This window comes from Dreissena polymorpha, chromosome 7 (assembly GCF_020536995.1).
Source record: "Dreissena polymorpha isolate Duluth1 chromosome 7, UMN_Dpol_1.0, whole genome shotgun sequence".
In the NCBI taxonomy this organism is placed as follows: domain Eukaryota; kingdom Metazoa; phylum Mollusca; class Bivalvia; order Myida; family Dreissenidae; genus Dreissena; species Dreissena polymorpha.
Window position 1 is genome coordinate 25,317,573 of NC_068361.1, and position 72,089 is coordinate 25,389,661.

The 72,089-nt window shown below is 34.2% G+C and overlaps 1 long non-coding RNA gene across 1 annotated transcript; it reads right to left on the reverse strand.

Moving 5' to 3' along the window:
• Positions 1-39,147: 39,147 nt before the first annotated feature.
• On the reverse strand, positions 39,148-47,164 carry LOC127838673 (uncharacterized). Its single transcript, XR_008029903.1, has 3 exons — positions 46,882-47,164; positions 45,241-45,415; positions 39,148-39,650 (listed from the first exon to the last, which is right to left on the reverse strand). It is a non-coding gene; the product is annotated as an uncharacterized LOC127838673 (long non-coding RNA).
• Between the last annotated feature and the right edge of the window lie 24,925 nt (positions 47,165-72,089).

Below are 72,089 nucleotides of genomic sequence, written 5' to 3' on the forward strand. Positions count from 1 at the left end.
AAACCGTGAAAAGATCCCTTTAAGAGTAAAATTTGATTTAGTCCTGATGTGTCGAAATTACCCTCCAAGTGCCCAAACTTAATGAAAAACACCGTTTTGACTTGTAGATTTGCTAACGAACGTTGTTATCGTTGCCGGCATAACTCAAAACTTCAAGCGATTTAACTAAACGCGGCGGAGTGTAATCTCGACAGTAAGGGCTTATTTCAACAGTTAGCGGCTTATTTCAACCCTTGTCTTTGTAAGCTCATCTATTTTTTGAAAAAAAAAAAGAGCTATTGTTATCACCTTGGCGTCGGCGTCCGGTTAAGTTTTGCGTTTAGGTCCACTTTTCTCAGAAAGTATCAATGCTATTGCATTCAAACTTGGTTCACTTACTTCCTATTATAAGGGGACTGGGCAGGCAAAGTTAGATAACTCTGGCGTGCATTTTGACAGAATTATGTGCCCTTTTTATACTTAGAAAATTGAAAATTTTGGTTAAGTTTTGTGTTTAGGTCCATTTTATTCCTGAAGTATCAAAGCTATTGCTTTCATACTTGCAACACTTACTAACTATCATAAGAGGACTGTGCAGGCAAAGTTATGTAACTCTGACTGGCATTTTGACAGAATTATGTGCCCTTTTTATACTTTGAAAATTGAAAATTTTGTTAAGTTATGTGTTTATGTCCACTTTATTCCTACAGTATCAAAGCTGTTGCTTTCATACTTGAAACACTTACTAACTATCATAAGGGGACTGTGCAGGCAAAGTGATGTAACTCTGACTGGCATTTGGATGGAATTATGGGCCCTTTATACTTTGAAAATTTAAAATTTGGTTAAGTTTTGTGTTTTGGTCCACTGTACCCCTAAAGTATAATAGATATTGCTTTCATACTTGGAACACTCGCAAACTATCATAAGGGGAAATTAAAAGGACAAGTTGCATAACTCTGGTTGTCATTTTTACAGAATTATGGCCCTTTTTTGACTTAGTAACTATGAATATATGGTTAAATTTTATGTTTCGATCCACTTTACTTCTAAAGAATCAAGGCTATTACTTTCAAACTTCAAATACTTTCATGCTATCATGAGGTTACTGTACCTGGCAAGTTGAATTTTACCTTGACCTTTGAATGACCTTGACTCTCAAGGTCAAATTATTAAATTTTGCTAAAATTGCCATAACTTCTTTATTTATGATTAGATTTGATTGAAACTTTGACAAAACAACTCTTACCTGACATACCACAATAGACTCCACCCAAACCATCCCCCACGCCCTCCCCCCCCCCCCCCCCCCGAATCCCCCCCATTTTATTTTTAAGATCATCTCACAAATGACCACCACACCCTCACACTATACCCCGTCCACCCCTCCATCACCCCTTTTTTTATCCACCGCCAGAGGCGGAGGGATATTGTTTTGGCGTTGTCCTTCCGTCCGTCCCGCAATTTTGTGTCCAGATCCATATCTTTGAATCGCTTTGGCGGATTTCATTGAAACTTCGTATGAGTATATATATGCATAAGAGGATGATGCACGCCAAATAGCATTGTACACCGTCTGTTAAAAAAAGAGTTATGGCCCTTTGTATCTTGAAAAAATGCTTTTTACTATAGGCACTTTTGTGTCCGGAGCCATATCTTGGAAGTGCTTTGGCGGATTTCATTGAAACTTGGTATGAGTATATATATGCATAAGAGGATGATGCAAGCCAAATTGCATTGTACACCATCTGTTAAAAACAGAGTTATGGCCCTTTGTATCTTGAAAAAATGCTTTTTACTATAGGCACTTTTGTGTCCGGAGCCATATCTTGGAAGTGCTTTGGCGGATTTCATTGAAACTTGGTATGAGTATATATATGCATAAGAGGATGATGCACGCCAAATGGCATTGTACACCATCTGTTAAAAACAGAGTTATGGCCCTTTGTATCTTGAAAAAATGCTTTTTACTATAGGCACTTTTGTGTCCGGAGCCATATCTTGGAAGTGCTTTGGCGGATTTCAATGAAACTTGGTATGAGTATATATATGCTTAAGAGGATGATGCACGCCAAATGGCATTGTATACCATTTGTTAAAAACAGAGTTATGGCCCTTTGTATCTTGAAAAAATGCTTTTTACTATAGGCACTTTTGTGTCCGGAGCCATATTTTGGAAGTGCTTTGGCGGATTTCGATGAAACTTGGTATGAGTATATATATGGATAAGAGGATGATGCACGCCAAATGGCATTGTACACCATCTGTTGATTACAGAGTTATGGCCCTTTGTATCTTGAAAAAATGCTTTTTTCAGTGTCAAATATAACCCTTTTGTGTCAAGAAGCATATGGGCGGGGGATATCAATTCAACGAATTTGCTTGTTTTTTTGAAACGGTTAAAAAACAATATTTATTTTTATTATTTTATTTTTGAAATACCATCCAACCACCGCACCCAAGAATCCCCTCCCCCCACTCCCCCACCCACCCCCGAATTTTTGTTTTTGGGGGGGGGGGCCTTTTTTCCGCATTTTTGGAAGATAATGTAATAAATGACCACACCCCCACACTATACACCCCTCTTCACTCCACCCCTCCCTCCTTTGAGATTGAAATTGAGAGTCCCTTCACCTTTAAAAAGAAAATAGATGAGCGGTCTGCACTCGCAAAGCGGTGCTCTTGTTTTAATTTTCAACAACTGTTCTTATCAGTAATTTACATTTATCTCTCAAAAAATAGAATGTCACGATCTATTTAATGTCTAGTGTTAATTAGGTTGCGGTGGTATAGTGGATGTGGTGTCCGCCTAGCGATCATGAGCGACTGTCTCAATAAGCCGTTGGCATTTCTTAAATAAATAGGATTATACTAAACTAGTGTTAAAGGGGCCTTTTTACATATTTTCGCATGTTTTGAAGTTTGTCATTAAATGCTTTATATTGATAAATGTAAACATTAAATTTTAAAAGCTCCAGTGAAAAATCAAAAATAAAATTTTAAAAAGGAAAAAAAAGTAGCCCGTAGCAGGGCTCGAACCAGTGACCCCCGGAATTCTGAAGTAAAAACGCATTAGATAACTGAGCTATCCTGCCAAACATACATAAATTGCGTATTTTATACCTTATATAAGCAATCTTCGTAGTTTCACAAATTTAAACGACAATAACAGAACTCTCCAAATAATTCAATCGTTTCGCGTTGCAACGCTTTATAATTTTTAGGTTTTTAAATGGTCAAAAGATGCGTATAATGGAGGTTTTGGGGATTCCGATAATGACGTCACGTTTGCGCATGCTCAAATTTTGGCCGTCAAAACTGCGGCCATTTTGCTATTGTTTGCATGTGATGAACCGCATCGTGATAAGGTTACAATCATATTCGCGACCCTTTTGAAGAATAAAAAATACTCAGAACTTGAAATTCTTTCAGATTAAAGTGAATCCAATGAACGAACACAAATAAGGACGAAAACAAACAACAAATTGATTGAATTTATGTAATCAACATATAGAAACTGTTTTGAACCTATTTGTCTGTAAAAACTTGCCTTGTTACAGATTAACTAAATCCTCTTGATAAATGTAAATGCTTTTATTTAATTGTTCACACCAGTTTTGACACTCTTTGTTTCAGCATTTTTAACCCAGTGTTTAACTGCCCCTTTATCACAAACCGATTATCTCGATATGATCGGATACTGTCCAGACAATTACTATGAAAACAGTGTGTAATAAACCCAGGGACCTATACTTGTATGACTCTGTATGGGGTCTCTGCATAAACCACACGTGTCTGGTCATTAAACACAATTTATGATACCTCAATGTCATCTCTTGGCATATTAAGTCAAAAATTTAACAGTTGCTTTAATAAAATATTTGAAAATAGACATTTGTCCGAAATGGATTAACAGCTAGGAACTATTAAGTATATATATATTAGCCAGTTTAAACATAACAATAAAGTGTTTAATAACTATACATTTAAAATATTTTACAAATTTACTGCTACACAATTAACGTATTTAACGGGTACCTGCTAATGTAAACTCTGCTATAATGTGTAAAGATCGTGCGTTACTGCAGTGTTCGAAACATCATCATAAAAACAAGCAATCGCGTTCGGTCATTATACGGATATAAACTACTTGCGTAAAATAAATAAAATGTGTAGATTTATGGTATCATAAAATGCTAGATTTGTATCGCTCATTATCACAAGAGAAGAGCTTTCAATATACATGTACATGCAAAGACAGTTCAATTTGCACCATATTCAGGTGGTTTTTTTTCAATTGGAATGCTTAAATTTATTAATATTTTCATTCAATGTAAACGAAACGAAAATTCATTCACTGTAAAAGAAAATTAAAACTACATTTAAAGATTGAAATGTATTGAGCTATTTTAGGGCTTTGTTTTATAACTGATTCAATACACCCCTTACACTAAATTTCAATCTCTGATGAAAAATAACACTTTCGCATCCACACCACTAATAATACTATTGAAATTATTGTACGTTTTATAATTTTTGAAATATCATTTATTCAAGTCTTACTTAAAAAAGAATACGAGTATTTATAGTTTTGTTTTGTGAAATTGTAAGTATTAAGTCTTCCGACGACCTTTACTCTGATACAATGTAATTGGCCGCGATCGAGAAGTTGACGGCCAATCTATTTTTAGTAACGGAAAACCCCTCTTGTGACGTCACACAAAAACCTCCTATAGACCAGTTGACGAGTGACGTCACGCGCACCTGCAATGTTTAGACTCCGCCCACTGGTTGGCAAAACGAGGTGGAATTCATATAAGCGCATATAGAGAAGGTTGACAAAATCATCGCTTTTAATGATAATCATGAACATATCAAATATAATTTTACTAATTATGTCTATATAAAACATTAGCATGCAAGGGAATGTGTCTTGGAACGGTTATATTGTTGTTATTATTCGTTTTACTCACAACGAACTCGAGAGTGGAACACAATCTAAGAGCTCGATATGTGGAATTACCACACAAATCTCTCTACTTGGCACTTCTTCGCGACCATTTTTAGTTAAAAAAATCTCAGCAATTGAAATTCTTTCAGAAGAAATTTAATTTAATGAACGAAAACAAATAAGGATGAAAACAAACAACCAATAGGTCTATTTTCTGTACGCAACATAGGGTAACTGATTTGAACCTTTATGTCTGAAAAAACTTACCTTGTTACACATTAAATAAATTCCCTTGTTTAATGTAATTGTTTTTATTTAATTGTTCACGCTAATTTTGACACTCTTAGCTTTAGCTTTTATATCCCGGTGTTTAATTGCACCTCTGTTCATCACATACCGATTATCTCGTTATGATCGGATACTGTCCAGACAATTACAAAGAAAACATGGTGTCATAAAGTAAAACCCACGGACCTTAACTTGGGTCCCTGGATAAACCACATGTGGCAGACGATATATACATATATATATTAGGCATTTTAATCATAATAATACATTGTTTAATAACTAAACATTTAAAATATTGTGCAATTTTACTGCTACGCGAGTAAGCTTAAGTATTTAACGGGTAACGGCAAAAGTAAACTTAGCTATTACGTGTAAAGATTGTACATTACTGCAGTGTAAGCAACACCATCATGAACAAAGCAATCACAATAGGGTAAAACATAATTGCGTTAAATAAATTAAATATATGCATTTATCATAAAATGCTATAGTTTTATCACTCCCTATTACTAGTAAAGAGATCTCAATATACATGCAAAGGCAGTTCAATTTGCATACTATGCAGGGTTTTTTCCGTTTGTATGCTAAATTGTATTAATATTGTCATTTAATGTAAAAGAAAATCACCACAATATTAAAAATTGTAATGTATTACGCTTTTTAGGGCTTTGTTTTATATTAAATGCACCTCTGACACTATCGATCGGTGATGAAATATAACACTACCCACACCACTTACAATTATAATGAAATTAATACATTTTTATTATTGTTGAAATATAATTTATTTAAGTCTTACTATCAGAAAGAATACGGCTAATTTATTGTTTTGTTTTGTGGAATTGTCAGTATTTAGTCTTCCGATCACGTTTACTCTATGCTTATAACTAATTCGTATTTTTATGACGAGGAAATTTGATTTGTGTATATACATCTATTTGGTACTAAATATGATATGTATTTGCACTATATTTTAAGAGTTTTAATGTTTATTTCGGTCTTATTACCAATTTATTGACTAAACAAGAGCCCTTTATACATGTTTTAAGTTACTGTCACCAGTGTTTTTGCCAACCAGTGAGTGCGCATGCGCAGAAAATCCCGAATGTAAACAATAACATTCAACTGGTCTATATTAGACCATGGCAAATGTTCAGTGGTACCGTTTCCTCACAAATATCATAACTAAACCGAAAATTTGCGAATCTGAAACAACTTTTTTCAATTTAGTCAATTTACCAAACCGTGAAAAGATCCCTTTAAGGTGTCGAAATTACCCGACTTTGCTCTATACTATTAATATAAGAATTAGATCTAAAACGGTGTATTCTTTATCTCATTATTTTTATTTGCAATTTTGTTGCTATCAATTTTAAATGAAAATATCATATGTTATGAATCAGTCAAATCTTTGTTCACTTCTACCATTACTTAATTTTCATATTTATTATCATCCATGTCACCACACTTGTGTATTCTTGCGAGTTTGGTTGGTGGTCACCACACCGGACATGTGGGGTTTCCTCCGGGAACTCCGACTCCATCCCTCCCCCCCCCCCCCACACACAACACAAGAACACACCCAAAAATGAAAAATACTTCAGTAACAACGAAATAGCTGGACATTGCAGCTTTAATTAAAACATCGCCCCAGTTTTCGTGCGTCTGGTAAGTTAATGAGGTAGGAATGCTAGGACACACTCTGGATACACACGTTATGTAGGCTCTGACTCGAAATGCACACTATACGAAGATCACGACCAGAGTACATTACGTTCTCATTTGTCACTGTGCAATGGTCTGTTTCCTATAAGTGTATCTTTAGCGAATATCCGGGCAGCCGGGGTAAATTGTGTGTGTTCAACATTTTAACCTAGAAGGTCACAATGGCAGGTCTGCCCATAGATCCAGTCGTAAAGTCGCAGCGGGACCTATACAATCAATAATACACACCATTAAGAATACCAAGTCCGCCCGGTAAGCGCATTGAATGGTTCAAAGCTTAGGTGACCGGGTTCAATTCGAAATCCTAGCAGCATGTGAGTTCGGTTGATGGTCACCATACCGGACAAGTGGTGTTTCCTCAAGATACTCTGGCTTTCCCTCACAACAAAAGTCCATATTAAAATTAAAAGATATATGTCCGTGCTGTTATAATTCACAATTCGTCTTAAATTTCGCGCGTCTAGTAAACAAAAGTAGGTAAGAGTGCTGTTACACACTCCGGGTTCTAGGATTATGCATGGACGGACAACTGCTCCCAACCTCGGCGATCGTGGTTCAATACCCCCTCCATATCAATTGTTATATGATAACCATGTCAAACACACAGATTGCATTTCCTCTGCGTTATTCTGTATACATAAACGGCACAATAGTATATTGAAATGGAATAACATGCAGTCAAAATAAAACGTTCGAAATAGGAGCTTTACTTTAAAGTCGTCCCACCGTTTGTGAGTCTAGTGAATTCAATAGACATGAACTTTGGGACACATTGCCAGTCCTCGCATAATGCAGCATCAGTCACCAAGTGACCTCGGGAGGCGGAAAACTACAACGGGCGAGGCATGGTCAGGGGTGATAACCCCAAAAAAGGGTTAGGGTTAGGGGTCGGGTTAGAGTTAGGGTTGGGTTTAGGCTAACCCAAACCCTAACCCGACCCCTAACACTAACCCAAACCCTAACCCTAACCCTCTAACCCCCCCTTGCGCAATACCATACCATGCCTCGCCCGTTGTAGTTTTCCGCCTCCCAGTGACCTCAGGAGGTTGCAATGTTCACAAAAGATCAAATGCTCATGGGAAACTTTGTTTCAACAAATACATAAATGTGTCGCTTCTTTCCTTACGTGTCAGTATTTCAATGACAACGTTTAAATTTGCTCGGTATGTATGTAAACCCTGCACATGTTCTTGTTATTACCCAAATGCAAGTTCCGCTTGTTAACTCTGCACATGTACTTATTATTACCCAAATGCACGTTCCACTCGTTATCTCATTGGGTGCTTATTGTTAACTTGGTTAAAATATCGAATCATTTTCTGTATTTCGCTAGTTTAGTCTTTAAAAAGTTGAGGAAACTCGGGAAAATGGCTTATTTTATTGAGATTATGATATGCTGAAGAAAATCTTATCATTAGGTGTTGCCACCTGCACGAAAAAAATCGTATGAAATGATTTGCTACATGACTCGAAACATCGGAGTAGATCTGTTTTACCTGTAACGTAAATTAAATTTCGACACCTCTTTAACTATCGTGTCCACTTTACTGAATAACATTTGAAATATTTGAAATTTAATACCTCACATTACCCAAACATGGCTGTATATAAAAAACACGACATTATTATTCGATTTAAAGTTACCTCTCCATCTAACAAGAGCTGTCAGAAGACAGCGCGCTCGACTTTTCGAGTGCTTGAAAGTATAACGTAAGCTATCATGGGGATATTGTTCATATTCAATAAGGTCAAGGTAATATAGTCATATTCTAACTGGAAGAGGACCATAATTGAAACCTAATGATCGCTAATGTTTTAAAGAAGTGGGGCATTATAGACGATTCTGAGTTCAGGTATATTTTCCACAATCTGTTGAACATTTGTACAGACATAAAACAACCTAATAAGATTATATTTCAAGTTTGATAGCAATAGCTTGGGTGGGATGGTTGGACGGTCTTTCAAAAATAAAATAATTAAAAGTTGGTGTTTTTTTACCATGTTTAAAAAATAAATTATTTGTGTGTGTGTGTGTGAGGGGGGGGGGGTGGATGCCCCCTACTGCGCCGCTTTGAAGCCTTTGATGACCTTGACCTTTCACAACTGAAAATGTGCAGCTCCATGAGATACGGATGCATGACAAATATGGAGTTGCTATCTTCAAGATTGCAAAATTTGACTATTGACCTTGAAAGATGACATTGACCTTTCAATACTGAAAGTACGCATGCATGCCAAATATCGAGTTGCTATCTTCAATATTTCAAAATTTTACCTTTGACCTTGACCTTGAAGGATGACCTTGACCTTTCACCACTCAAAATGTGAAGCACCATGAGATACACATGCATGCCAAATATCAAGTTGCTATCTTCAATATTGCAAAATTTTACCTTTGACCTTGACCTTGAAGTATTACCTTGACTCTGACCTTTTACCATTCAAATTGTGCAGCTCCATGTGATTCCCATGCATGCCAAATATCGAGTTGATATTTGCAATATTGCAAAATTTGACCCTTGACCGTGAAGGATGACATTGACCTTTCACCACTCAAAATGTGCAGCTCCATGAGATACATATGCATGCCAAATATCAAGTTGATATCTTCAATATTGCAACAGTTATGACTAATGTTAAAGTTTTCGGACGGACGGACAGACGCCATATATATGACCTTTGACTTTGAAGGACGACCTTGACCTTTCATCACTCAAAATGTGCATCTCCATGAGATTCTCATGCACGCCAAATATCAAGTTGTTATCTTTAAAAAACTTGCAAAAGTTATGACCAATTTTAAAGTTTTCGGACGGACGCACAGACTAACGGACAGTTCTTGGGTGGGCGTGGTGGATGGTTTGGATGGAGTCCATTGTGGTATGTCAGGTAAGTGTTGTTTTGTCAAGGTATAAATTAAATCTGATTATAAATAAAGAAGTTAATACAATATAAGCAAAATTTACTTAACAAAATTGACCTTGAGATTCAAGGTCATTCAAAGGTCCAGTTCAAATTCAACTTGCCAGGCACAGTGCCCTCAGGATAGTAAAAAAGTATTTGAAGTTTGAAAGCAATAGCCTTGATACTTTAGAAGTAAAGTGCATCTTGACACAAAATTTTACAAATATTCAAAGTTACAAAAGTCCAAAAAGGGCCATAATTACGTCAAAATGCCAACCAGAGTAGTGTAACGTGTCCTGTACAGTCCCCATATGATAGAAAGAAAGTGTTCCAAGTCTGAAAGCAATAGCTATGATACTTTAGGAGTAAAATGGGCCAACACACAAAATTCAACCAAATTTTCAATTTTCTAAGTATAAAAGGGGCATCAATTCTGTCAAAATGCCAGTCAGCGTTACATAATTTTGCCTGCACAGTCCCCTTATGATAGTAAATGTTGCAAAATTATGAAAGCAATAGCTTTGATACTTTAGGAATAAAATGGACCTAAATACAAAATTTAACCAAATTTTTAATTTTTTAAGTATAAAAAAGGGATAAAATCTAAAATAATGCTGACAGAGTTATGCAACTTGACATACACAATTGTCTTGTTGACATAAAGAAGTATTCCAAGTTTGAGTTAATTATCTTTGCAAGTGTTTAATATATTTGACTTAATAAAAAAACTTTCACAAACGCCGACGCCGTGGCGAGTAGTATAGCTCTCTTTTTTTTTTCGAAAAGTCAAGCTAAAAATGACAAACTTACTTAGAATAGAACTAGAAAAACACAAACAACTTGAAAATGAACACAAATACGTTGACCTTTGATCGTGCGTGCGCATATCGAACAATTAATTGTTCACATATTTTTGTATTATTGAAAAATAACACAATACATACTTTTACTTATAAAACTGTATATTTTGAATATTGTTTTTAAATAATTTGTAATGATGTCATTTACACATAATTATTGTTCTGCACATTGACCAATGAAAGCTAATGCAGAATGTGAATTATGTTTTGTTTTATCCTTTAAGAATTACGTTCATTAACAGTTTGCTGAATGTAAATAATTTTCAATAAGCGTAAAAATATTTTGCAATAACAGATAAAAACATCATTCCGACCGGCGATCTGAATAATCCACCTTGACGATCCGTCTGATAAAATACTCTAAAATAAATAACATAAACGTAGTTGTTACCGATCCTGGACTTTCAGTCGGCTCAGGAAACATTTCTAAAGACCATTATGCCGACATCTTTAATGCAAGAGCATCAAAACCAGCTCCGGTAAGAAAAACTGTAATCTTTCGGAAACTACGAGAGATCAATATTAAAACATTTAAACAGGATATCACAGAGTCAGAAATACAATTTGAAAATATAGATGACCCTGAAACCCTTGTCCAAACTTATGATACTAAACTTTCAGTTTTGGTAGACAAACATGCTCCACTAAGAACAAAATCTATAACCCTGCGGCCGACTTGCCCGTGGTACACAGATGAGCTTCATGACGCTAAACATATCAAACGAAATTTGGAAAGAAAAAAGCTAAAATCGAGACTCTATATTGATCATGAAATTTATAGAAACCACTGCGCCAAAATGAACAAAATGTTGAAAAAAGCACGCGTAGATTATTATTCAGATAAAGTAGCATCCTGTGGCCGTGATCAAAAGAGCATGCACAAAATCACAAAACACTTACTAGATGGCCCATCTGAAATAGCTCTCCCGTCTGGCAAAACATCCGATGAGTTAGCACAAGATTTCAATAAGTTTTTCTTTAATCAAGTTGAAGGAATCATAAAAGATATCTCTGAACATGACCTATCTCAAGCAAATTCGAAACATAGTAATGATAATAACCCAACAGCAGAAACATGCAGTTTGACACATTTCCGTCCGACAACTGAGGAAGAAGTTGAAAAAATCATAATGCAATCCATAAATAAATCTTGCGAGCTTGACCCTATTCCAACCTGGCTCCTGAAAGAATGCAAAACTGAAATGCTACAAATACTGACAAAAATCATCAATCTTTCGATGGAAACAGCAAGTGTGCCATGATCCTTCAAAACTTCACGTATAAGACCTTTATTAAAAAAGCCCACCTCAGATACAGAAACACTACAAAACTATCGCCCGGTTTCGAATCTGCCATATGTTTCAAAATTATTGGAGAAAGATGTCAGCAAAAGAATAGATGAAAATTTGACAGAAAACCATTTAAATTCAGAAAATCAGTCTGCATACAGGACGTTTCACTCAACAGAAACAGCTTTATCAAAAGTTCAAAACGATGTCCTACAATCATTAGATAAGAAAAAGGTCACTGTCTTTGTAATGCTGGATCTCTCTGCCGCTTTCGACACTATCAACCACATAACCCTTTTAAGCCGCCTCGAACAACAGTTCGGCTTTGCTGAACAACCACTACAGTGGGTAGCTTCCTACCTATCTGACCGCTTCCAAACGGTGAGCATTAACGGCAAGGTATCAGAACCAGTGCTGCTGACCTTCAGCGTACCCCAGGGATCTGTGTTAGGCTCAACATTTTATACTATGTATATTAAACTTGTTGGGGAAATTTGCAAAAAAAAAAAAAATGGACTCGGGCATCACTTCTACGCCGATGTCTCGCAGCTCTACCTTTCCATTGAACCCACCGACGGAGCAGCCCAAGACGAAACACTAAATCGAGTTGAAAAGTGCCTCCACGATGTCATCTCGTAGACGAATACAAATATGCTCAAACTTAACACCGACAAAACCGAGGTCATAGTATTTTCAAGTCAAAACAACGCCAAGTACGTAGATGGGTAAACTATTAGAGTAGGGGACTCGACAATTAAACCATTGCAATACGTACGAAATCTCGGTGCTTGGTTTGATTCAAGAATTAACATGGAACACCATATTAATGCTATAAGTAGATCATGTTTCGGTCCCTTAATTATATAAAATCTCAATCATCATGAACTTATAATAACCCTTTTAAAGGAAGCATAATTATTTTTTGTTGTTTAACGTAGTACTTATTGTTTAAGTTTTAGATTTTATTGTTTCATTAATTGTTTTATAGCTATACAGGGTATAGGGTAATTTTATAGTGTCCTGTTGATCTTTCTAATCTATAGTATAGTATAATAGAGTAGATTTATAGTATAATTGAGTAGTTTTGATCGATTTCTTTTGAAACAGTGTTGCAAAATGTATTCGTTTCTGCGATACGTCAAATGTTCTCATGTAAAGCGCCTTTGAACGTGCACTCTTGCATGAAAAGGGCGCTATATAAATCCGGTATAATAAATAATAATAATAACGATAAGAGCATTTATTGCGTTCATTTTTTTTAAGTGTTACCGAATATTAATATTGTTACCGGTTAAAGGGGCCTTTTCACAGATTTTGGCATGTTTTGAAGTTTGGCATTAAATGCTTTATAATGACATTTGTAAACATTGGATCTAAAAAGTTCCAGTAAAAATCAAGAATAAAACTAAAAAAAGAAAAAAAAGTAACTCTCAGCAAGGCTCACACCACTGACCCATAGAGTCCTGGAGTAAAAGTCTACCACTAAGACCACTCGGCCATCCTTCCTGGTACAATGCAGAATGTATTTTATTATTTATAAAAGCAACCATCTCTCCAAATTATTCATTCGTTTCGCGTTACAACGTTTTATAATTTTCAGGTTATTAAATCGTCAAAAGGTGCATATAATGGCTATTTTAGAGCAAGGTTAGTGTTCAGTGTTACTGTTTCCACACAAATATCATAACTAAAACGAAAATTTGCGAATCTGAAATATTTTTTTTCAAGTTTGTCAATTTACTCAAACGGGGTTTTACTGGTAACTTTGGGAAATTGAGTCTGGTCTAATAGGGAATTTTTTATCGACAAAGTGGACAGACAAAGTGGACCGAATTGGGATTTTTTATCAACAAATATTGACTTATCAAACCTTCATTTTGAATAAACAGAATGTGTTTTAACTTGAATTAAGAGTCTGTTAACACATAAGCATTATTTTGTTTAACACATTATTTATATAGTATAATTAATAAATATAACTATTAAAGCCGGTCGAGTTGATATTTCTCACAACAATTTGGTTTTCTCAACTGACCAGAATTGATCAGTATTAGTCAGATACATTCTTAAGCTTAACTGTTCCATACTGATTTTCTCAAAAATTGTGCAAACCAGGGACCTATACAAACAAATAGGTCCCTGTGCAAACAAATGTTCTTCAGGCGAGTCCATGCCTCGAGCGATTCTCCCAAATCGATGGTTCTGGCCTTCTGTTAGTCGCACGATGACCTTTTGTCGTTTACGAGCTGATTGTGATAATTCTTGAGGCCTACTTAAACGCGGTTTCTCAATTGGAAATGGCGTTGTAAACAATGATGCAATGGTAACGTGGTTTAACACGTGACCCTCGCGTGTTTAAATTTAGATCATTTCTGTCCATGGATAGAAATTGAAAAGCCCTATCTTTGTATAGTTCTGGCTACCATAACTTTAAATGTCGCTTTTTATGATTTTTGACAGGCGCGACTTTATAGTAATGGACCAACCCCATTAGGAAAGTCAACCAGAAATTCCCGAAAAGTTGACAATTAACAAAAACGGGTCCAAAACAGCTTTTAAATGCAGTAATTGGCCCAAATCAACCACTTGATCGGAAAGATTGACATTTTTCGCATTTAACGGATATATTCTTTCAAAAATACTATCTTAAACATTAAAAATTTATCTATTCTGCTCTTACATATCGAGAAAACAGCGATGTGACATACTTTCTTGAAACGCGAATCTCCCGAGATTTCACGGTCATATGACGTTATTTCTATTTTTAGTAATATACCATGTGCTCAATTGTTTTCAAATTCAGAATGACATTTCCCGGTATTTAAGATTATTCTGGCTTGTTTTGTAAACAAATTGTAGTGTAAATACGAACTCAAGGTAAATATTATTTAAAACTACCTGATTCACACTGAAATCAGTCTTATAATCCGTCAGACGTAAGTTGGTAATCACAAAATATAGATTTCAGAAACGATAGTTATGTTTACAATTTCAGCAAAAAATATTCCCCGATGCAGTAATTTATATTCATTCACCAATAAACGCAGAAATGTATCCAAGAAAATGAGCATTCTTTGATTTATAGCGTGACATAAATATGTTACGACTCTGGTTGACTTTCGATACGGGGTTGGCTTCAGCGTACAGGTATGTCAATACTATATAAACTGTACGCTGAAGTTTCTTTAGCTAATCTTTGTACTGATTTTTGGCATTTCTTGACCGATTTTGCGCAATTTTTTTGCACATCTGACATAAATAACATCACATTTTGACTCATAATCACTTTTTTGCGACATGTAACAAAAATTGGAAAATATAACAACATCAACTCGACCGGCTTTAACTCGCCTGCTTATATATCCATTTACTTTAAAATTCTGCATTACAAGTTTTGCTAAATTGTCACATTATTTTATCTAAGTAAATTTGAATGGCATATAAAAATGTGAAGTCCACAACGCTTATTCGAATTTTAGTACATGCATAGCGTATAATTAGCTGGAAATCGGGACAAATCGTGGGAAATCGGGTCGTAGTGGAATACCCCTATAACTCGGGTACTAATGCCACAGTGAAAAGACGTTGCCATGGATGAATCATGCTTTTTTTATTTGATACCGTGTGCACCGAAAATGAGCCTGTCAGCTCTTTGATTTCCCGTGAGCACTCCGATTTCAAAATAGTCGGTAACACGAACTACGCGCTGTGCTTAACCGTGTCAAATTCTGTGCGCTCACGTACCCGTGTTGCCGTGGATAATGTCGGTATGAGGGACCACCCCTTTTTATTTTTGGTTAAATTACTAGACAATATAAGATGGGAATATTGTTTTCATAAAATTGTGCTTATGGATTCAAACGAGATACATGCGCAACCGGACATTATTTACGGACTATGATTCTTTGTTTACCTTGGATATGATATCAGTAACCATGGTTCTGATAAATTCAAACGATTTGAGTCATATCTGGTGTCTATATTCAAACGTAATTTGAGATGTCACTTATGCGAAGAAATGGAAATTTGTAAATACAAACTGTAGGTTGAACATGCGAATGTTGACTGATCAAAATCGCTTTGCAAAACCAAGACACTTCAGTTGAAAAACATAGAATGGCGGAGAATATATTATCGAGGTCAGTACTTGAAACCATTGAATTGTTGCTTATTTTTTTGCATGCACATTAATGTATGCTTTGTAATTATGAAATGATGCATTGTGAGGAAACAGAAGCCATATTTTTGTATAATGTCTGGCTGTCCTGTTAGCGCGATGGTTGGTACAAGCGCTTTTCACATAGGCGAACTGGGTTCAATCCCCGTTCACAGAGGCATGTGAGTTTGTTGGTGGTCACCATACCGGACAGGTTGGGGTTTCCTCCGGGTACACCGGCTTCCCATCACAAAACAAGCCCACACCCAAAACTGCTGTTTGTATTACCGTAATTACTCTATGTTTTCGGACACTCTAAGTTTTCGGACACCCCGTTTTTTAGCAAAAATAATTATTTTTCGTGACTCTTAATTTTCGGACACACGAGTTTTCGTCCATAATTAATGTCTCTAAGTTTTCGGACAGTCTATTTTACAGCGCTATTTTACCAAATTTCGGTCCTGTTTTCGATATCTAATGACACTTCGATCATGGGGTTTTACAACCAGATTAACATCATAAAACATGACAAACTAAATATTGACTGAAAACGAGATGTCTGAACAGAAACTTTTGACCAAGATCTTTCGACCAAGAATGTAATGTTTTTGAATAAACCCCAAGAGTAGAGAGCCAACAATAATATTAAGCTCTTTTACTTGTTCAGATGATGAATGTGGAGGTGGCTGATTGATTAATTTAATCGAGGTTGCTTCTCGATCAAATAAGGCATGAGTTCCTTTTTAAAGAAATTAGATCTGAATGCTACGTTTAACATCGTCGGCTTTCTAAAATATAAGACTCAGTCCACCAATTGTGATCTATTTACTACAACGTTTATATAATATTTCAAAAAAAGAAAGTAAAAAAAACACATTTTGAAAAGCGTAATTTTTCTCTGATATAATGACGTGTAGTTATTGTGGATTCATGGTTCATTGTTATTCAAAATCGCTGTAGGTAAATAATACAAAATTATTTTATTTTGATATTGTCACTCAAATAATTTTTGAACCAAACATCTCTGAAAAATCCCCAGGGCCGAGTTCCTCAAAACTGTAACGGCCACTTAGGCAAATGGTAAAAATATACTATCGAAAGGTGCTGGATTTATAAACACATGCACAGACTTTGGCATGCATATTAAATGACCACAAACCCATTATTTTAAGTTTAGGCATTACATTTTTTAGGAGAAAACTTTAGTCAAATGTTGACGGCCATTTATCTGTCTAATAATAAGCGGACAATAATTTTAATGTTCTAAATGTTTATCATAATGTCACAATGCATATTAAATTACCACAAACCCATTGGGCACAAACAAATACATTTGTAGACTAATTCCACGATTTTATCTTCATATTTGACAAGTGCAAATATTGTATCAATGACGTTTAAGGAAGTTAATGCATATGTTGACATGTGAATGGGAATACTAATGTGAATAAGTCCCTGTAAGGGTAAACTAATTAATGAGTTGTTCGACCTTTTTTTCCATTTTCCATCATAGTTTTTTTAGAATAGTGATAATATATGCCGGTTTATTTAGCATTTATAAGTATGTGTACGACTTCCTTGTCCTTATTAACATGACCCATTTAAGCCTAGAGGACTCTCCCATGCTTTTAATTTGGATCAATTTATTTCTCAAATCAGGGATTTCTAGTATACTTATTTCTATATTTAGAATATACTTACAGACATTCCTTTAAGCAAACAGCGCATAAAAACTGATGAGACGCCGCATCATGTGCCAAGGCCTTTTTTTCCAGACGCTAGACATAAATGGGTTAAAGAATTATCTTATTTTTCACATTTAATTTATAATCTGATCTTTCTGGTTGCTCTTTGTATGCATTCACAGTTACAATTGGCAAATTAACCTGACGTAAGGCGGGCGGTTATAATATTCTTTTCGTGCTTCATGAAATCTATTTCTGGATTTCGTTTTAAAGTATGGCGTTAATGAGCGCTCAGATTGGCATTCACATGTCTACTTGAAACTCGATTCGATCGCTGTAAGAAGAAACTCATTATAGATATCCCAACTACGTTTACGAGTTCATACCGGTTGAGCAAATGCTTTGTTTGAGCAAAATGCTTTGTTTGAGCAGGACTAAAGATTTCCAAAATGGTCGATTCGTTGAGTGTGGAAATAAAACAAAGGAACGCATCAGCTTCTCTGGTTACCAGGGACTGTTTTTTATGTTGAGTGGATAACTGATCAGCTATTCGCTGTATCTGAACCAGCCTGTGTCATGACCTTGTGTCCCAAAACGTGTCTTGATTCTTCACTTGACACCGTTTTGGAATTTCAGAAATACAATTACAGAAGAACCTATCATTGAATTTTTACATACTACTTATAATACTTAAATTCGTTATACCTAATACTTTAAGCAGTTATACTTAACTGCTACGCATACAACAACAACAACAACCACTATTACTACTACTACTACTACTACTACTACTACTACTACTACTACTACTACTACTACTACTACTACTACTACTACTACTACTACTACTACTACTACTACTACTACTACTTCTACTACTGCTCTACTACTACTACTACTACTACTTCTACTACTACTACTACTACTACTACTACTACTACTACTACTACTACTACTACTACTACTACTACTACTACTACTACTACTACTACTACTACTACTACTCATCTTATTGCCTCTTTATTTTATCATTAATAAATACATAATATCAAAAAATAACAACACATTTTTATTTTAAATGTCAAAAATACTCTTGTCGGGTAGATCTATATTTTATTTATATGTTTTCTGTATAATTTTGACACCAACGCTTTTATTTGTTCACATTTTGCAAAAATATTGTTTGATATATATTTAAAAGAGACTGTCTTTTATTCAAGTAAGCAAGCCTCCCCCCTGACTAAGAACCATTGTTCGACATTTATGTTTGTCTGTTGATAAACTGTATTATCAATCGAAATTTGCAAAGTATTTAAGCATATACATAACATATCATAACGTTTATTCGGCATTAAATAGCATAATGCAATGTATAGCCTATACACAGTATGTGTTTGAGATAGCAAAGACATGGTGCATGTATTTGAGAAGTACAACACAAAATGATGTATACAAATAGTGGGTAAAACAAAAACAAGGCATGTCAAAATCATTCAAAGAATAGAATCAATAAGTCATTTACATAATAAATATATAATTTCGGTGGTGAATTTCATTAAAAAAAAAGTTCTCATTGTTTGAATGATCGATTATATTTTCAATGCTGGATACAATTAAAATTTAAAAAAAAATTACACAGACTTAGTGATTAAGTAACATTATTACGTAATGCTTATGTTAAAATTACAAAAAAAATGAGTCGATTTATTTAATCATTTAGCATTACACATTTGTTTACTGTCTCTTTTATGTAAATTGAATATTCTAATTGATAATAAAAACAAAACAAATATCTTTAGAATATTCTAATTGATAATGATAACAATGCAATCACATTTTCAAAAATCATACAAAGAAGTGATCGTCTTCATTACAAATAGTCAACATAATATAAAATAATCGCACAAGTTGATCACTTTTACTCTATCCAATACAGTCATTCGATCTCCTTAATATTTTAAACAGTAGGCAAACGTAAATAATAATCATAGTTAATACGATTCACTTATTATTGTATCTGTTTTAATAGACATACACAAATGGAGGCGTTAACAGCATATATTTTATACTACGTTACAGTTGACCTAAGTTTGAGGGCACAATAAACATATTTTGATAGGTTATTTAGTTCCTTTGTTGATTTTGATGACATTATAATTTCGAATTTGTTCAATGTTGGCCAATGACGAAAGTATGGTTTTTGGTATTGTTGTCTAATTTCTTTATATAGGGGGCATACTAATAAAAAGTTAAATTCGCTTTCTATAGCATTCATATTGCAGTAATTACATTTCCTATTTTCTTTTGGTATGATTTCATGACGACCATTTTATTTGGCTAGATTATGTGCAGACATTCTGAATTGTGTAAGCGATATTCTATATTGTTGTTAATACATTTTAAATATTTTTCCGTTTCAAATTCATATTTGAAATATCGATATGCTGACAGTCTATTTGAGTTGTTTATATTTGAGAACCAAGTCTGTTTATATATATCCAAAATTCGATTTGTAATGTTTTTTAGGTCGTATTAGTTTGGGGTATTCGTATGTTGTTGCGTCCATATGGTAGCTCAGCCAATGTGTTCGAGTAGTTCTTTAATCTGATAAGCCCAGTTCTTGCCGGCATATGTATTATTACGTTCAGCATCGCTCTTAATCCGATTATAAAAAGATTTTGTCAGTATGTTAATGTTCGGATCAATGATCTTTACCCAGTATTTAACAAATGTCAATTTGCTTTTTACACACATTTGATATCTGTCTAGTTCCCCGTAAAGTCCGTCTAGGTTTGTGGATTTTCTGACTTTAAGTATCGTACGAATAAATTTACAGTGTATGCGTTCGATATCTTTTCCTTCATGAAAGCCCCATGTTTCGGCTGCGTAATATAATTTGGACCCAACTTGACTGTCAAACAGTTTACCATTAAGCGCTGGTAAACTTCATCGTCGATAATTAAGCAAACGCGTGAACACCATCCAAAATCAAAAGCTGAGTAAATATTCAAGGAAGCAATTCTTTAACTATAGAAATATTATCACGCCCTGAAATCTTTTTTCCGCGCGTTGACCTATTGTTGAAAGCAAGTGGCAAATACGTAACAGTACAATACACATCACAATACCATTTATTCCCTTTTGAGCATTCATCATTTACACCGCAGCATACACCGACGTCTATTGAAATATAAAAGTTATACACATAACCACTGAAGTTCGATTTAGCGCAAGGGACTCCATGGGTTATAAATTGTGTTTTTCAATCGACCATACCCGATTGTGTTTGAACTAAGCTATACTGTTTGCACAGATTCGATATAATGTCGCTCAATAGCTCGAAAATGTTTTCGTAACTAGCTTACGTTATTTGCTAAGTGTGATTTACGCATGCATATTTATAAAGGAACATGGCGTTCAGATTGGTGGCGTCTCTCCGATGTTGATTATCTTCTTAAAACTTAATATGAAAAATTATTTACGGGATTTGTTCATAGTTTGTTAACATTCTGATTGTCATAACAATTGTCATTTAATTATTAAACAATAAAAAAGTTCATTAGGCTAATAAAAGTAAAATGACACTACAGACTTATTCATGGATAATCATCATTCAAAATCGGTGACATAATAAAGCGTTTGAAATACTTACCCTCGATTATTTGTCAAATACGTGTTGTACACATGTATCACTTATACTTTGCTGACAAAGATATATGTGTAATATATGCGCAAAAGCTTTTATTTCCTGAGGTAACTTTTTCGAATCCCGGGCAATGTTTTCATTTAGTCAACTTTTGTTCATGCTATTGTTATTAGTTAAGACTGTTCAAAACGGTATAGATTTGTTAGTAATCATATTAAAGTAGTTTTTTTTTTAAATAATATGTGAACACGCTGCTTAAAGCACTTGTTATCCCCGCCGAATTTTTTTCGGAGGGGATACAGTAATAGTGTCCGTCCGTCCGTCTGTGCGTCTGTGCGTCTGTCTTTCCGTCCGAAACTTTGTCCAAAGCATAACTCCAAATCTATTCAATGGATATACTTTAAACTTAGAATATAAACAGATGGCAACAAGATGAAGCGCAGTGACCACGAACCATAACTCTATCTACCTTAGTTTTTGAATTATATCCCTTTATATAATTTCAAAGTACATTTTTGTCCGGAGCAAAACTCTAAATCTACTGAAAGGGTTTACTTGAAACTTGAAATATAAACAGATGGCAAGTAGGAGAAGTGCAGTGACTAAGAACCACAACTCTATCTACTTTAGTTTTTGAATTATTTACCTTTATTTAATTTCAAAGTAAATTTTTTGTCCGGAGCATAACTCTTTATTAATCATTTTAAATTATATTATATGTAATTTCATAGTAAATATTTCAGCTTTTCAATCTCCCTTTATCTAATTTTACAATGACATTTTTATTTGAACACGGAAGTATTCACTGTAAAATGAATATATGAGTTTAAGGAAAAAAACAGTGATCAAGAACAGTAACTGTCTCTTTTTTTAATTACTTCCCTTTCTTTCATTTCCATATATTTTATTCTCTACAGCATTACTCCAACACTATATAACTAATTGATCATTGAAATATAAATAGATGACACAGGTGGCATGTTTTACAAATATTATTCTACTCTCTAAAACAAATGTTGTTATACAAGCAAACACATTTCGGCGGTGATTTTGCACTACTGTGACAAGCTCTTGTTTTGTTAGAATTATAACATATTTATTTATTTATTATTGTTTTATCCACATGAACTTCATTACAAAACATAATATCTGCAACATTATAAAATAAGCACACATGGTCATTCATAATAGAATTATAGGAGACAGTACATCACATAGGCAATATAAATACAATGATAGTATCACCTTATCTATCAACATTAAAGACATTTACTAAATATTTGACGTGATGCAAGATCAATTACATATCTACAAGATAAAACATTTAAAAACAGATTCATTCCTTTAAAATACATGTTCATAACATGCATCAGATATCTACAATAAAACACTAGATAAGTTAGAAAAGGTAAAATCAGTTAGTTTCGCAATATATATGTTCTTTGCGTTTTTCTAATATCAGAAAGCAGGTTTTGGCAGCTAATTTAACTATATTATTGTCTGTCAAGATAATTCTTAAATTATCATCAATATCAAAATTTTCAAAGCCTTGAAACTGAGATAGTAGTTCAGTCATGAGGTCTCGTCTAACCCCGTTATACAATAGACAATCAAGCAGTACATGTTTTTCATTTTCCACAACACTTATACCTATACTCTTACAATAGTTACATTTTCTTAATTCCTGGGGTGTATTTGTATATCTTCCAATTTTTATATTTATTGGAGCTGTACCACTTCTAAACTTTGCCAAAGCCCCTCTATGCCTTTTATTATACATAGGTAAAAAATATGTTAATACGCGACGTTTTTTAGCTCGACTATTACATATGAAATATATTGAGTGGAGCTATCCTGTTCACCCCGGCGTCGGCGTTTTCGTTTTCGTTTCCGTTTCCATAAGCGTTAGCGTGCAAATGTTAAAGTTTTCGTATTACCCCAATTATTTTCATTGTCCCTTTACATATTGTTTTCATATTTTGCATACTTGTTTACCAACATGACCCCAACCTATCAACAAGAGCAGACAACTCTATCAAGCATTTTTTATGTAATTATGGCCCCTTTCCACTTAGAATATGCAGCAAATGTTAAAGTTTGCGTACTACCCCCGAATATTTTCAATGTCCCTTGACATATTGCTTTCATATTTTGCATACTTGTTAACCATCATGACCCCAACCTATAAACAAGAGCAGACAACTGTATCAAGCATTTTGACAGAATTATTGCCCCTTTTATACTTAGAAATGCATATTATTGATAAATCAATGTTAAAGTTTGCGTACTACCCCAAATATTTCCTATATCCTTTGACATATTGCATTTATATTTTGCATACTTGTTTACCAACATGACCCCAACCTATAAACAAGAGCAGACCACTGTATCAAGCATTTTGACATAATTATGGCCCCTTTTACACTTAGATAATTGAACATTTTGCTTAAATTTCCATAACTTCTTTATTTATGTTCACATTTTATTATTACTTTGACAAAACAACACTTACCTGAATACCACAATTGATTCCACCCAAACAATACCCAACGCCCCTACCCAGAATCACTTCCCCCAACCTCAACCCCATTTTTTTTAAACATCGTCTAATAGATTACAACACCCCACATTATACCCCCCTCTCACCCCCTCTACTCCCCTACACCCCACATTTTTTTAAACATCATCTAATAAATTACCACATCCCACATTATACCCCCCTCTCACCCCTACTCCCCCTACACCCCCATTTTTTTAAACATCATCTAATAAATTACCACCCCAATTTTTTTGAAAGATCGTCTGATAAATGACCACATCCCACATTATACCCCCTCTGACCCCCCCCCAAAAAAAAAAAACAAATTGTTTTTTTTTTCCTTTTTTTTATTTTTGAAAGATCGTCTAATAAATTATTGAATATGAACAATCTTCCAATGATGGCTTACGTTTTACTTTCAAGCACTCGAATAGTCGAGCGCGCTGTCCTCTGACAGCTTTTGTTTGTACTCGCAATCATGTGCTGTTATTAAAATGCATACTGATAATTTGATTGAAAGAATAGGTTCATATTTTGTTTACAGAATATGACCATGTCTTTTACACCCAGTAAGTTATAAAGCGTTAAAGGAAATCGTTTCATTTTTAAGCGCAAACACACAAAGTGCTCATTGTGAGTTTTTGTAATCACGATTTGTACGTCGTTCGTCGCCCTATCATCAATATTTGCGTTGTGAAATGTTAAGAGGTCACAAAGAGTGTCTATTTTTTAAGTAACTTAATCTAATACTTTAACTATTGATATATCGTGTGAGTTGCGCACGTTGGTTCAAAACTAGGACACATGCTCACATTAAAGAAAACGCGTGTGAACACTCCATTGGTCAGAAATATTTATGACTGATATCTAGGTCGATTGCTTAACTCAGTTATGTTGGAAAAAACTTGGGCACGTATTCAAACTATAGCCATAAGCTGATAAACACTCCAGGAGTCATGATTGGGCCCAATCTCAATTAAACATATATCCGAATGATACCACGTATGAGCTCGTGACTGGGTCATACTGGTAAAAATAGGTGACTAATTTAAATAGATGAACTGAAAATTTTGAAAATTCTAGATGTCTAGATGTTTTATTTGCTCCTATTAGAATAAGACTTGTCCACACTTATTTTTTGATTCATATCTTTGCTGAGTTTGTAATGGTTCTGGAATGTTTACAAATATGGTCACCTAGGGGCGGAAAGAGTTCTCGTTATATACCGCGGTAACTATAGTTAAACTTTTTCAATATTATAATTCATTTTTGCCAGATTATCACGGAACTTCAGCAGACTTGAACATATAGAATTCATATTTATGCCCCAGCTATCATTAAATTTTCTTAGAGTATTTAAATGTTATTCTGAATATGGGCTAAGTTTGAACAAGATGTCAGTCAAAACATGAATGTCGTGGGCTGGAAGTTTACCTGATCACGTCTAAAGTGAAATTTATGCACACTATCTGCTAACAATTTTTGTTTATTCATTGTTAGCGCCTTAAGTCCTTTTATCCTCTTTGTTATTTATAACGCATCGACTACTGTCCTTTTATAGTATGTTATTTATTTATTGTTTCAGTAGGCATGACATCTGTATTAACGAGGGTATTACATACTACATGTATGTAGGATATTCATAAGAAAATTCTTTTCTACAGATGTTTGGGCGAAAATAGACGAGACGAAACTTATCATTTTAGTTTATTAAACACAATGGTTTTATTATTAGTTTTTGTATTTTATATATTTTCGTTTATTTATTGAATGGTTTTTATATCATTTGAACTATGCAGGGAAACAAAGGCAAATTTGACAACCATTGAGAGCATTTATACTGTTAATTATTGTCATTGGACTTTTGCGTGCTTTAAAATATAGATTGAATCAGAGACGTAGATAACGTCTCTGATTGAATCAGGCCGGAAACAATACAACGATTGTAATGAGATCTAACGACAAGACAAGAGATTATATTCAGTCGCAACATCCGGCTCGATAGGCCAACGCTCTATCAAAATATCGATAGATCTTTGTTCAGAGGTAGAAAACAAATATTTCACAGTTAATTTCTGTCAGTGGTTACCTCACATATCAGAAGCAACAGACACACAATTTGCAGCAAACTCGCAGGCATTACCTCCACAATCTGTACCTTCATACATATTATTGTTCTAAAATGTGTAGATTATTTTAGTTTATAATACGTTCAGTTGATTTGTTAGCAAATGATAAGCATAATGAAACAATAAAAATATGTGTCGTTTGATATTATGCTATATCGTGCTATTTTAATCATGTACGTATGTACTTATTAACATTCAAATATAAAAGTCATATTATAAAACTACTTATGGCTGCCATTGTTTGCGTAAGTAAGTAATTTTAGCGTAAGTTAGCCAGAGGTTTTGATAATAGAGGCCCTCGTTACATATGTAATGAGTACCATGTTCGTTGTATCCAATTACATTTTACAGGCCAATATTTAAAAGGATCTGCCAAGTTAAAATACTTAAAAAAACACGCTTTATTTTATAACTCGTTATCATCTCAAAAGGCTGGTTAGCCAAAATTGGTAAGACTATTATAGCGACATGCGATTTTATGCGTCCTGAGAAAACTGGGCATAATGAATGTGCGTCAAGTGTCCGCGCACGCTAATCATGGACGACACTTCCCACCTAAATTGGATTTTTGCTACGAAGAGACTTCATTTAAACGAAAAAAATGTCGTAAAAGCGGAAAGTGTCGTCCCTGATTAGCTTGTGCGAACTGCACAGGCTAATCTGGGTCAAAACTTTACGCACACGCATTATGCCCAGTTTTCTCAGAACACGACTCATATAGTCAAACATTTAAGCGTACGTTAAATGTATTAAAATCAATATCAGAGGTTGGTGTTATACAATGATTTAGTAGCGCATTTACGGACCCGTAAAGCACATACTGTAAACAATATGCGAGTTTGACTTCAGTTACAGTCAACTTGCCCGTAACTTATATGCAAAGTCAATATATTTACCCAATGCAAAAACAAACTTGTGTCATATATAATTAGGACAAATAAATGTATGTAGTACATTTCAAAAAGTTATCCATGATATATTGTTGTCGTATAAGATATATGATCATAAAAAGAGCAGACTAATAAAAAGTAATACTCATTTTCAATACTATGCACATACTGAAGTTGTCATTTGTCAGCTATGATGTTTCGCATATATGGCAATATCACATTACTCCCAATATTGCTTTATTATGAAATAGTCAATACGCCAGCGCAGCCCTTGGATGTTCAACGAGCACAACTAAAGTTTCACTTGCGTTGGTTTGTTTTAATAGGAAAAAGTAAACACAAACTATTCCATAAAAACTATAATTTAAAAAAAATAAATATTCAAGCTTTGCTTTCTCGTTTATTAAACCATGGTTTGCATTAACACATTGAAAGTGGTATGAAATATTTTATATTTAAAGCATGTTTCTCTGTATTCAGACTTGATGAAACCTTTCAAGTTTCACCAGAGCCCCGCTCAAATACTCATGTGTTACACAATACGTCAGTTATTTACTCGTTTAGGATAGGAATCGAATTTAAGTCATAAAACGTTTTTAAAGTAATTTCTCGTCATAATGGGAAACGAACAACGATATTAAGAACTGTTTTCATTGTCAAATACTACATAATGAATGTTCTTATTGTAATAGTAGTCTATCGTTTTCAAATATGCGTGATTTCTATTAATGCCAATTACCGTTATTTAGTCCTACAATTTATGTCTTTACATATTTAATGTCATTCCCTTATTGTTTCGCGCTATTCGAAAACCGTATATAATTAATAATGCCTTGCACTATCACGAACTAACCGACCTTATACTCCAACTCCGACATTCTGGACCAAATAAATGTTCGGTTGTCAGGAAGGTCCAGTTTACTAATGCACCACGCATACTTCGCGTAACTTAATAAGTACAAAAATGTCCGTTGAATTCAAATTTTTATTTTTATTTTTTAAGCATACATTACATTTTTGATAACCTCGGCAAAGGCATGCAAAGTTCTTAAAATCGTAAATCATAACATACAGTATGACATTAAAGTATAGTGTCAGATCCTGTATACCTGTTTTTTAAATATGGAAATCTAAACAATGGAATACTTAAGACAATGGGCATCTTTAAGGACACTATCATAACACTAGTATCAGCAGCTTTTTATACAGGTACATCAATGTGTTTGGTAAAAACATTAAATAGCTACTAAACTCAATTACTAAACTCGATAAGGGTTGCTATTTTACAAGATATTTAGGAGGACCGTTCACCTGTTGCTTTGTGGAATTTTACTTTTTGAGATAAAATATTGAAATCCGTGTATTTCTGTCCGTCAAAAGGCAATAAACTTAAATAACATTACGCGGTTAAGATTGCATTTCATGAATACAATAACTGGCACTTGACTTCAGGATATCATAAATGTAATGCAAATAATAATGTTTACGAACAAACGCCGAAACGCGTCGGTCAGTGTTTACAATTAGTGGGATATAACCTTTGTTGACCAAGATGTCCGAACTGTAAACAATCACACACAATATGAATATTGTCTCAAGATATTGAAATGCCAAAATGAACGCGATACAGAAATGTGTTAACCGATGCCCCCTTTTGTTTGAAACATACATTCAATGAAGCTCTCATTCGTTTAAGGCGCAACCAAGTTGTTTGTTTTCACTTACATGTCCGGTACTATTGTTTATGCCGATCCTTTAATCTTTTTTTAAGGTTTTGATTATAGTTTTTGAATATATTTTTCCTGTAATGTCATGATTCAAGTGTTAACTAATGTGTGTATGTTTAACAAAAGTAACGAACATTTTTCGGCTGAACTACATACCAACCTTATTTTGGAGATGTTAGTGGACACAAACATATGTTTGTATGGCCTTATTATTGTTCACGACTCACAACCCTCAGGCTCTGTGTGTCGAGACAACCAACAGTTAATAAACCAAAGCTAATATTTGAAGTCCATCTTATTACACCAGTGTCACTTTAATCGTTTACAACAGTTGTGGTGAGTTAGGAATATTCCAACGTACGAACATTTGATTGATAAGAAAAACCAGATATATTGCAACTACAGGTATCTTTTTATGCTGCATGTTATAAATTAAAACATTCTTTTTTTTAAATGTATGCTTTTTAATGTAGAAGAATATTATTTTTTTTAATGAGCTTCTCTTTAGGAAAACGTGGCTTAATGCATTTGCGTTATGTGCCGTCCCAGATTAGAAGTCCGCATAGGTCAATCAAAGACGATATTTTCTGCTTTAACTGGATTTTCGCTAAGAAGTGACTTTCTTTAAACACAAGCATTAAATCCGTGTTTCATATCGCGGCATAAATATGTAGTCTTGCGTTGTCATTTCGCTCATGCGTTCATTCGTTGTTCTTCGTCTCTGTGATCTCATGTCATACCGTGGGTTCTTCATCTAAGTAAATCATAGTATGTGAGTAATTTATCTAAATTTTGCATAGCCGACAATCTTACAATCACATGGTTTATGTAGGATTCTGAATGCGATTATGGTTTCTAAAATACCCACAATATGCTAAGAATTCTGTATTTAGTTTGTTTTCCTGGCATGCGTTACGAAGCACAGTGGATTGCAAATGTTTTATTGTATCTTTGTGTTTTTTTCAGAATGTGCACAGTTTCAATCCGGGTAATGGGCACCCGCGATCGACCTAAACGTCAAGCTGCAATCCTCGTTATTGGCGCATGTCTGATATTCGTCTGGGCCCTCTATTCAAGAAGCAGCATACAGGTCGGTTTGCCTGTTTATTCTATGGAAAGGCAAGAAGAAGTTCTACTCGAACGAATTAAGTATATAAAGTCCATGGACGAAGTGAATAGCATACTCGAATCGTCCGCTAGCAGCGGTAAAACATTTAGTGGAAAACCCATTCGAAGATTTAATCCAAATGATATTAAGTTTAGAAACAAACGGTACCCAGACCTACAGGCGGATCACGGTAAAACGTTTAATTGTAAGAGATGGGCGGTCCTTACCACAATATTTACTCCGCCCTCCGAAGCTGTTCGCCGTTTCATGTATATGAAGAATTGGTGTGTTGTAATTGTGGGTGACAAAAATAAGCCAGATGGATATGTGTTGGCATCAACAACGACTTTTCGCAACATAATATTTTTGAGTGACAGTGACCAAAACAAAATTAATTCAAAGTTTGTTGAGAGCCTGCCGTGGCGAAGTTTTGGACGAAAAAAACGTCGGATATTTATATGCAATCGCCCACGGTGCTCAAGTCATTTGGGATTTCGATGACGATAATATGCTAAAATTTTGGATCGAAGGAGCTAGTCCATCCGACAGGTTGTGGATTGAAAACTTCTCGGATCTCAAATTAGATAAATTCTATAGCATTCCACTGTCTTTAGTTACTGCAGGACTACGTTCGGCATCCACTGGAAGTGCACAGCTATTTAACCCGTACCCAATACTAGGGGCGCCTAGCAACATCTGTTGGCCACGCGGGTTCCCTCTAACACTTATACGTAAGTCCTCAGATCAAGGTCACTTTAAGGTGAACTTGGTTGAAGAAAACATAGAAAAGAAAGTAAATGACATTGGTGTCCTTCAGTCTCTTGCCGACCATGAACCTGACGTAGACGCACTGTACAGGTTAATACAGGGTACGCCATTTACTTTCAAGCGCCCAGCAAAAGGTTCTGACACTAAACGAATACATTTGCTCTCCGAAGGAGTGTACAGTCCGTTTAACGCACAGGCCACTCTGTATTTCAGAAATGCGTTTTTAGCTCTATATTTACCCGTAACCGTTCCTGGCCGGGTTTCGGATATTTGGAGAAGTTACCTAGCACAAGCTTTACTTTCTCTTCACAATATAACCATTGGATTCTTACCAAGACCAATCGTGGATCAGGACCGAAATGATCATTCATTACTCGCCGACTTAGAATCAGAAATCGCTTTGTATACTCAGACTAATGCTTTGGTAGCGTTCTTAGATGAATGGCGAACAAACAAGACTATTTCCGGTGACAACGAGTTGCGTTCATTGGAGGACTTATTAGAGGAATTGTATATAGAAACGTACGAACGGGGATTTATTGAGATTGATGACGTATTGCATATTCAAAATTGGATACTGGCTTTTGGATCAGTTCGTTTTAATTCTATTGCTACAAAAAGTAAAAATACAAAGCAATACAAACAAGTTGATGGAAATATGATTGAACGCGAAATAATAAATATTGATGTAGGTAAATCAATTATTGTATCAGATAGTATAGAACCGGAGGAGTGCAAAACTATAAAGAATCGGGCAACTAATGTAACATTTTGGACCTCTGATTTACACGACGGGACCCGGCTGGACTCGCCCTCGCTGTTGGCATCACTGGGGCAGAGGTTTGTTGTCGCGGGATACAAAAGACGTCAGACGCCATATCCGGCGGTATTCGACCGGCCGGGATTCATCGTCCCAGAGAAGATTTCCAACGAAATTTTAAGTTATAGAATAAACACTCAGGCCACCGATGATTTCATGAACAACAATTTTAAGTTTTATGAAAATGACTTGCTATTTAAAAATACAGACGCTTTCTATTGTTCATTTTACGCAGCTATGTGCCAGATTTGGATGCCTTTGAATAAAACTAAATCCATTGTATTTTTAGCAGGTCATAGGTATAACTTGGGGAGGTGTTCTTTAGAAAGTTGGACTAAGCTCAATGAACAGCTTTGGGAACTGCAGAACAACGACCCAGTCAGAGTAGATCACAAACATATTATTGCTGGCGCCAGTCGTTACGACTATGAATATTTAAAGCATTACACAGGATTAAAGGATTCGATAAAACTTATAAGCAGTTTTAGCGGATTTTACACTGATGGTAATAAATTCAACCCTACTGAACCAGAAATATTATTTGTGTCATACGGTGCGATGTTTACTGATATCACAGTTAATGTCGTTGAAATACGTAAGAAATATCCACGATATCAGCTTAGTGACCTCGTTAAGCACAAAGCCATCATATATGTGCCTTACTCTGTAATGTCTTTCAAACTGACTGAGTTCTATTCGCTGAATATTCCACTATTCGTGCCCAGTGCAAAGTACTTCAAAACCAACGGAAATTTTGGATCTGATCGTACTAGCACCACGGCGCCTTACTGCGACAACGACCCTGACCTTTGGTGGAAGATGCCAAGTCACCCCTCCAGCCCGCACTCTTACAATCCGAACGCTGAATATGCTCAAGATCCGGAAGCTGAGATGTACTGGCTACAGTTCAGCGACTTTTATGATTGGCCACATATACAATACTTTGATGATGGTAGCGATCTCAATAGAAAATTACAGACTGCTGACTTTATTGCCATACATAAGTCGATGAAAGCGCAGAATGAAATTCGAAAACACGAGCTTCTTCAGCAATGGTGCAAACTTTTGCCACAAATTAAGAAAAAATAATTCAATCATGTGATCCAATTATGTGTAACACAAGTATTATTATTGTTCAATGCCACACACATATAATTATGTTTTTTGTTTAAAGCTGCGATGCGAAATCTAGAAACAGACATCAGACATCAAGCTAGTTTTTCCTTTTTTTAATTATTTTTGTATGAATGGCATTTACATGTCTTGCGTAAAAAGGTTTTACGTGAATACATTATGTTGTAACAATATATCAATACGCGCAAAAACAACACAAATGTACACGTTTTGTTTTATAATTTTCAAATTCAAATTGAAACGATTGCGGAAAAACAATCACACTTGTTAGTGACACAATGTGATGAAATAATGCTATGTGTAACCTGTTTTAAAAGTATATACCGGTATGTAAAGGGGCATTACAAATCAAATGTCTTCAGATCATAATTCCAGCAATTGTTAGTTCCTTTATTTAATGTCATAATTATTCTGTTTCAGAAACCGAGAAACGTAATCCATAATTTATTGTTTACACGTCGTATAGATACTCGTCGTTCGGATAGGTCAGGATGTGGCGTATACATCGAAAGCTTATTGAAATGCTTTGGAATCCGTTCCTTGGGTTAGAACAAGTCCTAGGTGTATTGTAGAGACTTGTTTTACCCAGGGAACGGATTCGAGAACGTTTCAAAAAGCTTTCGATGCAGTCGAGCTAAAATAAAAGGTTTAAACTAAAGTATCTATGCTTGTCTCAATATCTTACATACAAGTAATACATATTATGTTATGTCTTTTAAAATATTTGTCGATCGATCGTAAAGCACGTCAAATGGGGTCATAATGTATAGGAGTTTTGCCACAAGAACGCTTTCTATTTTTGCAATTCGCGGCATTAAGAGATGAGTGGAACGTTAATGAAAAAAAGTATAATTGAACAAGCCTTATACACTGAGTTTATATGATACACTTTCATATGCCTTGTATGAATGTTTGTATTGCACATATTGGGATAAATCCATCTTATAGTATTTACCTGTTTGCATAAACACATCAGGTCCTTCAACATGGACTTTTTTACTATTTTGTGGGGTTTTAAAGTATTATTTGTTCATATGATTTATGTGTTTATGAACTCAATGCGATATTAAAATGTATATCTTGGCAACCATGCCATATATTGTCACGTGCATTTGAATATGTTGCTTTTGCATAGGTACACTTACAAGAAACACTTTGTATGTTCAAGTTTTTTTGTTTTTGTCTGCTTAACCTATTTTACGTCATGGTTATTGTGTGTGTGTGTGCTTTGTCTGGTACTTAAGTGTTATGTTAGACTAATTGGTAATTGGTCCATTACCATAAAATAAGGACCACGTTTTAAAGATAGGGTTGTTCCATAAAGGAATCTTTACACTTTCTTTTACATGATTTAAATATGTATCATTAAATTAATAATTACCAGCTTTAGACATAAATGCATTCTTCAGAAACATACATTTGTTTATTTGAATTATTTTAATTGATCTTTTCTTGATATGCTTAAGTGGAAACATTTACTTGACTGTGAGTCAAAATTGTCACAGTTTTAAAACAGAACGCTGCTTTTCTATAAGATATAAATACCGATGTTAACACTCATTTTAAATTATTGTACATTGTTGAATACATAGTAAACGTATTTTATATTTTATTAGTGATATTTATGTTAATTTATGCACTAACGTCTTGTTGTTATGGGTAAAACAGATTAATTTTATAATGGACATGCATCGTATAACGTATAATATGCTTTTTTTTCATTTTCACTGTCGTGAACATTCTCTTTACAGAATACCTAATCATAATTGTTTTAAAATATATATAACTGATTATGTATTATATGCTATTTTATTAAATATGACCATTCTAATGAACTATTCAACTTACAAAAACATGTTTGTTAACAGTACTGTTAGTTTTCTTTATATCCGCATTTATTCTGCATAGCATACACTATGATTTTGTCGTATAAAGCATTATTATCACATTAATCATACGTCATCATCATCATCAACAAGATAAAATTTCAGTTGTTATTAATTCATAACTTGTATATATTGGGTTTTCTATATATAACTTTATCTTTGATGTGAGTTTTATTATACTGTGTACTTTTGTTCTAAATTGTTTGTATATTGTTCAAATGTCATAAATGAGGGTCAACGTCTGAGCCTAAGGCTTTTCTAATGCATATAATTCGCAATTTGTTTATAGATCATCAAATAAATTAACATTTCTTATAAAACAACAACTTTATGCTTTCAAAAATGAATATGCAGTTATGTTCCATTATGTTTCATTGTGTATCACTGCGTTAACATTTTTTATTTTTTTTTAAATTTCAGTTAAACGCGTTTTCATTTCATGAGCGCTCTTGATTTATTTCCGTATGACGGATTTCATGTTTATCATCTTAGATATATTATTTGAACAAAATACACAAACTGTGAGGACGATTTGAAATATATGGCTTTACAGATTTTTTGATATTTTTTCTTTAATGCTACTTAGTACAGTATCGAAGACATATGAGATTGTTCTTACAGATACTCAGCTCGACTAGACTAGCATTAGTCGCTATTCGAAATAAAGATAAAAGACACATTGATGGTTGTAACACATTATTACACTTCTGATCCAATCGTGTTCATGTTGGTTAATTTTGTCCCGTTGTATGGCAAGCGAAATGCACATTAATTCCTTAAACCACGGTTTAACAGTTAACTATATAGTTAAGAGACTTTGAACCCGGGTTCAAAGTGCCGTTTGCACATTAAATCCTTAAACCCGAGTTCAAGAGTTTGAACTGCAGTTCAAAGTCTCTTAACTCTATAGTTAAGAGAGGACCAATGAAATCGCGGCATTTACCTTCTATATATATGGCAAGCGAAATGCACATTAAGTCTTTAAACCACGGTTTAACAGTTAACTATATAGTTAAGAGACTTTGAACCCGGGTTCAAAGTGCCGTTTGCACATAAATTCCTTAAACCCAGGTTCAAGACTTTGAACTGCAGTTCAAAGTCTCTTAACTCTATAGTTAAGAGAGGACCAATTAAATCGCGGCATTTACCTTCTATATATAGCTAATTGTGGTTTAAGCTCCGCTGATTGGTTGTCTCTGAATTATGTAGATAAGAGATTTGTATCTATTTTTAGACACACTTTGAACTGCGGTTCAAACTCTTGAACTCGGGTTTAAGGATTTAATGTGCAAACGGCACTTTGAACTCGGGTTCAAAGTCTCTTAACTATATAGTTCACTGTTAAATAATTAATATGCATTCCGCGCGTCTTAACCCCAGTTTAAGACTTTGAACCGCAGTTTAAGACTTTGAAAAATAGTTTATAACTTGTAGGTGTTTGGTTGTCTCTGCACATTAATTATTTAACCAATTATCGCCCGTCGTTTCGTCATGTGATTTTGTTTTGTTCCTGGCGCATTTCTATCAAGATGGCGGCGGATGAAGTTAGTGAATTATTACGTACGTTTGAAACAGCTCTCAAAAAGTTAAAGACTTTGTGTGTTTATGCATCCTGCCCATGCATGAAGTAACAATATTCTGTCATTGGAAATCGTAAAACAATAAAATAATGAAAGGTGTGTTTTTGTGAATATACCTAGTTTCTTTCGATACAGCTGTTAAGGTGGTTGAGTTTCTATGCGTGTGTGCTTTTGTGCATAAGTGCGTGCGTTACATCGTACTAGCTTGTAATTTTATACTTCAGAACGCATTTTGATAACTATTATATTCAACATGTAGAGACGACATCGCGTGTGTTAGACTCGGACCCCTAGCTTAAATAACTACTTCAAGAGTCAAACTAGAAAATAATACACCTTGTCCTGACTGTAGCTTAATCATTCGTCATGCAATTTTTTAATGCATGTAACTTGCCTAAAATGCTCACACAGATGGTATAATGTGGAGCATAGTCAAGCTGGTTTGGACTATCAATATATCATGCCTGTATTTATTGATTCATAAATATGCAAAATGGTTGTCCTAAGTTAACTTTCTCACACTTTTGTATGCTGATTTACACATACTTAATAAATATATGACACAAACTATGCAATCGTCCATTGGCCAACGGAATGTTAGATTATGTTTTGATCAGAAACTGACCGCAGTCAAATAAAAATAGCCGAATAATAGATAATTTAGTGACCAATTCCCACAAAAGTTGGCGGTCAGAAAGTATGACACAATACATGATGCTATCTTCATATTTGGTGAACTGTTCTCCTTCTTTGCAAATAAAATTGTCAAGTTAAAATTAAGATCAAGATCATGATTAATTTCCATTTCAGCTATTATCAAGAATATAATTGACCGCACCAAATAGCCACCATATACATAATTGTCAATTTGTTATAAAACTGAATAATGGGAAACACAATTTATCTATCGTAGCCCGAGTATACAATTACAGCGATGCACTTTAAATAGCAAAAAAAAGAAGAGAAATTACATTTTTACAAGATTGAAATAAACTAAAGTCGTTCGGCGAACACGAAAGTAAAGTTTCAATTACAGGGAGCCTTATACTTTTTCATAGAAAAACAGTCTTTATCCTTGTTACGGACGCTTTCCACGTATAATAGGTCGCTATATATTTTGATGACATTGCTATAATGTTTTTCATGATGGTGTCCTCAAGTACACTTCATTAAATCGTTTATACCACAATAAGCTGTTGGGTTTTATTACAAGAAAACGTAATAAATTGCATGGTTGGAATGCAGGGAAACTATCGTGATTGCTTTTTGAAGGAAAATTTGGGTTATTTACGTGGTATTATTTAAACCTGTATGACATAAATCATTCTCATATTATTTTTTAACTTATAATTTACGCACGTTCGGTGGCGTCTGTGGACTGTGGAATACTTCCATTTTGCATCAAAAGCTTTATTAAATGAGATAGAATATTATTTAAAATTCTAAAATTACCGCGATTGCGTATAACAATACGTGTTCACCACGTGGTCGGCATAAATTGAGCACACTTGTAAAAATATTCGTATTCAGTTTAGTCTTGTCATTCAATCTCTTGATTAGATCTAGATGTTTTTAAAATCAAGCCAATTATACTTCTGAAAAATGCAATTGTTTTCAAAATCGGGAAATATAATATTTAGAAATGATTTATTTATCAAAAATGTACAGAAACCTTCACTCGCAAACATGTTTGTAAATGTTAATGCTTGTATAAAGAGTGGCAAGAATTTACTTGAAACTATTGGTCGATTATTTTGCTGGAAAATCACAATCGATTATATAACTTACAACATAAAGCATTGCTTAAAAAATAGTAGCTGCTGCTTTAACGAAACATTGAATTTGAGTCGAAATAGTTGATGATGTTGCATTTTCCAAAATTGGTTGACTCAATTCCATGGAGGTTGTCTAAAAACAGTTTATTATTCTTTTAATTTCAAGGAACAATATATATATACGTACGTATATATATAGTGATTCTAACATGCTCATTTTATCAATTAAATGCATTTTATCATAAGTATACACAATCATAATATTTAAAATTATGTTTCGTTATATTGTTTGCAAACTAGTCCACCTTATCGTAATTTGATATTTTTGTTTTGATGATAACGTGTCCGTTAATGGTTACTATAATCTATTAATAACCGGCTTAACCATGACATTATTTTCTTACTTAGCTCTCTAGGAATTGAATTACGTTTCGTTTTATTGGGTTTTACTTTCTGCAATTTTCGATGAAATGAAATGTTAGCTGAAACAGGTTAGACACGAAACCAATTAACATACTGAAACTGTACTTTTTACATCCTTCCACGTATTTTAGAGGAAAACAACAGCAACAACATGTGATAGTATTATGGTATTATTGTATGATTCCCTGTCTTGGCCATATTTTTTTTGTATACATGTTCTTGGCCAAAGGCAGAATGCCGGATTGCCAACAAACTATGAGACTTTGAAACAATAATAAACATGTTTGTATATTTATATATCTTTGCCTGAAATGAATGACAGTTGGGGTTGACAATTTGTGATGTTGCTTGTAAAAAAAACCATGTTAAATAATATGTATTGCTGGTTGTGAACTTGATACCTGTTATATAAATATCTGTTCAGGGAATCATTACGAAAGCTCATTATGGCTACATGGATGCGATTCGTATCTTTTCCTGAGCCACATTTACAAAGCCAAACACTATTTTTTTCAAAAGGTTATAGGTAAAATTCTCACATGGGATAATGAACAAAAATATAAAATCTTTTTCCAATTTCACCAATGGTATAATAGTTGCATTATTGATAAATGACATTATTTAGTGTTTGTATTTCTACCGAATCATACATTAAACAAGCTATTGCCAAGCAATGATGTCCCCTACCGGCTCCACCATTGTCAGATCATTATTTTTTGTAGTATTTGTTGCCATAGCAACCCACATTCTTGACGTATGAACCAATATGAAAATGAAACAAAATAAGTTCAAAATAAACCAAATCTATTAATCATAAAATCTCTATCTATTGATATTGCATTTATGTTAATATTTTCATAACTTAGTAAAGTTTATTGACATACTTCATGTCTTGCAAACTGGAGTTTGAGAAATCATAATGATACTGTATATTCACTATGACACAAGTGGTAAAAATAAATGGCTATTTATGACACTGACAAGGAAATGCGAGAAACTGCCTTAAAAGCACCTATTATTATTTTAAAGAGCGGGGAAGATTGTCAACCATTGTAGACTATTATAAAAGAAATACCCAATTTCTCACCATTTATTGATTATTACCCCCTCATTGTTACAAATAAATAAAACGTAACGTCAATGTTGGTCAACATCACTCTCCTCAAAGAACTACCTACTAACTGCTTATGATATTCATATAATTATAAATATCACTTTTTTATGAAAAAAACAAACATTTTAAGTACGTTGGAAAATGTGTAGGTCGCAAAATTTACTGCGCTCCATTTAGTGACAGCATATGATGGGAGTCTCCAATCTCCAGGGCACCAACTGTCTGTAGACTTTCTTGACAAGAATTTTAGATACGCACCTATTGCACATGACTGCTGAAAGCGGAAGAGATATTTAAATATTTATTGGCTTTTAAACACACTCAATGATTGAAAAGGTCTTCCAAAACATAATAGCTGTATTTTAAAACATGGTTTTCCACGTCGTTGAATGCATTCATTGCGGCAGTTGCAAACGAATATGATTACCAATTGCAACCTAGGACTTCCTTTACAACCCTGCAAACTGCGCAATTCAAAAACTTGAAACACTACACCAAAGTTGTTTATACGAACAGTTCATTGTTCAGTGTGCTCGATCTGGCTTAAATCTTTTTAAATATTGTCCTTGGCCTAGTGCAATTTAAAGTGCACATGCTTATGGTAAAGTTAATCAAAGTGTAGATAACTGCGTTTAATTGTTTAAACATTTTAACCATATGTTCTATGCATGTATGCCAATAGATTAATATAATGACAATCGACGAAATCCTTGATATTACGATGTGTGTGCATGTTTAGAGGCTAATAAGAAAATGATAATAATAAAAAAAATAAATCGGTTGCATATCAGGGGAAATAACCAGTTTATACAGCGATTAATTGAAGTCTACATTGATGTACTCATGATCACAAAAGGTCGTTATATTTTAAAGGGAGATGTTCACATTTTTCACATCGCGAACTTTTATTACCGAATATAATGAAAATATGAACTATTTTCAAGTAATGTAATATAACCTAAATGGAGATTTATTTTTCCAGATTCCCGAAGTATCAAATAGTAAGTGAACTAGCGCTACCGAAAATATAAACATGTATGTATGTTTTTATTCTTAATAAAATATATACGTCAATTGATGTTGTTAACTAACACAAACGGTACATGGATTGCATGGAATTTTTTTGGTAGCGCTATTTCACTCAATGTTTTATATATATATATATATATATATATATATATATATATATATATATATATATATATATATATATACGAGGGGTGTTCCAGAATTTCGTGGATTTTCTCCATACCTCATTAGTTTGTTGGCAAAAGTCAATGAAATTTACATATTATACTAACTAATTATCACGGACGTTATATTTAAGCTTAAAATACATGAATTCCAAAAAGCGCGATTGAAACGTAATGCCATAGAGACCTCAGTAAGTATGTGTGTTAAGCGCATTTAAATTTGGTTTAAATGTAGTTGATAAATATAATTTACGGCAAATTTCACGTGACATCGACGTCACATATCAACGTTACACGTAGGTTGAATATTCAATTTATATAATATATAACGTATGTTTGAGGCGTCAGCCTTTTGACCCAGAAGTACTCGTTAACTGTGATATCATTTTTATAAATTTCGAGTGTTTTTTATCGAATTAATTTTAATTGCAGTACATAGTATACATGATATGCATTGATCAACTGACATAAATTAGTTCAAAAAGCAGAGCAAGATATTTGCCGACTTATGCAAACACGGGTAAAATGCGACAAGCGGCATTCGCGCAGTGTGGTCAGAAGCTACCCTTTTCTCTATTAAGTCTGGCGAGGTTTCGTAGTTTAATTTGTAAAAAATAAATAGACATAAACATTAACATACGTCTTACAAGAAGAGATATTCAAGTGTGTACTAAATATGGTGATATGAGTTTAGTCTACACCTGTAGCAATATGAAAATGAAACTAACTAAATCCAAAATTAACCGAATCTATCCACAAATAGCAAAGTTATACAAAAATATTCGATAATACTACCCTTAAAGTCAATAAAGACAGGTGTGAAAACGATAACGATGATGGCAATTATTTTACACAATTCGGCTTTAAAAGACGTCTGCTCGATTGATGTCACGTGATATAGATCTCGGTTCCGCCGCTTGAATTTCCGATACTTTCGAATGGTCTGAAGGTTACAATACACTAAATGATCGCTTCATGTAGGGCTGTACTCTCTAAAAAAATATCATAGTTGACAGGAAGGCATGTTTTACACTTTTTACCATTATTCAGGTGTTATCTTGCGGAGATAATGGTAGGGCATGAATAGGTGTTCACTACTGAATCCCTGAAATATGATACACTTGAAGACTATAGTAAACCATTGCACTAGAAAAGGTTACATTCCACTAAGAAACTGCCGAAAAAAAAAGTTGCAAAAACAGTCGATTTTGATTTGTGTCAAGTTCTTTCTTGCATTGTACATGACATATCTTTTTTATTGCATAAATCGATTCCGCTAAGAATGGCCTTTAAGAAAAGGTATGGTTATGGGGGTCTCTATGTGCAAAATGTTGCATTTATTTTCGCTCAAAGTTGTCGCTTTTACATTGAATTATATAGGGAAACTATTTGGTGTATTATGACCTAAACGCAAAACCAGGCCTAGTCACAAAGGTGCTGTATTTATAGAAAATCATCATTTTTTAGTGAGATATGATGCGTTTTGGCATATTTCACGGAATAAATGCGTTTGTTTCACGAATTAAAGGAGCATCGTGAGTTTTTAAGAAAAAAATACGTTTTCAGAGGAAAATAAGAAAAAAAAATGTACAAAAACTCGTCTTGAGCATCTCAAATCGCAACAATTTGTGCTGAAAGAGCTCATGAACACGTTTTAATAGTTGTTTACTTCTTTTTCTACATAGCTTGTAACAATATTCCAGTATTTTGACCGATTGTAATTATTTAGGGTAATCGTTTCACGCCTGAACGCCCGTTATAAATCAAAGCTCCGAACGCGAAAGCCACATGGCTTATCAGGCGTTATAATAAAATGCATTTTCAAGCATTTCTACGTGAAAGATCGGTCTGAAAATTGGCATGCACATAGAAAATAGGTTTATAAGTATCGAGAAGTGCTTATTTTTCGCGATGTTAACAGTAAACGTTGTCTTATAGGTTACAATACACTAAATGATCGCTTCATGTAGGGCTGTACTCTCTAAAAAAATATCATAGTTGACAGGAAGGCATGTTTTACACTTTTTACCATTATTCAGGTAGTGTTTTTCCCAGGCCATTTTAGCGTGGCGAAAAGCCACGCCGCCCTCCCGGATCGCCACTCTGCCCTTTTTTAAAGGCAAATTTCGCCACGCGCCCTTTTTTTCAAAGGCAAATTTCGCCACGCGCCCCTTATCGATAACATCTTTATTGCCTTACGATCTAACTTGGTCCGCAAAATCAGCTTCCTTGATTGTCTGTGACGCTCCGACTGTGCTTGATTTACTCGAGAGACGTCAACGTCTAATCGACTATATTAATAAATTGAGCAGATTTAATCTATTACAGTGCTGGATTTATAGGTAGGTCTGACTGACTGCTCCAAAGCTGTGAATTAGTCATGCGTGAATAACCCCGTGTCAGTATCAATCGATAATGCCGGAGGCTATGTTATAACAAGCGCACTTTTCGGTCGGCAATGTGTACTCCATAAAATCATTACTTCGGAGACTTTTGATGAAAAACTCGATGTTATTCTCGTGGCAATTGTGCATTGCATGCATTATTCAGTTATATCAAAACATATATTTTTACGCATAATTACATTTAAAATCACAAACAAATTTATTCTTTATCGTTTTCGTCTTTAAGATAATCAGATCTAATTATTGAAATAATTACTGAGACTTATACTAATTTAACAAAATGCGAATCGCGTATACGATTTAACGTTGCTATGCGCACCTGTCGCTTACATCATTTGACATTTTATCAACATGGCGGACTATACAGAATTAAATTGTGACTCGGCAAAAATGGCAAATAACGTCGTAAACGATCGAATTAACGAAGGAGATTATACATTAAGAAGGAATTAATGAAATGTCTGTGATAATCAACGATGCATTAAAATGTTTTAGATAGCAACAACATTATTTATTTATTTGTAATCTACTCGGTGGATGTATGTCACGGAAACGAGTGTTTGCATATTGTTAGCGATCAATTTACTCGCAATGTTATTTTTAACATCTGTCAAGATTATTGTTAGAAAATGGGATAAGACAAACATGGTTTCATTTATATGTTAGTGGATCTGTGTATAATCAGATTCATATGCATATATTGCTTTATTATGTTTGTCGTGCTGTACAGTTTATTGAAACAGCATGGAACTTAAATGTACATTGCAAGGTAAATATATTAATATAAATCATAGTAAGTTAAATACATCTATTACCATTAAATGTGCTTGTTTATATGTTATTTTTTCCACAACTGCTTCTGATGCGATTACATGTTTCCCCGTAATTCAGGTATTCAGGGAACGTTTTTGCCCTTTTTTGCCTAAACTGCGCGCTAAAATGCCCTTTTTGAAAGTAATTCGCCATGCCCCTTTGCCCTCCTGGGAAAAACACTATCAGGTGTTATCTTGCGGAGATAATGGTAGGGCATGAATAGGTGTTCACTACTGAATCCCTGAAATATGATACACTTGAAGACTATAGTAAACCATTGCACTAGAAAAGGTTACATTCCACTAAGAAACTGCCGAAAAAAAAGTTGCAAAAACAGTCGATTTTGATTTGTGTCAAGTTCTTTCTTGCATTGTACATGACATATCTTTTTTATTGCATAAATCGATTCCGCTTAGAATGGCCTTTAAGAAAAGGTATGGTTATGGGGGTCTCTATGTGCAAAATGTTGCATTTATTTTCGCTCAAAGTTGTCGCTTTTACATTGAATTATATAGGGAAACTATTTGGTGTATTATGACCTGAATGGATGTTTCCAATCTTTGTATATTGATAGCTCTTTGCGAGAATGGATCCACATCACCGTTGCATATTTTTATTAAGTTCACAGTAATCTGTTCTTTAAATAAAGATAGCCTAATTAAAGACGGCGCTAATAAAGTGTGAAGGTGGATATTTAGAAATAAGATCCATTTTCGCATGACACTGCAAGTAGTCACATATTAATTCTAGCTTGCATTAGTTGCAATAATTTTATAAAGTGCGCGTGCCATTGAACGTTGAGTTAGGCGATAGGTGCGAATCAAATTACACATACTTTAAGTTTAATTGCTTATACCGAACACGATTTGTAACAAAATACAAATTTGATTTATGTTTAGTTGCTTATACCGAACGCGAAAGTAAAAAGATACTGTTTTTTTTAGCTAATACATCTCTACAGGTAAAACAAATCACAATTTTTAAAAAGTACCATCTTAATAATCAATCAATTTCTAATAACACCTGACTGTGTGACGTTCATTTCAAATTATCGCAGTGCGTGACGAATATTTTCTTTATTTAGTGAAAAGACACAGAGACGGTATACATACAATTAATAATGCAATATATACGTTAAACCATCACTAGATGTGCCATAATAACTCGTATACACTTTATAAGCAATATATACAATAAACGTTTTAAGTTAATTAAATAAATGTTTTACGACGCATATAAGATAACGTGATGAACGCTTTGTTTATTTTTTTAATTAAACTAAATGCAATTATATGTCTATTTAGAACCATAATTTTTACAATTTACGCCGAATATCTTAATATTTATTGTATAATATATTATGGACTAAGGGTTTGCTAAAGAAAATTTATTCAAATCGGCTTTAGCTAAGATGGATCAACATCGGAAACTTGTCTAATACATGTGTACATACCTCTTGAGTGCAGCTTCGACGTCGTACTTTCCATTACGAAATCCACACTTTTGACACACAAACTTAAGGTACGATGGAGACCATGATTTTAGGTCTGTGTCCGACATGTCATAGTACTGACGATGCGACCATTTTTTACAGTTATGACACTGAATAGATCCATCTGAACACTGTTCTGAACACACATTAAAAGGATATTGAACCATGTTTAGAAACAATATGAACCGTTAAATCTATAAACAGTATTTGCGTGTGTCCAAGAGTATGATATAGCTGAGATCACTCAAATACTGTCAAATTCTTGCTTTAACTTATATTCTTATGGGCCCGTTTCATCAAACATCGTACGACAAATTTAGAATACGATACGAATTTCAAAGAAACATTATTTTAACAGACCGAAGCATATTTTTGCTTATTTCTAGTAAAATCATTTATTTCATCATTTTCTTACCAATGGCTTATATCTTGCGGAGCTATTTATCAACAGCTTGTATATTTTTAGTTTTTAAATTTAAGTTATAAATTAAGATTGTCGTACGATCTTTGATGAAACGGTCCCATAAAAATACAAGTTAAAGCAATAGTGAAAGAGAATGTGGGAAAATGTAGCTAGAAATGGTTTTGAACATGCATAATTGTGTCGTGTTCTGAGAAAACTGGGCATAATGCTTGTGCGTAAAGTGACACTTTCCGCCTTATCTGGATTTTCGCTAAGAAGAGACATCATTTAAACGAAACATTCCATAAAAGCGGAAATTGTCGTCCCTGATTAGCCTGTGCGGATTGAAACGGCTAATCTGGGATAACAATTTACGCACCAGCATTATGTCCAGTTTTCTCAGAACGCGAGACAATTATGTTTATGATTCATTTTATAGTTTGTTTATTTCGTTAACTACAAATTTGTATTACATTATGTCTACCTTGAGGTTGTTGTACATAGTATAATTATGTTACAATTATAGTATTTTCTGTAAACGAACAAATCCTTTTGTATCGAATACTATGCATTAATATTGTTTTCTACCAAATGTTTTTTTATAGGGATCACTTGTCCGTCGTCTGTCTCGTTAAAAAGTATTAATAGCATCAGTTTGAAACTTTATACATTAATAGACCTCATTGAGTGGGAGTGCGTCGATAAAGAACTCTTAGCATCCCGCTTTGTTAAATTATTTATAATTAATGCATAACCATTATTCTTGTATTAGTTAAGTTAAATTGTCACAATAAAATGTTGTCATGTCATTTTTCCATTTTTCTTTTTTGTGTAACGTTTTGTAAATAAAGCTTTTATTTGTTGTTATTTTTATTATTAATACGGATGTTTTAGTCCGGTCTGTTTTCCAAATCGTTCTAAAACATCATTATTTTAGTAGTACAATGGTATAGTGGTATAGGAGAGGTTGAACATATGATTTTGATTAATTATGGATTTATATTATTAAACTAGTGTTTTTTTCTTATTCTCTGTACAAAGATTGATTATATGAAGATTTGCTACAGTGCATATTTATCAATGTATGTGGTTCCGTAAATAAATCGGAACTATCCACTTCCGGGTTAAGAAATTGAGATAATTTAGCGATTACATCCATAAATTTGGTAATAAAACGACAACATGATTTAACAACATACCTAATATCACCTTTTCTTCCCATGCAATGCAGTGTCAACGGCTTAAACTCGTTGATAATTGAGAAATGTTATTCGACGAGATTGTTTTTTACCCATCATCGTCCCATGTCATTTTCAAGGTCAACCGGTGTTTTGTGAACACTCGAACCGCATAAAACCCATTGAAATTAGGTTATATTACACTTCATTTTGGTTAATCGTCACCTTTACTTGATAGGACATTCGCATGGTGTGTCAAAACTTTCATTTTAGTATTTTTACTGTATATATTCAACAGTTAGATAATAAATGTACATTCCGCGCTTGTTAACCCCAATTTAAGACTTTGAACCGCAGTTTACACTCTTGAACTCGGGTTTAAAGAATTAATGGGCAAACGGCACTTTGAACTCGGGTTCAAAATTTCTTAACTATATAATTAACTGTTAAATAATTAATGTGCATTCCGCGCCTCTTAACCGCAGTTTTAGAATTTGAACCGCAGTTTAAAGTCTCTTAACCTTATAGTTAAGAGAGGACCAATGAAATCGCGGCATTTACCTTCTATATATAGCTAATTGTGGTTTAAGCTCCGCTAATTGGTTGTCTCAGATAACAGATTTGTATCTATTTTTAGACACACTTTGAACTGCGGTTCAAACTCTTGAACTCGGGTTTAAGGATTTAATGTGCAAACGGCACTTTGAACCCGGGTTCAAAGTCTCTTAACTATATAGTTAACTGTTAAACCGTGGTTTAAGGACTTAATGTGCATTTCGCTTGCCATATATATATAGCTAATTGTGGTTTAAGCTCCGCTGATTGGTTGTCTCTGAATTATGTAGATAAGAGATTTGTATCAATTTTTAGACACACTTTGAACTGCGGTTCAAACTCTTGAACTCGGGTTTAAGGATTAATGTGCAAACGGCACTTTGAACTCGGGTTCAAAGTCTCTTAACTCTATAGTTAATTGTTAAATAATTAATGTGCATTCCGCGCGTCTTAACCCCAGTTTAAGACTTTGAACCGCAGTTTTAGACTTTGAAAAATAGGTTAAGACTTTTAGGTGTTTGGTTGTCTCTGCACATTAATTATTAACCAATTTCGTCATGTGATATTGTTCTGTTCCTGGCGCATTTCTATCAAGATGGCGGCGGATGAAGTTTGTGAATTATTACGTACGTTGGAAACAGCATTCCAAGATATAGAAAGAAAAATTCAAAGTGGTTTTGCAGACAACGCAGACTTCGTCAAAAGTGTGAGGTTATTGCAGCAAATAAGGTTATATTTATATATTTTTTGTGTGATCCTTTTATGGTATAAATCTGATAGAAATACCCCTAACCGAAATACAGTCGATTCGGATTAATGTACAGTTTGTCAATCAGCTCTGGAAAATCAGCAGTTCCGATTAATTTGTATTTAATTTTCCATAATGCCCCAATAAAAACAAAATGATAAGTGTCTAAGGTAAACATTAGGTAAAGGAATAAAGTATCAAAGTTTTAGTAAGAAAGCTTTTGTATTATGCTTACGGGGGGGGGGGGGGATTAATGCAGCAAAAAGTTAACCAAACTGATTGAATGAGTTATGTTTTGAAATGCGCATATGGAAATAGAAGGCTTTATTATTTTCAAATACAAAAATTGCTGATTGAAAACAAATGCCATGATAATGTTTTGATATACTAATTCGTAAGTTGAATGATTTTAAATAATTTTCCGAAAAGGTGAACTTTAATTGGCTATTTTTGACAAAAAAATGCATATGCCGCCTGGCCTAACCTGTTATCATACAAAATAAATTTTACCCTTTATTTTTACATCATCTCACATTGACACTAAATCCCGAAAGAAATTATTGTGGACTGGACTTGTGAATTAACGTTTTTTGCCAGGTTATTCTAAACTGGTTGACTGACTGTACAGTCAAGTTACCATTACCGGATCATTACCCATAGCGCATCACTTTGATGTTGAAGACCATGCGTATCGCAATAAATAGTTGACATTTTTAGATGATATTTTGCACACAGCATCTTCAAGGCCGTTTTTTCGGCGTAAGCTGTATTAAGCCAGCTTTTCACCCTGACTTGACCTTTGTAAGTGTCCAATAATATTCAAATAAAATTTCCCGCGGCTAGGTACGAATGAATACACTTCATTTATTCCATTGGCTGATTTGAGTATAACAACAGAACATTGGAAACATATCCGCGTCTTTGTAACACTGTTTTACTGCATGAAACAATTTTATCTCTAATGAAAAGGCTCAATAGATAGAACAGTTTTACAATCAATTTTCGACATAAATACAGTTTGTGCGTTCACCTTTTATTTTAAGAGAATTACCAGCGCAAAAGCGTTTATACTAAAGGCTATATTCTCATATTTAGTACTTACTTGCATTGCATTTCAACCCGCGAGGTTTCGGGTCAATTCGCGGCCAGTGTGTGAAAGTCAGAGTTTATATACAGTTCATCACCGGAGTTCGCAGAAGGGGTTGCGATCTTTTCATTGAAGGAAAAAATTGGAATCTATGCTATTTTTGTCTGATGGAGTAAATAGTTCGTTTAGTCGCTTTGTCGATATATCAATATTTTAGGCACAGCTGTTGCCTTGGTCGTGTACAGTTGGCGTAAACAAGCCGTCGTTTCAGCAGCAGAATTGTTACCTAACTTTAATGCATTGCATTCCGATCCGCAAGGTATCAAGGTCAGTTTGCGGTCAGTTGCAGAAATCTTTATATAAACGCCGTCTCGTAAACTTTGTGCACTTGAAGTCTGTTTTGATCAGAAAGATACTAAATAAAGATATTCGGCGATATTATTGTGGTATGTCAATCATCGATTTTTAATATGTTTTCAACATTTGCATGATAAGGACCAATTTTGATAAAATTAATTAGAAATATTTATCCATTTACACCAGTTTATTAAGCATGAGCACAATAATTCACTATACTATAATGATGCAATTAAATAAGATTTGAGTATTGCCGGCTGACCTATATGCACTCGTTTATTTTCATGTTTCTTGTGTTTTTCTATTCTGTAAAAATAGATATCTGAGTAATAATATCACATAAAGCAAAATAAGCAACGAAATCTGGCGCAACACCCCGTAATTGATTTGCTTGTGATGTAGCTAAGAACTGCGCAGAAAAAAGGCATCCGTTACTTTTTATCACATAGAGATAACTTTTGATCGTTCATAAACATCGACCACAATCAACGCCGTATATCTTTTTTAAAGATATTTCTTGTTATAAATAATTACATTATTACATATTGCTGGTCATAAACCTATAGATACAAAACAGAAAACCAAAAGAAGAATGGAAGTGAAATTAAAACGTATGAGTCAACCGGCCACACGCGAAGTATCCCTTCATATTTTAAATATGTATACTCGCGTTCTGCAAACCTGTTTAAGTGGTTTGTCGGGCATTGCTATTTGATTCGATTATTAACAGTATCGAGAATCATCGCGCTCTTGCGTAATACATGCTTAATAAGCCGTGAAAACTCCGCGTAACATCCCGTACTGCGTGTGATGCAGCTAAGAACTGCACAGAAAAAGACATTCGCTATCCTTGATCTCATTCATTGAACTATCAACGCCGTATATCTTTTTTAAAGATATTTCTTGTTTTAAATGCATTGATTGAGTCGTAATTGGAGCTATTCGTTGTTAAACATTTTGGTATGTTTTGGCGACATTTATATACGACTTTGTTTACTTCCGTCTCGTTTCCAAAAAGAGGTTTAACATTATTCGCGGCCACATTCTAAAACTCTGTTGAAAAGTAAAGAGTTTACGCATTGATTTAAAGGCCATTTAGTAGTCTTTCTCCCTGCAAAAGTCCGTTTCAGTTTTGATTCGTGTTTAAGATTTTGCAACACCTTAAATGAAATGAAGAATTATGGCAATAACGGATCAAGCGTGATAATATGCGTATTGATAATATAATATATTAAAATATATGCAAATCTTGTTAATTCTTTCAGTAAATGATATCAATCTTAATGTTTTATTTATGTTCCATGTTCAATACCGATGATTAGATATGATTAAAACAATTAACATGGTTTATAAGATGCCCATCTTTTCGATCTATTTAGATTTTCTTTTCGATCTATTTAGATTTTTCAACAGATAATTGCACACAAGAACACCATGCGAAACGTGTATATACAAGATCACATATAGAAAACAATACAAAAAATAATGAATATTATTTATAACTGGCAATGTAACTTGGTCATTGTAAACAACACAGTTCATGTGTCGACAATTCAAATAGCATGTTAGATGCCCCCGGAGTGGTTTCGATCACGTGATCCGTTATGGCTACAACTGATCCGTTAATGCATGAATTCTGCGGCGAAAAAAAGGTATCACAAATACATTTTGCCTGCGATTAAAAATAAAACTATGTGCTGAATCAGTAAGCAAAGTAATATTTAATCAAACTGGTGTAAAAGAAGTCTCAAAACATTTATTGCTTTTCATCAGAACAACTTTATTACGCTACTGATCCGGTAATGGTAACTTGACTGTATAACGGATAGCTAAGCCTAGTGACTTCGAGCCTCATTGCAACGTATGCATAATGCATTCAGTAATTAAATCATTAAACCTCGAAAGACAAATGTCTTTCTTATTGAAACATGCCAGCGGTTTTAAATTTCCAACAAATATTATTTCTTTACAGCGCGAATGTCATGGTACACTGATTCAGCCATTACAGGATCGCTTATTTCTCTTGGCATATTGAGCAGACATTTAAGCCAAAGTTTAAAGCCAATAACTAAACAGTTGCTTTAATAAAATATTTTAACATGTTTAAACAATGCTTGCCACCATAGGATGGCATATGCCCCTTTTTTCACATTTTTCGAAACCTAAACGCAAAGTGTAACGGAAAGACAGACGGACAGTGCAATCACTATATGCCCACTTTCGGGGGCATACAAAAAGACATTTGTCCGAAATGGATGAACATGAACTACATAGTATTATAGTATATATACTAGCCAGTTTTAACATAATAATAACGTATTTAACGGGTACTGGCAAATGTAACCTCTGCTATAACGTTTAAAGATCGTACGTTACTGCAGTGTTCGAAATATCATGAAAACAAGCAATCACGTTTGATCACAATAGGGATATAAAATACTTGCGTAAAATAAATTAAAAGTATAGATTTATGGTATAATTAAATGCTAGATTTTTGTCACTCATTATGACTAGTAAACAGATTTCAATATACAAGGTAATATAAAAAGGTCAATAAATGGTAGGTGATTACGATCGAAAAAGACACGTTAAGATGTAGACTTTGTACAGAAGTGTATTTCGTTATTTATCTCCACAAAAAAGGCCGATTTATTCCTAGTTTACACACTGCACAGGCTAATCTGGGATAACATTTTACGCACCAGCATTATGACCAGTTTTCTCAGAACGCGACACAATTATGTTAATGATTCATTTTATAGTTTGTTAATTTCATTGACTACAAATTTGTATTACACTTATGTCTACCTTGAGGTTGTTGTACATAGTATAATTATGTTACAAATATAGTATTTTCTGTAAACAGTATTTGAGTGTGTCCAAGAGTATGATAAAGCTGAGATCACTGTCAAATTCTTGCTTTAACTTATATTCTTATGGGCCCGTTGCATCAAACATCGTACGACAAATTTAGAATACGATACGAATTTCAAAGAAACATTATTTTAACAGACCGAAACATATTTTTGCTTATTTCAAGTAAAATCATTTATTTCATCATTTTCTTACCGATGGCTTATATCTTGCGGAGCTATTTATCAACAGCTTGTATATTTTTAGTTTTTAAATTTAAGTTATAAATTAAGATTGTCGTACGATCTTTGATGAAACGGTCCCATAAAAATATAAGTTAAAGCAATAGTGAAAGAGAATGTGGGAAAATGTAGCTAGAAATGGTTTTGAACATGCATAATTGTGTCGTGTTCTGAGAAAAATGGGCATAATGCTTATGCGTAAAGTGACACTTTCCGCCTTATTTGGATTTTCGCTAAGGAAAGACATCATTTAAACGAAACATTTCATAAAAGCGGAAATTGTCGTCCCTTATTAGCATGTGGGGACTGAAGAGGCTAATCTGGGATGACAATTTACGCACCAGCATTATGTCCAGTTTTCTCAAAACGCGAGACAATTATGTTTATGATTCATTTTATAGTTTATTTATTTAATTAACTACAAATTTGTATTACATTATGTCTACCTTGAGGTTGTTGTACATAGTATAATTATGTTACACTTATAGTATTTTCTGTTAACGAACAAATGCTTTTGTATCGAATACTGTGCATTAATATTGTTTTCTACCCAATGTTTTCTTATAGGGATCACTTGTCCGTCGTTTGTCTCGTTAAAAAGTATTAATAGCATCAGTTTGAAACTTTATACATTAGTAGACCTCATTGAGTGGGAGTGCGTCGATAAAGAACTCTTAGCATCCCGCTTTGTTAAATTATTTTTAATTAATACATAACCATTATTCTTGTATTAGTTAAGTTAAATTGTCATAAAAAATGTTGTCATGTCATTTTTCCATTTTTCTTTTTTGTGTAACGTTTTGAAAATAAAGCTTTTATTTGTTGTTATTATTATTATTAATACGGATGTTTTAGTCCGGTCTGTTTCCAAATCGTTACAATGGTAAAGTGGTATAGGAGAGGTTGAACATATGATTTTGATTAATAAAGGATTAATATTATTAAACTAGTGTTTTTTCATATTAATCAATGTATGTGGTTCCGTAAATAAATCGGAACTATCCACTTCCGGGTTAAGAAATTGAGATAATTTAGCGATTACATCCATAAATTTGGTAATAAAACGACAACATGAATTAACAACTAGTATTATTACTGTATATATTCAACAGTTAGATAATAAATGTACATTCCGCGCTTGTTAACTCCAGTTTAAGACTTTGAACCGCAGTTTACACTCTTGAACTCGGGTTTAAGGAATTAATGTGCAAACGGCACTTTGAACTCGGGTTCAAAATTTCTTAACTATGTAATTAACTGTTAAATAATTAATGTGCATTCCGCGCCTCTTAACCGCAGTTTAAGACTTTGAACCGCAGTTTAAAGTCTCTTAACCCTATAGTTAAGAGAGGACCAATGAAATCGCGGCATTTACCTTCTATATATAGCTAATTGTGGTTTAAGCTCCGCTAATTGGTTGTCTCAGATAACAGATTTGTATCTATTTTTAGACACACTTTGAACTGCGGTTCAAACTCTTGAACTCGGGTTTAAGGATTTAATGTGCAAACGGCACTTTGAACCCGGGTTTAAAGTATCTTAACTATATAGTTAACTGTTAAACCGTGGTTTAAGGAATTAATGTGCATTTCGCTTGCCATACCCGTTGTGTTACAACCTGCGTTTTGTTTTGTGTTTAAAAACACTCGTTAAAAGTAAAGGGAGACAACTCAGATGATTTGCTCTCAAGTTAAAATGCATGGCTTCCCTTGCACACATGGAAAGTTAGCGCGATCACACATGTAAGTAAAAAAGAAACAGATGTAAAACATAAATGTAGATGAGATCACTGAACGTTTAAAATGTCTGATGTTGTGTTATAAATCAAAACTTAAAAAAAAGTATATCATTTATATGGAACACTGTGCTTTGTTTATGTAATTTAATTGCCAATTTCGTGGAAAGCGTTGTTTATATTTATGTGCATTCACATTCATAAGTGCTCATGGTGTATGTGGGGAGAGGATTCGGCTGTCCTGTAAGAGCAGTGGTTGATACACGCGCTTTTCAGCTGGGAAATCCGTGTTTTATCCCCGTTTCAGGAAGCATGTGACACGTGTGTCACCATGTCGGACAGGTGGGGTTTCCTCCGGGTATTCCGGCTATCCCCAATCCCACAAAACAATACCACACCCGAATTGATAATTGTTCAATAGCAACTTAATAGCTGGAAAGTGCAACTATCAGTCAGACTAGTGAGACTAGATAGTTAATTAGGTTAGAGTGCTTTGACACATTTGGGGTTCATTCATAATGTAGCATAAGGCGCGGAAGAACTTTAACACAACACTAGCCAACAACGTGCAAAAAGCAACACAGCAAATATCGTTGTATATTGCCAGTTGTTGCATGGGATTATCGTTTAAAGATTTGTTTAAAGATAATAACGCGATTATAAAAAAATGTTACTAATGAGCTTCTTGTCAGTAATTTTACAATATAATACTTCTACTAACATACGGGCCTCATCTTGCGAAAAAGGGTTTAATGGCATATGCTTTCATCGTAGCTCCAGACCAGCCTTTGAAACCGCGCAGTCTTGACAGTAGCTGCGTCATGCTACGTTATGCGCCATAAAGTAAGCAACATTTAGTGGCCTCATTGGCGGACAGGGACGCGGATGCGTTTTTCCGCATGACGCAGCTCTATAATGTTTCCTCCAAGACGCACCACATTTATAGCCCTATTGAAATTCGCAGCAAACATATAAACACAATTCCACGTGTTATTTATCAGCATTGACAGTCAAATCACGAGCTAAAAGCACCTATACCCTGGGCAACACTGAGATCTATCCATTAGTAAATATAATAGCTGACCATTTTCCTCAAACAAATGTCAACTTTATCATTACCCTGGATTTGCACATTATACTTAACATGTCTGGGGTCCGCAAGATTTAGAAAAAGTTTCCACTTCCATCTAAAAAGTACGGTTGGAAGTTCAGGAAAACTGTTTTTTGTTAATCTTTTACTGTACAAAAATTACTTTCGATTTTAACAAGGGTATTAAATGACGGAAATCATCTTAATCTCTTAGACAGCGATTTCATTTAACATTAAAGTCGACGATAATTTTCGAATATGAACGGATGTAGTAAATCTTACCGGAAACTCAACCACAATACCAAAAGAGCGTTAATGGTTGGCACTCAAAATCGGGTTATTTGGAAACAAAAAACTTTTAACAGCGTAGTAATCAGCACACCTTTTCAGGGAATGTATGTAAGAGTTTTATCGACCTTTCAATATGAGAGTGTCTGCAGTTGGTTTCAGAGACTTACTTACCATTTCAAAATATGTACTGTTTGACTTGGCAGTACTTTGCTCTATAATTTAAGCGTGTATTTAAGATCTGATTATTTGTACAAAAAAGCAGCAACAGCAGCAACAGCAACAACAACATCAACAAGTGAAACCTTGATACATGAGAAACTAAAATAAAAAATTATGATAAATGGTATCAGATCGATAATTTAGTTGTAAACTAGTGGTATCATTGTATTTTCTTTCATCGAATTGCATCTACAAAACGCTCAATGTTTGACTTGTCAAAATCTGGAATTTAAAAGACGCCAATATTAAACACTCATATGCAAACCATAAGGTACTGTATTAATTATTTAAAGTATGAAACTATTATTTAAGGCAACTATGTAAAGTGTTTGCTATCGCGATCAAGGTTCAGTAAGTTATATGACACATTTACCTATGAGCGTCTCCACTCCCAATACGAATCATTTATGCCGGGCGCATGGAAGGAAGTCAATCGACCAATTTCAAGGCAATCGAGCTGTTGGGTCGACCATGGCAGATCTTGACAATTGTGGAGCTCGAACCTTCAGCCTCCCGCTCCATAGACGAACGCCCTGGCCACGTAGCCATGAAGACGGCCATGAGGCCGCTGTATTACATATGGTTCTGTTTATTGTTCGCTGTTTCGTCAACCATATCAGATACGTCAGACGAAACAACGAAATGTTCTCATAACATACATAACCACTGTGCAACCGAACGCCATTGATTTACGTGGAATGTTGAAGTCCATTTCTTAATTACGACTAAGTGAATATTTCAAGAAGTAAAAACCTTTATTAAAATAATAGATCATGACCGATCAATAAATAATACTTTGTTTATAAAATAATCTGTGGTAATGGTATTTTTATCAAATTGTTTAAGCTGGTCGCAAAATAGAAAAATGAAGATCACGCAAACTGCTGTTTTATTCTTATAATTAGTGTTTTACAATGAGATTATGTGGCGCGCGCGTAAATTATCAATGGTACGCCATATATGCCGTTGTTACGCTGCCTCATTTTTTCGTTTTTAGGAGTATTTTAGCCTTTTGCAACTAAATACGTTAAATAGCTTCAAAAATAAGAAATTCGAAAATAAAACAAATCGTATTTGAAATATTTATATAAGTTAGGTTTTATAATGAGCATTGTCCACGTAATTCCTCATAAACTGCTATTGGATTTTTTATTACCATTATAATATAGGAAATGTGCATATGCAACTGAGTTATGAATGCTTCAAGATATGCAAAAATAGCTTTAAACGGTAATTTCAGTAACTGTAATGACTTTAACTGACATAACGAAAAGGTTAAGCATCACGAGTAAGTGAACTTAGTACACAATATTTTTTTATTGATTATTGATCGGTCGTTATGGCATTGCTGTCAAATAAATACTTCCTATTTCTCGAAAATTGGTGCATACAGAAATAAAGATTAACAAGATAATAACTTAGCATCGACCAATAATTGAAGTAAAAATGTTCCTAAATTTCGTTTGATCGAAATATGATCGACTGGTTTTATAATTGCAGGATTATTAAGCAATGAACTCACAATAATAAATATATCATATGTCAGGTCCTTTCCAGAAATTAATTAACCCATCACGTGTGGTTTCATATTGAGCAACACTTATTTATTCGTTACCGGTGCATTTATGGTTATCACGATATTCTTATAACTGAAACGGTAACTTTACGGTCTTAATTATTAATCAATGTTCTCACAACCTCGTCATCTACAAAAGATGAAATGCACGAGAGGTACACGACGTTTGCTTCCGATTAAAGCCCTTGAATAAGTCCAAGAAGTAACTGCACATGTATAACCAAATGCCGATTCAACAATTCAATATAGACATTTTGTTTCGAAACAAACAATTTTAACCTTCGCCTCGAGGATATCGTTCCGAAATAAGTTTTGCAGTTCCTTAATACTACGACCTCACATGACAATCTATAGCATAATAGTTCAATGGCCATGTCTTCGAGTACATATATGTTCTGAAGTATTGCAAAGTATATATGTACGTCACATGCTCCTCACAAGGCAACCTTCCTCTTGATGGCATTTCACGAATCTTTGGCAAGGTCCTAAATGTTTATCTAGCACGAATTTGCGTTTCCGTGACTCCAATCACGGACAGAGATTTTGCTATCATTTGCAGACTTAACTAGATGTGATCTTGCCTAAGGCCAGTCATACTTTTTTCAACTTAAACGTATTTATCCTTTGCACTTCGATGCACTGTTAAATGACAGATGAAAGCGACATCAATTAGTTTTAATAACGTAGGCATTAATTGTACGCACGAATGTCTGCCATGCCAAAGTGCAATAGCTTAAAAAGAATGCTTTTGGTTTGGGTTTGCTCGAAGATACAAGACGAAAGTACGGAATGTCAAACAAGTATATAGATGGTGACAAAAAGGCGTTTACGATGAGATTGCATTTTTTTGGTCAGTTGAACATATCAAAATATGTTAAGATAGATTGAACATTCGATAAATTTTTATTTGAATATTTTTTGTTAAACAATTCAAGATACTTATCACTAAAAGTCATGTTTCATCATATAAATTGATTTTAAATTAATAAATATGTAGACCGTGTGAAACAAAGAATTTTTCAGTTAAGTTATGCATAAATATACACATATATGCGAAAATCTTTACTTGAAGGCATGTGCATGGGTGTAAGCCTTTAAGCATAACTTTGTTTCGGCAGGCGTATCTACTTACAGCTATTCAATGGACGTGTATAAACTGTTTACATATATGATACGTCAAAGCATGCATTTCTGTTTTAATGCCAATACTAAGGCACACAAATGAAAATCCAAAGCCAGTCAAATACTCTTTATTCGTTCAAATACGTGTTCCAATTGTAGAAATATAAACGCCAATAGGTTTTATTTCAGAATACATTAGGCTTGAAACCCATGAGTTCACAATCTACACATACAATATATTGAAAGATTTGCAGCTACAAAGATGTGCCTAGTTATCGTGAGTACCCCTCTTTAATCTCTTGCATAAAATCCATGCACGATCATTGGCGTGTGGTAAAATGCTCAGAAAGCAAAACGTTTGCACTGGTCTATTAGGATTGCGATAACAATTGTATCAAATACAGTTTATCGAGATTTTAAATAAACAATACAAATAAAAACAGAACCCAGAAAACCGAGAGTAAAGATTGCATAATATTTAACATCTCCAAATAAGTTCTTTGATACATGGACTTTCTGCTTAAAATATTCAAAATCTCGTATAATGCATCTTTATACCTTTTTTCAATCTATATGTTTATGTTCGTATTAATTCGATCTGGTATATAATGATACTCGCTCTCTAAAGCATACATCTTTGTGTTAATTGATTTAAACATGTGCATGTCTCTAAATATACACTGAAAACAGATGATATATTTTTGGAAAAGTTCACAATGTCCCTTTACTTTAGTTTCGCTTAAATGTTCACCGTTTACAGTTTGTACAAAACATGTCCCAGATCAACGTCTTAGTTTACTGACATCCATCGTAGGTGAATTTACTGACAAAGTATACCGATTTTACAAAATTATTGTCCGTTGCATTTTTTCAGTGAATTTCTAAAAAAACACCGCAATATAATATTATAATGATTATTCAAATACACAACGTTATTTAATGTAAATAGCAATTTGTCTCGTAATTAAAATAAAACAGTATAATTGATACGAGTTTTTGTTATGTTCCGTTTGACAAAAATATTTTCTCTTCGTTAAAAAAAAATAACATATAGTCTATTTTTGTTATTTTAATAAAATAACCAGATATTGACAAAAATATCCGGCCCTACATATGAAGGTCCCATGGTTGGTCAGAATAGAATTATCCCGCAAAAAAGTCGCCTGAAATTTAAATTGTAAACATTTTTGCCATATCCTGTACACCCCAGGCAACCCGATACCTCGTGAACAGCGTAATACCTTTGGAGCAGCGTTGTGTATTTTAGCATGAACTTACATAGGGTAAGTATATTGGAAACATTACAAAATTTCAAAGTCTAATTTGAAACAACTGTGTGTTAACATTGATAACACAGGTATTGGCCTACATGTAGAAAAAATCCTGACAAATTTTCTTAAAAAATGAGCGAAATGTGGCTCTCTGAAGTAGAAAATCGAGCAAAATGGGCCATGTTCAGGCATTTAGGGAAGAAAAACTGCTTTAATTTGCAAGCCACTACAATAATTAAAGGATTAATACAAACTTACACATGTCAGCCATAACCTCTCAGCAGGGTTTCTCCAGAAACTTTTTCTTATGGAGAAATTTGCGTTTTTAATGACCATGTTGGGAAAACATGGATACCACCTGGAGAAGACCAGGAAACCTAATGTGAGCAGCGACTTTATAATTCTTTTTCGTGACAAAAAACCTTATTTCAAGCCATTTTGTTGTTGCATTTTCTTTGCTTTAAAGAGGCCTATAGTAAGTGTATGTGGGTACATATGCATATGAATGTACCTTTAATGCTTTATAATACATTAAATGATATACGTTGCATTCAATCCAGCATGATTTCAGAAACTTTAATCTTTTGTCTGATATATAATGTTTGTATACTATGTCAACTTTTAATAGATATGTAAAGCTTTATCTTAGTTACTTACTCGTTTGCCAGTTTGTGCTTAAATTACAATGTATCACAATGCTAGTGTTGCCCCCCCCCCCCAACATTATTATAGGAATCAGTTTGTCCCGTCCGTCCCTGTCCGAGTACGCCAAGTCAGTCCCGATTTTTGTCCGTCTGACCGTCCCCATTTATTTTCATGAAATAACTTTTGAACACACAACCTTTAAACTTCATATGATGATGCACCCTTATGAGCTTTATATATTCACTACATCGTTTTTTAGGTCAAAGGTCAAGGTCACTGTGATCTCTTATGGAAATTGTTGCATAGGCTCCAGAATTAAATTTATTCCACATACAGCCTTCAAATTTCATGTTTAGATGCACCTTGCTGACATTCACACGTCACGCCTTGTTGTAGGTAACTAGGTCACAGTGATCTCTTATAGATAACTTTATCATTGACTGTATAACGAAAATGCTTACACATACAGCCTTCAAAATTCATATGTTGATGCACCTCTATGAGTTTAACAGGTCAAATCCAGTGTCAGATCACAAGGTAAAAGGTCAATGTCACTTCAACCTCTTATAGAAAACTTTAATGTTGGCTCCAGAACAAAAATGCTTCCATCTACATTCTTCAGATATCCTTTGTAGATACACCTGATCTCAATGAGTTCTACATTATCACAATACATTATTTGGCCATTAGGTCAAAGGTCAATTTCACTGTGTTCTCTGATAAGGAAACATAACATTGGGCTTCCTGGGTTCTACAAACCTGTTATACAGCGAAACATCCACTAACAGTCACTGTCAACAAAAAACAGTCAACTCCAAACTAGTTCACTAATGGCTACGTCTTAGTTTGGTTTACCTCCCCTTATCTTATCAGATATATGCTATGCATGGGTCCATGTAATACAAGGATTGCAACCTCTCCCTATTTCAACATTTCAAAAAATGAATTTTACACGGGTATCCATAAATTGTTGACTTAAGTGTATCCCGTTTTGCGATACAACTCGCTCACAGTGTCTATCAACTGTTTAACTTATTGACATCTGTATCCCAAAGTCAATTAAGATACATATATAAAATGTATAAGAAACTAGTCAATTAAACACCTGTTACGCAAACCATCTGAAAACAACAGCCATCTCTCTACACCACCCAACTCCTATCTATGGCAGGTTGAAAATGTCCTTCATTTTTACGGTAATAAAGTAATGACAAGTTTTTTAAGGCTCTTAAAAAAGTCAATTAATTAGTAAGGATTGCGATCATCACTACCACCTACTTTAAAACTAAGACTTATAATAGTTTTTTGTTTAATAACTGATATAAGAAAAAGATCTAAACCTGATGCAGATACAAAGTCTAAGTGTCTTTTTCAATAGATATGGATTCTTGTGAAAATTTGCGCAAAATTAATTTGCAGTACAATCTATTCAAATACACGAACTAACAGTGACCAAATTTTTACAAATTCAATGACATTGCATAAATTTCTTTAAAATTACCAATATATTTCAAAGTCTGCATCTACTTTTGTCCAAATATAATCAGTGATTGCTTACAAGTTATCTCAAGGTTTTAGTTGTACTGTAGCCATGAAAACCAAAAACCGTACACACAATAATTAATTTTAAAGAGGTGAAATAACAATAATTTATTTAAAAGATTTGATCATTCAAAATTATGTTTAATAAACAGTAAACGTTGCAAACAAGAATACACAACATATTTAAAATGCATATTTTCAATCTCTTAGCAATTCAGATATAATAATAATTCAATGACCATAACAATTTATAACAAATCAAAAACAGATCCCATAATTTAGTACCTACATAGACAAACATACTTTTTTGTTCAATTTTCAATAAATCGTTCAATTAATTTTACAAACTGTTATCATAAAACTAATCAAACAACAAAACATTCAGGAATCATAAATATTAAAGAGTTAGTTACATGACAATGATTAAAACTTTGTGGTTACCATGGTAACCATTTTAAAATTAATAAATGCATGCACTTATTTTAAGCCGCTATTGTGGAATGGAATGGAATATAAATTATTAAAAGTGCATCATAAAGTGAGCATATGTAAAATGTCTTCTACATTCAAACATATTATATCAACATGAGTGTTATAGTTACTCTAAAATCTATCAATGTCATTTCACAATCTCAATGACTGCTCGTGATTGTTAATTTGTTACAACAACTAGCTGTAAAATGAGCTTTTATTAGTACAATATTGGTTGGCAACTTGCATTGTTACATCTGCAAGTGAGATAGACAGGAATAGTTCCATTTCATCGTCTTAATATATCACAGGCATTGAACATATAAGCTTAGTGTTTGCTGGTGGTGTGGTATTAATAACTTCTCAAACTTCTTCTCAAGAAGTTCATGCTTTTTTATTCCTTGACATCTTTATGATCTTCTGCACAGAGACCCGGTCTGGCTTTTAATCTTCCAGCTTGCTTGTTTGGTGTTATTTTGTGCTTGAACAAAAATAAGATGTAATTAATAGGGTTAAGCAAATTAAATTCATTATACTTTATCTATTGGCAACATAAATATCGCATTTCACTAATGCTGCGACTAGGGCTGTCACGATACGCCGTGAGCGTACCGCGGTATATCGTGGTACGGCAACACTGTATCGCGGTACGTACCGCGATATTTTACAGAATATGTATCTGTGAAGAAAACAGCAGAATAACAAGTTTTACAAACTTTATTAAACTCAATAATCAGAAAACACTGGTATCATAGTATGACTAGAAACTGTAAAAGAAACTGTAATAAACTTGATAGAAGTAGTCATTGTTATTGTTCGCGTCTTTTTCTAAAATGTCCGCCATGTTGTTTACAATAGCTGTAACTACGATCTGTGTAAATCGAACGCTTCAAGGGCATGTTCAAAATGCGGAGTCAGCGGGCCCAGTATTGAAAATCCGTAGCGTTCTGACTCTTCCTCGACTTATTCAGAATCTTAAGATAACATGATTCGGAAGTGCCATGCTTTGAATGATCGATATACTAAAGAAAGAAAATAAGAAATAGAATAAACATCTTTTGGATAATTATGAACTTATTTGCAAAGGAAATCTGTCCCTAATTCCAAAAAAGGTACGGACCCATACATCGCCGTTTTTTAAACGTGAAAGTTAAACATCTACAAGTGGAAGCGCTTGCTTGACCTGGATATTAACGGATTATTTATTTAGCCGTTTTGAATCGCTTCTACATTTTTCAAAACGATATCTATATCAAAATAATTATGTAATGTATTTATATCTGTGATAATATAATAATATTAAAAAAACCGGTGCGGCAACGCCGTACCGCGGTGCGGCAACGCCGTACCGCGGTGCGATTTTTTTCACGACATGCACCGCGATATACCGATATACCAGTGAATCGTGACAGCCTAAGCTGCGACAGACAATGATTGTAAGTAGGAGAATTTCCAGATAGGTAATTTCTCCAAAACAAACTGTAATTTTATTATAGACAAATTTAGGAATGAAATGTAAAAAAATGCATTAATACCAGATTGAATTTCTCATTCAACCATAAGAAAACATTGACGAACTTCATTTATGAAATTAAACTGTAAAAAATATCACAGGAACTTCGATAGGTCATGGTAGCAAATTTTACTTTCGTTTTCATTTGAAAATATGTTGTTGTTGTTTTGTATTTTTTTGTACATTTTACCGTAAAAAGTAAAGTTGATTAAAAGAATAACACTTACCTTCCTCACAGACAAGTTAAATCCAAATAATAATAATAGCCTCAAGCTCAAATCGGTATCAACATGTGTTGAAGTGTTGTTTGTGTCTATAAACTAGCCGTGGCCAAATTCTTTAAAAGGGGAGTAACAAGTCAGCTCATTGAAATTAAAAGGTCAAATCAACTATTTGTTTGATAGACAATTCCTTCCATGGCCAGTACGCTAAACAGTAAAATCATAGAAAACATTAGGCTATCTAAACAAAATTAAGCGCAAGTTTAGCGACGTCATTTGAAATGAGTTCTCATTATGACGCTTGCCGAATTAGTACCAAAAGTCTCAGAACACGCCACAATTAAATATTATACATGTATACAACCCCCCCACACACTTATCAAAACATCATTCTATGTACCAAACCAATTAATTTATGCGACAATACAGTCAAGTCTTTCTTTAAATTTTTCAAAATAGTGTTGGTAAAGAGAAATAAAACTGGAGCAAGTTGAAAAGGCACTATTGATAATATATAAGGCATAAAAAGTACATTTGTATGCGAATGTGCCCACATACACTTACTATAGGCCTCTACAAAGCAAAGAAATTGCAACAAAATGGCCGGATATAAGTTTTTTTGACACGAAAAAGAATTATAAAGTCGCTGCTCACATAAGGTTTCCTGATCTTCCCCAGAAGGTATCCATGTTTTCCCAACATGGTCATTAAAAACGCAAATTTCTCCACAAGAAATAGTTTTCAGGAGAAACCCTGCTGAGAGGTTATGGCAGACATGTGTAAGTTTGTATAAATCCTTTAATTATTGTAGTGGCTTGCAAATTGAAGCATTTTTTCTCCCCTTTATGCCTGAACATGGCCCATTTTGCCCGATCTTCTACTTCAGGGAGCCACATTTGGCTCATTTTTTAAGAAAATTTGTCAGGATTTTTTCTACATGTAGGCCATTACCTTTGTTATCAATGTTAATACACAGTTGTTTCAAATTGGACTCAAAATACAGTGTACTTAATTTTTAAAGGGGCCTTTTCACAGATTGTGCTATGTATTGTCATTAAATGCTTTATATTGATAAATTTACAGATTGGGCCTAAAAGTCTCCAGTAAAAAACAAGAATACAATTTAAAAAAATTAACCCTCAACACGGCTCGAACCACCGACCCATTGAGTCCTGGATGAAAAAGTCTTCCGCTAAGGCCACTAGGCCATCCATGCTCATGTTATGAGGGGTGTATTTTTTACTTTATATGAGCAATCCTCGTAGTTTCACAAAATATAACGACAACAACACAACTTTCCAAATTATTCAATCGTTTCGCGTTTCAACGCTTTATGATTTTCAGGTTTTCAAATCGTCAAAAGATGAATATAATGGATATTTTAGAGCGTGGTAAATGTTCAGTATTACTATTTCCTCACAAATATCATAACTAAAACGAAAATTTGCGAATATTAGACAAGTTTTTTTATTAAGTCAATTAACCAAAATGTGAAAAGGTCCCTTTAAACATATATATATATATATATATATATATATATATATATATATATATATATATATATATATATATATATATATATATATATATATATATATATATATATATATATATTATTTTAGCTCGATTGCATCGAAAGCGTCATGTTGCGTAATGTAACTCTCGAATGCTGCCACTGTGGGGATCGAACTCATTACGTTCCGGTATCTAGGCGGACACCATATCCAGCTCGCCACGGCGATCTACTGTTCCGTTTATGTAATATAATAAATTGAAATAGGTAAAAAAGGTTAAAGCGTTACATACGCCTAAATATTTGATAATTTAAATGTTTTACGGCTAAATTTGTTACCAACACGTGTATCACTTACATTTAGTATACAAATAAACGCGGAATAATACTGCCTGGATGAACGAATGGTTGATGCAGTAAAGTGGTCGCCGTTGTGTAGTGGTGGATATGTTGTCCGCCTATTGATCGGGTTGGATTCCCCCTATAGGAGTGTTCTTTTGATCTCACCAAGACATCATTACTGGTTCTGTTCCGGAGATGGATTCAAGAGCGTTTCAATAAGTCTTATCCTTTCGATTCAATCGCGCTAAGACATACAGGTTTAAATCAAAACAGTTGTCTGTCTCTTTATCTAAAGGACGCTGGTTACACCTTTTTTTTTCTTCTTTTTTTAATCTCTATTCATGTTTTATAATGGATTTTAGAGAACGTTAGCTTAAATCTAGTTTTTTATTACAAACTTAAAAAAACTTCAAATCCTCAAGTCCGTGTAATAGATGTCTGCTTACGTCTATCGGATTGATAACAGGGTTGCTCGTTCCATAAGATGAAGATCATACTGCGTTCCCTTCCAATTAGACATTGGTATAAATGGATAATATGCAAACGTTTGCTTCGAATACGATCTGAATGAAATCTATCACCGTTTGAAAAATGGCCCAATAATAGAACCTTAGCGGGCGACGCGAAATACGTTAGGGCGGCGGTTTATATTTGTCCGGAGCATACATTTGTACATCACGAGGGGATTTTCAAATAACCGCAGAATTAAGTGATAAGCACGAGAAGGAACATCGTGTGTGCCAAAGTCCTACGCGCTTATTGTTTAGTGCGGCACCTTGGAACCAGGTCCATAAGCCAAAGGTCGAGGTGACAGTTAAAGGTGAAATTAGGAATGAACCCTAACACTATGTGTCGAAATAATTATCTTATCCAGCAAATATACAATTTTAAATACCTTTGCACAAGTGACAATCATTTTTTGGTAGCATGTCACGAACAGGAACCTGGTCCCCAGTTCAAACGTCAAATGACCCATTTCAAGGACTAACCTTTGTTACGAGCATTTATTTGTAGGGGCAAGATTTTTTTACGCCAAAGCTTTGTTCAGAGGATAAATTAATTTGTCGGGCATGAAAGTTTTTTTTAACCACATAACTTAGATGAAGTTAAAACGTAAACTAGACGTGGTTGCACACCTTAGAACTACATAGGTGATTTAAGTCCAAGGTAATTACTCGATTGACACTGCCCAATGTCTATCTGATTACAGATTTTGCTCAAAAGTTATATGAGTCGTGCTGTATAAAAAATGGGGTTTAATGCATGTGCGTAAATTGTCGTCCCATATTAGTTTGTGCATTCCGCTAAGGCTTATCAAGGACAACACTTTATGGAAATGCATCACACCCTTTTAGTGCAAAGAGCAAGGCCCATATCTTAATGACAATTGCATTAATATCCCCTTTACTCGTTCAAGGCAACTCGTTTGCTGCACCATCCTTTGCGAGTCCTGCTAGCCGGATCATATGGTCCCTTCCTAATTGAAGCGCGAATGATACGAAATTAATATACATGTATTTTCAGTCGCGTTGCAAAAAGACCGCTTAAATATAATCTCTTTACTTATCACATACAGGAGTAAATTTTCCGTTCTATTACATACACGTTTGTATTTGACTCAATGCCAAAACGTTTATTACCAACCGGAAATACGCATTGATTGCAATTTGTCTATTTTTTATGACCACAACATACATTAAAATATTTTGATTGGTTGAAATAAGTTTACCAAGTTAAGTGGAAAAAACGAACTTCAAAGTATTTTTTGTTTCAATTACATGCTTTAGATCAATATATAACTCATCAAACTTTTAAAGCAAGAAACTGAATTAAATTAGGCAAGAAAGGACTTCAAAGAGGGTATTTTACGTTGTTCAATTTTCAGATGGTTCTTAAAAAGAAGGAGTTCATTATATTATGCTTTATGTTTTGTGTTTGTCATAAGAAGTGCAAAAAGTGAATTCATGTTATGCACCCACATTTGTTTTACATAAGGTCCAATGTTCATCTGACGAATAATGCGTCCATTGAGAGCTTCGGCTTCGATTGAAGTTGGCGTTTTGTGACTGTTGTTTTGCGAGCCCGAAATGAACCAGGACAACACAATGATATTTAGTATTTTTAAATGATTTAAGTGCACGTATATGTAAAATAAACAATACATACTTTAGATAAAATTGCACTCATGGTAAGTCTCTTATGTGTTTTCATAATGTCGCTTTTATTTAAAGTATTCATCTAAGGATATTCACTTTAAGCTCGACTGAGAACAACGTGCGTTCGTCCGATAACTTTTTATTATAAAAACTTTTCCTGAATAGTTTTGGGCATTATTTTTTGAAACTGGACATGGATGACCGTTGGGAGGATCTGTCTAAAAGTGGTTCGAATCGTCCCGGTTCGTAATATATATAGAGCATCGGAAATACACATTGATTACAAAAAAAATAAATAACAAAACTCGTTTTCTTTGAAAACTCAAGGGTCAGGGGTTTAGAATTTAATGGGTCACATCATCTAGTGGTGCTTTAGTTAGGTTGTTTCAAATCATGTCCTTAGGGTCAAAACTGACAGGCTCCAGGGGTCATATTATGTACCTCCGGCTTTTATATTCAATATGCCAATGATCAAGAATGCTATCTGATTAGTAAGCCGAGTTTGAAATACAGTTACACAGTTAAGACTATATGACTCATTATGTTTGATAAACATGTTTTTGTTTAAAACTCATAGACTGTTACTTTCTTTGTTTTACTACGTTGGTTTATTTGTATACACTTATTTCATGGATGCGCGGTGAACAGTATATAAATATTACATGGCTGACAGGGTGACAGTAAATTTGTCAACTTGAGGAAATACTGTCAACCGAGGCGAAGCCAAGGTTGACAGTATTTTTCCGAAAGTTGACAAATTTACTGTCACCCTGTCAGACATGTAATATTTATTTTATTATACCGAATAAACTATTCAAACATGAACATTTTTTATGAACCATGAACAATTTTAATATTCAATAATTGAATTTAATTGCAGCAATGAACAACCATTAATATGTTGAGTGGTTCAGATTTACGGGCAGAGCAAAATGAACTTCGCTTTATTCGGCACCGACCTAGTAATCAATTTATCCCATCAATTTTCTTAGTCGTCAATTATTTCTTTGAAAATATATTACCGAACCAGCTTTCCGTATTTTATTTTGCATCACTTGATTACGCAATTTATGACGTACTTGTGTGACGTCATTTCGGTGACGAAACATTTTGGGACAACGATATGGACGTGGTGGATTTTTTAACAGTAAAATATTTGTTTAAAGCATCGAACGAATCCAAACCGTATTTCGGATTGTGCGTTTGTCATGCATAACACCTTAAGAACAGACACTGGAAGTGTATATCGTTGTAACTTTATTGTTATTAGCATTGGATTAAAGTTGCCTTTGAGGTAAGCGTGTCGTTTATACTAAATTGATTTTCTTTTTGACTCCTGTCAAAGCTTAAATAATGGCATTAATCTATTCTACCGCACAGTTTCAGCTGCAATCGATATTTTAATTATCCAAATACAACGGACACGCAAAACTGCGTACTGCGCATGCGCGAATGGGACAGTATTTTCGAACATTCCGCACGTGATTGCTAAGGCAGCGGGATACAGTATTTTTTGTCAGTAAATTTTTTCCCGCTGATGGCACGTGATTGCTATGGCAGCGGGATACAGTATATTTTGGACAGTAAATATATTCCCTCTGGGTCTGACAGTATTTCTATGTCACGATGGCCTATGGGAGTTAAGCATTGTGAATAAAAGTGAGGTATAATAATCAAAACTGTCCCAAGGCCTTTCGGCCTCGGGCAACAGTACCAAAGTCATCCCTGATACCGAGGGACAACAGTTTTGACTGTTCACCAAGTATCCGTGAAATAAGAGTTTTATTACCTGATCAAATTTCCAACATGGAAATAACAGCAAACTAAATTTTGATTTACACACAACAGTAATCGATAAAATAAATAATTTTCACTGTTTAACTGTAAAATGACGTCATTTTTTCGACGAAATGACGTCATTATTCCAGCGGGCAACAGTTCAAACTGTTGACCGGTCAACAGTTCGATATTCACCGGTAATAGTTTAAAACATAGCAAATTTCTTTTTCGACGAGGAAATAGCAAAAAATAATTAATTATCATTTATATAAGACATCAGGTAATAATATATTTTGTCATACCTTTAATGCAAATGTGTAGGTCGCTGTTATGTATAAACATAAGTAAATATAGTCTTTTAACACATTATATCGCTTGTTTTAACACTCTTTTTGGAGGAGCTTGTCGCCTGTCCTCCTTAGCATCTCGTGAGTTACAAAACATATACCGTGGTTTATCAAATATATGTCGCTTATTAAAGTTATTGCAAACACACAGTATCTGCGAATATCCCGCAAAATGACTATAAATATGTTGATAAAACACAAAATTAAGGCCCAATACACACTCGTTGGATTCATGGACAATTTTATTTAATGCTTCAAAACCATCAAAGCAAGGCTCTGATTGGTTAAATGAAACGATGGCTTTCGTTTTGTCGTCATCAGATCATTGGGCGGAGGGATTTTAAGGTGGGTATTTTGTTATAAGAGCATCAGGCTGTCCGGCTAGCGCTATGATTGGTTCAATCGCTTTTAACCTAGGCGACCCGGGACTAATGCCCGCTCCCGACAGCATGATAATTTGGTTGGTCGTCACCTTTGCGGACAGGTGGTGTTTACTTTGGGTACTCCGACCCCCCCCCCCACGACACAAGACCACACCAAAAATGAAAAATACTTCAGTAACAACGAAATGGTTGTAAATTGCGGCTATAATTACAAAAATCGTCATTACTTTCGTGCGTCTGGGTCTGGTAAGTTAATTAGGTAGGATTGATGGGGCACACTCCGGGTCCACACATAATGTAGCCTCTGGCTCGGAAAGGACATCATAAAACTTCAAAATACACTCTATAAGAAGATAACGACATTAAGTTCTCATTCACCACCGTGCAATCGTCTATTTTCTAAAATAATATCTTTGGAGAATATCCGCCCAGCCGGGGTAAATTTTGTGTGCTCAACATTTTAACCTAGACGGTCACAGAGACAGGCCTGCCCATAGGTCCAGTAGGGAAGACGCAGCGGGGCCTTTAAACTCTTAAATACACACAAATTAGAAGACCAATGCCGTCCGGTTTGCGCATTGGTTGGTATAAGGAATTGGCGACCGGGTTCAATCCAAATTTAATAGACATGATCTTTGGGACACATTGCCAGCCCTCGCATAATTTAGCCTCAGTCGCCCTCAGTGACCTCAGGAGGTCGCAATGTACATAAATGTACACAAACGATTAAATGCGCATGAGAAACTTTGTTTAAACAAATACATACATTTATCTATTCTATCCATAGGTGTCAATGATTCGATGACAACGTTAAACACGATCACTGCCTAGCGGGTGCAGACCGCTCATCTATTTTGCTTTTTAAATCGGGTATATACGATTTTTTATGTGTATTTAATTGTAATATATTGATAAAATATGTTACAATAACACAAAATAGGCAAGAAAAATTATACATTAAAGCCGAATTTCATAAAATGCAGCAAAGACAAATTAGCGCCCCGAGCCGAGAGTGACATTCATATTTTCCTACAATAACTGAAGCATTCGTCTTTGTATTATAAACCGTTTAACTACGAGGGGTGTTCCAGAAGTTCGTGGATTTTCGCTATAACTTATTACTTTGCTGGTAAAAGTCAATGAAATTTACATATTATACAAACCAATTATC